The sequence below is a fragment of the Cupressus sempervirens genome, chromosome 11 (genome assembly GCF_028749045.1).
Source record: "Cupressus sempervirens isolate cs-2001-9-10 chromosome 11, ASM2874904v1, whole genome shotgun sequence".
Classification (NCBI taxonomy): domain Eukaryota; kingdom Viridiplantae; phylum Streptophyta; class Pinopsida; order Cupressales; family Cupressaceae; genus Cupressus; species Cupressus sempervirens.
This window is the reverse complement of record NC_143128.1, coordinates 555613197-555685285: the sequence shown is the minus strand read 5'-3', so window position 1 is coordinate 555685285 and position 72089 is coordinate 555613197.

Genomic DNA, 72089 nt, shown 5'->3' with positions numbered 1-72089 from the left:
AGATTATTTGTTGACTTGCATATTCAATAGAAGAAGGATGATATCTATATTACTCAATCAAAGTACATTAAGGATATAGTGAAATTTTTTGGACTTGAGCTTTCCAAAGATGATGATTCAAAAGAAGTATATCAAACTACATACAAATCAATGATTGGAAACTTCAATATGTAGTGCACACAAGACCTAATATAGCATTAGTAGTTGGAATGGTGACAAGATTCTCCACTAATCCAAAAGGAAATTATATGATGGAAATAAAAAATAATCATGAGGCATTTGAAGGGTACTAAAGATTATGGTTTGTGGTATAAGAAAGGAGGGAACTTTGAATTTAAAGCATTCACTGATGTTGATTGGGAAGGAAGAATTGATGATAGAAAGAAAATTAGTGGTGGAGCATTCTTTCTTGGAAAGAGACTAGTATCTTGGACAAACAAGAAGCAAAACTATATCTCTCAGTGTCTCAGTCTATAGCAGAAGTATAATATGTTGTTGCAATAGTTAATTGTTCAAATATTGTTTGGTCCAAACAACTATTGATAGGTATGAAAGAAGAGATCAAGGATCCAGTTGTTGTTTTATGTGATAAGACTAGTGCAATTAAAATTTCCAAGACTCCTTTGATGCATACCAAAACCAAGAACATTGCAATAAAGTATCATTTCTTGAGGGAATTGGTGTAAGAGAATGAAGTAATATTGGAATATGTGAATAAAAAAGAACAAATTGTGGACATATTCACCAAGCCATTACCTAAGTATGTATTTTTTTAACTAAGAGGTAAGCTAGGGGTCATTACCCTATCTAAAGCTCACTAACAAATGTTTAGTGATGCATTGACTAAGCATATGAAGATCAGACAAGTTGACATAGTATTGTAAAGGGTAGATTGCATATGAATTAGTGCATCAAGTACATGAGAAGGTCATCGAAAACTATCTTTGGCATGAGATGTCAAAGAGGGAGAATTTTTTGTCAATATCAAGAAATTTTGTGATTGTTTATGTTTTTGGCATAAATTGTAAAAAAGGGAGATTTTTCTATAAAGTTAGATGAAAAGTAAAGAAGGAGACTTTGCTGACAAAGGGAGAAACTATAATTAGATTAATCTAAGAATCATTCCAGAGGGAGAGATTGATCTCAGAGGGAGTTCACACTAAGAGAGGGAGTTCTCATGGATGAGAATTAGAATGAAAATAAGGAATTATCCTTACTTTTATTTTTCTCTAAAATTTTATTGTATTATGACATGTTGTGTTGCGATTAGTGCCAAAGAGGGAGATTGTTGAAAACTATTTTTCAATTGTACATTGTCATTGATGTTATACAAAATGTGAAATCTTTACTAGTTAGTGTCTATTGAGCTCAATTGGGTGATGAAGATAGTTTCAAGTATCTTCCTAGCATTTTAGAGATAATTAAGTTTAGAAAGACAATCTCTACCGAGTTCACTCAAGCACCAAATGAAGTTCACAAGAAGTCAGTGTCTATCAAGTTCACTTGGGCACCAAAGAGAAGTTAGCATAGAACTAGTGTTAATTGAGATCACTTAGTTACCAAAGGGAGTTTAGTTTAGGGTGCAATATTAATCGAGCTCACTCAGTTACCAAAGGAAGTCTTAAAAAAGTCTTTTCTAAGTTAGTGTTGATTGAGTTGGGGCAGCTAACAAAGGATTTTCTTTAGTTAGCATATTTAGTTTGTTGAAATTATTTGTAAACTCTAGTTCCAAGATGACTTGACAAGATAAATAATATAAGGTCAAGTTGTGGGATTGAATATAAGAAGCATGGGATTGAAAAGATAAACCAAGTGAAATGGAAGGATAACAGAGTATCCTAAGCTAATCAAGCTAAAAAGTTTTATCTGATCAAGGAGGATCAAGTATTCAAGCCAAAATAGAGATCTAAAATTAGTTTATAGTTGCATTAGTAATCAGGTTGTATCATTGTTACTCTCTAATAATTGTAGCAGCTTATCAAATCTTTTAACAAAGTTAGCTTAATAGCTATTTGCCAAATCCTCTAACAAGGTAGCATTTCTAAATTGAAGTGTCTAAATACCTCTAACAAAGCCACTCCTAATAGGGTGATTTAAATCCTTTAATAGGGTCACACCTAATAGTGTGTTTTTTAACCTTTAATAGGGTTGGCTACTAGTATGGATCACTTCAGAAGAGTGAAAAATGATAACTAGTTACAATTGGCGATTTTCCCAAATTAGGTTTCCATGTTAAATCCTAGAGTCATATGTTTTCATGCTATTTTATTTATTTTTTTGAAACTAAGTTAATTATGGTTAATAGCACTAAACATCTTAAGAAGCAAATATTTTAGTTCTTGCTGAGTCACAGTAATTCTTAGTGTTAACTGAGTGATTTCAGTGCAACCTGAGTTACAATAGTATTTCACTTTCATCAGAGTTTTGATTTTAATTTGTATTGACATCTAAGGGATCTAGGATTTATTTTTGTGGTAATTGATTCACCCCTACCTTCTCATTTACTCTTATATTTTCAACAATCTTGTTCTTTCATTTGATCCCAGGGTGTTGTGGAGTCACCTCAAAATCAAACATGGTATCAAAGTTCTCATGGTGTAAAGACTGATGAGATCCATTTATGACCCATTTAATACCATATTTTAATCTACCTTAAGCACTTTCCTACTTACTTCTCTATTCCATCTCTATCCTATTTCATTCCATTTTACCATTATAACATTGCATATAGTTTAATATAAATAAGTAGTATTTAATATTGTTTTGGGATATAAATATGGAAAATTCATTGTTGATAATGTTTTACTAATCTTTAATATTGTGGCATGTTTATTTGTAGCATAGATCTTCCTGTAGCTATTTCACCAATACAAAGTTCCATCCCCTTTGAAATATATTGCCTATTATTTCTTATTAGCATAAAGGTATATTTGCTATAGATATCATCCACCCTACATGAACACATGGAGAGGATATTGAGACTAAAGTGAAGGGATTATGGACCATTCTATTATTCAAATAGATGGTTGTACATGCAAATGATGAATGCAGTTGAGATAGCATATATTACGGCTGAAATTTATTCCCAAAAATTATGTGGCTACTAAAAAACATGTGCAACAAATAACTACATTATTATTGCCACTAAGGAGATGAAATACTATTGTTAAGAGGGATTTCCAAGCCTCATGTGGAAAGCCCAATAATTAGACTTTCCCAAACTATTTCAAAACCATATTGGATATTGGAGGAACGCTAAAAATGAGTTTTCTATTCTTGGCATCAAATCAATTTCTATTGTATTGTTAACATTGCCTATTATTTGAGTGGTGCAGTTTATTAAAATGATTGTATAAAAGGTCATAGTTGTAGTAATGTAATATATAAGGTTGGAATACACAAATTTCTATGAAAGGAACTACTGTATGTAGGTCTAAACAACATCATTACATTGAAATAAATAAAGATATCAGTTTGTGCATATTTGCAATAGTGTAGACACATGATTTTCTCTTTCCATTCTACAAGAAATGACTAAGGACCCACTCCACAGTGAAACACAATGATGTATTTCATTAGTGTGTATTTTTAGATCTTTACTTCTTAATTAGTCTATCTGGTGTATTCAACATTCATGTTTTTGACTGATTTCTAGATTAGTTAATTTAGATTTTCAAATAAGTTTATTTAGAGTTGGTATTTATATTTGTATAAATATTAATGTTATTCTTATTTATTTTATTATTATTATTATGGATTAATGTTTATCTCTATTTTTGATGTTTCTGTTGCTAGGAAGTGATAGTTCCTTTGCTAGGGTTTATTTAGTTTTTCATAGATTCAATCTATATGTTCTAGATACATTCATAATCACTCAGGTTATAACTATCATCCCTTGATGGCATATTACTCAGACACCTTTCACAAGCTTACGCTCTCAGATTGACACGTACAGACTAGCCGAACTTCATCATAAAATTGTTAATTGTTTTGTTATTATTTGCCCTAGTGTTGGCCTATCAAATACCTTTTCCCAAGAAGTGCAATCTTGTCTTGACTCATTATTGGTTCAGCATTTGGCAATTTGGAGGAGATTTTAGGATTCATATTTAGTGACCTTCTATTGTAGGTGAAAATTGGTGTTTCTTGGTGCAATTCAAAGGTTGGCATCATATAGAAGAGGTCCAAAAACCCCAAAATAAAATTTTGTTTCATCAAAATCAAACATCTAAGGCCATATCTAGAGCCCTTTGATATTTGGAGGTTTGGTGATGATGATTTAGAAAAAATAATCCTAGAGGCGATTTTCAAACAATAATATCTCCCTCATTTGGACTCCTTTTTTTGAGAATTTTTTTGTTTGTTTTGGGGTAGAATTTCACAATATACATAGTGGTGCAAGTAATTTTAGAACTCTTTTTCTAATTTTTTAAAAATTCAAAAACCTAGTTTTTGCATCTGTCAAGGCTTTGTTTGAGTACATCCAATAACATTTTTAGGTGCAATTTTTTTAAAGTGCATGATTTTTCCTCTACTTTCCATGTCCATAATTAGTTTTTTGGTGATTTGGAGTGGACATATCACTTTCAGAAACATGTCTTTTTTGGCTATATATGCACTTGGTGAATACTTGGATTTTGATTTTCTTAATTGAATTAGTTTTTTCAAGGAGTTATTAGTTGATTTTAGTCATTCTTTGAGTTCATTATGGATTTTTCAAAAGTTTCATTACTCACTCCCTATAACTATCATGAATGAAAACAAGAAGTTTCTAATCATTTGATGAGAATTTGATTTCTTAGAATGATTCTTGGATAGGATCTACAACCAACTCAAGGTGTTGTAGAAAGGAGGAAATGGTTTGATTGAAGGGATAAAGAACTTGGCTCTCTTAGTCAACCATCTCTCATGATTTTCTATATCATATTGCATCATGCACACATCATCATGCTAACTGGACAATATTGGAAGGAATCTTTGGTAGCCTTGATAGAATGAGAAAATTCAAATTAGAGAACGAGATTATAGGTCTAAGTCCATGTGATTTTAACAATATTCAAGAATTTATCTCTAAGTTCAATTCTATTAGATTGGAGCTATCTAATTGTGGCATTATTAAAGGTGATGAGCAATTGATATTAATTATTCTTTCAAAGCTAGGTCCCAAATATTCAATTTTTGTTTCTACATTCTATGGTACTATGGATGCTCTTGGTAGTGTATATAAAATGCCTTATCTTGATGAATTTGTAGCTTATCTCACAGGGGAACAAGAAAAGTTATCATACATGGGTCAATTGAATCCTTCAAAGCATCAATCATTGGTTACAAATTACTCCACTCCAAAATCTTCCAATGACAAGAAGCAACATAGGGATCCTAAGAAACATAACAAAGGTAATGATTCTAATTCACAACATAATAATGAATCCAAGTCCTCTTCAAGAGAGGAATCATCTAGAAGAAAGAGAGATAAATGTTCTTATTGTAAAAATCTAGGACATGATGAGAATCAATGTTTCCATAAGAAGATTAATGAGCTCACTCACATTCTTCAAAAGAACAATACAAGTTGCCATCATCAATGTCTACTCCTTATACACATCAAGAAACTTCAACATCTGTATTCATCTAAAGGTAAAGGACAAGAACTCATTGCATCCATAGATCCTAAGTAAGGTAAATGACTTCTTGATTCAAGAATATCACATCATATAGCATCATTTTATGGATATGTTTTCTTATATTGAGCCTTGTATTTATCCATCTATATTGATGGGTAACAATACATACATGAAGGTTTGTAGAAAGGGTTCCACTCCTATGGTAAAGGGTAGATTTAATGATGGTCTTTGTTGTTGGTCTCAAATTAGTTTTGACAATTGAGTGTCAACACACTTAACCAATTTACATATAGAAGCCAAGTACACTATATATGCCAAGATACAATTTCAATAGGTGTCGAGCAATCTTTAGGTGCTGAGTGAAGATCAAGTGCTGAGTGATATATAGGTTTTGAGTCCAAATTGATGTCGAGCAAGTCAAAGTGCTTCATGTGCCGAGCAAGATAGAATGTAATAGGTGTTGAGCACTAGTAATCTAGTATGTGCCGAGTAACACAAAATTAGCATATGAGTTTGTGCTTTCACAAACTCACATGTAAACCATTTTTTGAGCTGACCTAGAAGGATCTTGAAGGATAATAATGATAAGAATGAATCTTCTATATTTCCTATGCAATCAACATGTAGCCACTAAAAAAAATGGAGAAGGCATGCAACCAATAAGAAAAATCCAAGGAATGATCGGGAATTAAAGATTCAATATGGATCATAGATCCATACCTAACCCTAAGTCTATGAAGCCTTTGTAAGAAGGCTTAGACCCCATGATTTTAAATTGCTGAATAAAAGTTAAGGAATTTGCTAAGCAGATAGCAAAATTGCAGAATAGGGCAACCAGTAGGGGGCATCAAAGACTTAGTGAATTGAGCGAATGAGTAGATCAAGTGCTTGAAATTAGCAATTGAAGATTGTAAGCAATTAGGTCAAAATATTTCTAATATTTTCTAGGAATTGTATTAGATAGTGGAAAATCCTATGTTGATAGGTTAGCTTAACAACTATTTTGTAGATCCTTTGAAGAGGTGACTAAATCCTTTAACATGGTGACACTTCATGTAAAGTGTTTTAAATCCTTTAACTAGGTCACGGTTGACAGAGTGTAAAGCCTTTAATAGGGCAGGTCTTTAATAGGGAAAACCATCAGAAGTGGTCAAACAATTATTGGTACAGTGATTTTGTGGGTATCATCCCCACCTCAGTTTTACCTTCTTATTCCTGGAGGGTTTCTGGGTTACCAAATTCTGGTGTCATGTGTTTACTTGCATTTTTTTATTTTATGGTTATTTGATATGTTTATATGCATGCAGTTAATTTTCAACTAAGTGTTTTAAAGGATAAAAGTGTGGTACTTTTGATTCACTCCCCCTCTCAGAAGTACTCTTCCCATTTGATTATTCCAACATTTGTGTACCATCCTTGGCTACTAATCTCTTTTCTATTTGCCAAGTTACTCATGGGCACATGGTAAAATTATCGAGTTCACTCCTAATTATGTCTATATTAGGGACATGGAGACTAGAGATGTCATAGCTATGAGAGTTGTTGATCATACATCACACTTGTATTCTTTTGCATATTTTATTGATAATTATGATGATATTCATGATGTTCCCAACCCTTTATCAAATTTGAATTGTTCATGTGAGGAGAATATTGGACACTTGAATCATTTTCTTCTTGAGACAAGTTCAAAACTTCCTACCCCTCCACCTCATACTTCTTCCAACATGAGTTCTACTATTCAACATGATGATCTGTGTGCTTCATATCTTGTAGTGTGGGATGAATTCTTAGATGCTATTTCAGATTAGTCTCATAATATAGATTTTGTTAATACATTTGAGGGGGTTTACCTTGGATATATTTCTTCACCTTGTTTGGAGATTGGATTTCCCAACTCTTCATTTTCTCATGGTTTTCAAAATGTCATAGGTTAGTTGGATTGTGTGATGGAATCTTTGAGCTTGGAGACACCTATTTAGTCTTTAGATATGCATAAATGGAGACCTTCATCATTCTTCCTTTTGCACATAAAATGGTTTCTTCATCATTTGATGTATTTATCTCTTCCTAAGGGGAGAGATGTTTCTTATAGGCATTCAATTATCTTTTGTTTGCAAGTACTCTTCATCTACATTGGAGCTTCTTCATTATGGGAGGGATATCATTTCTCCTTATCTTCTTCCTATTGGGGGATGATTCTTTGTATATAGATGATGGATGCAGTTCTTAGGGGGTCTTGAGCACATCATCCATCCATGCATCTTATTCTCATCTCTCTTTTTGGAGGAGGGATTTTCCCATGAGGTTTTCTCTCTTTCTCTACTTTATGAGAGATTGAATTTCATGTATTTCTTTGCATATTGTACATGGGCACCTAAAATGGCCTAGTAATCAAGACCCATCTTGCATTGTGATTTTTAGTGCATTCCCCTAAGTTACACTTAAGAGGGGGGAGGGGGGAGGGGGGTGTTGGTGTACTTAAATATTCACTAATTACACTTACTTAAGCTTACTTTGTCTAATGAATTGCATAGTGATTTGACATTGAGAGACCTAGGATTTTTCACCTCAATTAAGTACATGGTGTAGGAGAATTCCACTCTAGGTGGTCATAGTTGTTATCTTGGTCCACCTTTAGTGCACTTACCACATTATCATCCTCATCATCACAAAAAATTTATTTTATAATGGAGGATGATCCACCTTTGGTGGACATGTGATTCCACCTTGTGTAGGTGATATCTTATCTTCTCCTTATCTTTGTTCCTTATCACCTTTCCTATATAAGGAGGCCTAATATGTACATTTTAAAATAAATTTATTGGATATCAAGGAAGTCAATTATAAATAATATAATTCTTTTGTCTTTGTTAAATTATCTTTCCAATATCTTGTGGAAGTTATCTCAATATTTCATTTGATCCCGGGGTGTTGTAGAGTCACCTAAAACTCTAACAACCCCAAATTTGTTGATTTAGGCCTAATAGGGTTGGTTGCTTCCATTTCCATTGCAAATACATGATAATGGATTCATCCTTGGAATATAATGGATTTATTATCTCTTATCTCCTCTATGGACTTCAAAAAAGTAAAAAAAATTGGATCCCACTCTTGGTTTATGCTTCTGCCACAACCTTTTCTACTAGTTTTCACCCAAGCACATTGAGATGTTGGGCTTAGGGCATCAAACTAAAAAAATAGAAAAACAAAAATTTTGGTTCATAGATTTGGGAAATTTTTTTACATTGTATCTACCTTATTTCCATGAGATTCATGAAATTCCAACTATGGAAAGTCAAGTAAATGCCATTTTTCTAAGAGAACCTATAACAATGAGGGTTTAGAGACAATTTACACAAAAAGCAGTGGATCTCCTTTATTATGTAACTTCAAACCTTAAAACCAAAACCAAATAAAAAATTCTTAATTCCCCTACCTATCCATGGTCATTTATTTTCAAAATCAACATGTACAAGTCCGTACACATCTCTGAAACAAGAAAATTACACCATTTATTTTGAGTTATTTATTGCCAATTCGTCAAAATCTTTAAAAATGAAATCACTCTCATCATCATTTATGAACTTGTGACTATTTCAACCTCTCTTAAAGTTTAAAACTTTCATTTTAATGCCAAATGTCCATTGGGTGGTTTTTTGCATATTAGTTAAAAAGTTGTCAATGTTGCAAAATGCAACATTGACAATATTTTAGCAATCATTGCAACTTTATTAAATTTTTCCTTTTCCATTGTTCCAAGGACCTTTTAAGAGATCCAACATGTGTAAATCATCTGAGATACCTAAAAACCATGAAACATAAAAAATTCATCCTTTGAGAAAGTTTGACCATAGGCTTACAATTGCACCTACTAATCAAATGACCTTACAATTGGGTGTCAAACATTGATCAACGAGATCCTTATTAACATATTCATGTTTCACTCTTATCCTTTGTCTTATATAAGAGGTTCTCCTACACCATACTCTTATAGTCATTTGATCTCAAGCCCTCTTGAGATTCATTCTTCCAAACTACTTCCATGCTTCTTGATGTCAACTTCACCCATCCAAACAAATTCTTCTTCAGGGTAGCCCTCCCATGTGACAAGATACTTGTTATAGATAGTATTACATGCCTTCTTGATAAATTTAGTGTCTAGATTTTGTCCAGGCTACCTATCTTCATGGTATGGAATCTCTATTACAACTTCTTCTAGGCTCTCCACTTGCATATTAGAACTTGCATTCACCCTTCCTTTATAGGATGCTAGATAAGAAATGTTAAAAATAGAGAATATTCCAAGTTAGGAAGGAACCTAAACCTCATATAATTCAATCCATGTTTTAGTAGTATTCTGCAAGGACCTAATTTCTTCATCATTAATTTTTTATGTTTTCCTTTGGGTAGTCTTTCCTTCTTGAGGTAAGCCCAAACAAAGTCCCCAACCTACAATTGCAAGTCTCTCCTTTGTAATGTTTTTTTTCACTTGTTCATAGATTTATTTTGTATTATCTTCTAGTTTCTCTTCATGTGCACTGATCGGTTCATTTTGAGGAAGATCCCTCAATTCCAACAATCCTCTAGGGTTTTGGCCATACACAATCTGAAAGGGGATCTTACCTATACTTCTATTCACTAAGTCATTAAAAGAAAACTCTACCTAGGGTAAGATGGAGTCCCACCTTTGAATATTTTACTTTGTTAAAACTCTTAATAAATTCTATAATGACCTATTCACCACCTCAATTTTCCCATATGTTTGAGGATGGTAGGAAGAACTACAACTTAAATTTGTGCCCAATATCTTATATAAGGTCCTCCAAAAGTGACCAATGAACTATTGGAAATTATAATTCGAACAATAGTTATATTTTCATTGGTTTCAAACCTTACTAGTGAGACACCTTCCAATTCTATAGAGTGCCATATCAGTTGATTGATGAAGAGGATTTGAAAAGAGAGATAACTAGATGAACTAGTGAAGTTATTGAGTAAAGAGGAGCAAGTATGTTGGAATTACAATGGGAACTTAATCAGTTAGTCTTTGAGAAGATAATATGTTGCTTAATAATTATATGAAGTAAATAATGAAATTAAGTTAATGAATAGAAGACAAGACAAGAAGTTGAGCAAAACACTAAGTTTGACTGAGTGGCAATTTCACTGGGTCAATTAAGCAAAATATTGAGCAACCTAAGAGATAGTAGAGAAAGTAGTATTAGTTGAGTGTTAGTTATGGTCAAGCATAGTGAAGCTTGATTGAGCCAATGAAATCCATGAGAGATAAAACAATAGAGATTGAGATACCCAATGATGACCAAGAAGAAGAACATAGTGGTGATCGAGTGTCATCATTTTAATAGTTTGTAAAGAGTCAAAATTTGAGGTTGTCATAGTTGATTTTTTGGATTGGTAAAAGCCCATGAATGATATGGATTCATGAGATGGCATATTTAATATATGAATTGAGTTTATTAAGTGATCAAAGGAAATTTATTAAGGATACGGTTCTATAAATTTCAAGAAAAGAGAAGAAGCACAAAACAATGGACAAATTCAATGAATCTGATCAAACCCTAAGATCAAGAGTGATGTTTAAGTAGAAAAATATAAAATCTACATATTTAAGGAGGAAAAATATATTTTTAACAAGGTTGGTTCATTATTGATTGGATACTTGTGGAGAAATTGTAAAGAAAAAAGTAATAGAGGAAAAGTGTGAAGACTGGTGAAGTGTGATTTCTTAAAGGGTTGCCAAGAAGATCAGAGATGGAGAGTATAAAAAATTTCACTCAATGAACTAGAATTGAGGAAAATGGAGATCTATATTTTCAAAATGAGTTGTATCTTAATAGATATAACCTAGTTGTTACTTTCTAACCATTGCGAAAGTAAAATCCTTTAATAAAAGTGAACCTAATAGTCATTTGTAAATCCTTTAATCAAGGTGACATTCTAATGGATTGATAAACATTCCTCTAACCAGGCCACTCCTAATAGGGTGATTAAATCCTTTAAGAGGGTCACACCCAATAGTGTATTTTTTAACCTTCAACAGGGTTGGCTTTTAATCGAGCTCACTTCAAATGAGTGAAAAGTTGTAGCATGTTACTTGATGTTTTTTCCCAAATTGGGTTTCCGCATTAAATCCTAGTGTCATATATGTGTAAATATTATTTTTTGATGCATGTTATTTATTGTTATTTATTTATGTTAGTCAACATTTACTGAACAAAGAGCTAGTGATGAATGAATAAGTTAAGTTGTCAATTAGTTGCTATATTGGTCGAGTGATTTTATTAGTTTGATTAAGTTGTTTAAGGTTGTTAAAATTTGAATTGGTACATCTAAAGCTGAGGATAATAAATTCACCCAAACCCACCCCCCCCCCCCCCCCCCCCGCCCCCCCCACCCACCCCCACTCCATGTTATTTTGAATATTCTAGAATGAACTTGGTACCTCTGTCTGATATGATGGATAGGGATAATCCACAGATTCTTACAATTTCCTTACAAAAAAGATTGGCAATAGAAGTTGCATTATTTGTATTTTTACATGGTAGGAAATGTTCCATCTTGCTAAATCTATCTACTTGACACTATGCAAAACTAGATGTACCCCCAATGGAGGTGATATAGTCCCCAATTAATATCCACATAGTAGAAACACAATAACAACACAAGATTTGATACCATACTCAACTCTTCATTTATAAATCAACCAATTACATACAATGTCTTTGGTTATAAGGCCTTCTTGATTACAACCAATTATTAAGCAAGTAATATTTCTACAAGACCTCACAAGATCTAACCCAACCCTAGCTAGCCTAGAGTAACAACACAATAATCTAGTAGAAAACCAAAGAAATATCTAAAAAAAAAATTCACTAGATACCAAGAAACCTCCTTGTTTCTCAAGCCCACACTCATCTACTTCAAATTTGCAACTCCATATTCCCTCTTGAATTTCTTCTACTCCCATCTACCTCTTACAACACTACCAAAAGCCTTGCTTTATACTTGTATGACCATAAGCTGTCCTATTACAAATAGAACCATCTAGAGCCTAAAAACACATAACATGACTTAGTCATCTTACAATAATCATGAAATGCACATAGGAAAAAGAATCGAGACCCAAAATAGGTCCTCACACATCCCATGATCAAGCACAACACATATTAAATGCACCAATTTGGATGATCCAATATCTTAAGAACATCATTCGGTGAGCTAGACCACCAAGCATAAAAAAGAACCACCAAGAAAGCTAAGCATCACTAAGTATACCAAAAAAGAACATTCACTAAGCTCCTACAAGTATCACCTAGCACAATTTTCAATGTGAAGATCATCAATCAAGCACCACAAGCTTTAACAAGCCCTTTCATTCATTGAGTCACTTCACTGAGTGCCTTGGATGAAAGTACACTCCAAAACCACTATAATAGTAACTAAACATTTCCATCTTTTAATGGATTCCACCCACTCAAAGGTCAAAATAACTCCAACATGCAAGATTTCCAAATACCCCAAAATGCTCTGCATTAGACACCCTAGATGTGAAAATATATTCTTACTAGCTAGAAGAGCATCTTTTTGGATTCAAGATATAGACCCCAACTTGCTTCTTCACATATGTTTCCTCCAAGTCTTCAATTTGTACACTCTTTCCTTTGTCCTACTTATAAAAATCTTTTTTATCAACACACAACTGATGACTCTTCTTCTTCACATCCTTCCTTAGTGTGCCATAGGTATTTTTTCCATCGTTGATCTCTAGCCCTTTTAGAATCCTTCAACTCAACTCGTCTACCAAAACTTAGGTTCCTCCTACTATTCTCTACATCCTAAAAAAGAATAAATGAAAACTTCCTACCACCCTTCTCAATAGTAAATACATTCTTGACACAATCATGCATGACCCATATTGCGAAGGTCTACCAATTAATATGTGAAAGCTACTCATGTCCACAATATGACACATCACCTAATCAACATACTATCAAATTTGAAAATAAACAAGACACTTCTCCCTCACTTCTAAATCATGCTCATCTTCTAACCAACCAATCCTATAAGGAAAATGATGTCTCACTCTCTTCAAACCAAATTTTTGAACCATCTCCTCAAAAACTAGGTTATCAATACTACCACCATCCACAATCACATTCCATCATTTAGCTCCACACATACAATGAGTCTTGAAAAAATTCCTCCTTTGATAAGGTTCCAACACCTTCTTACCAAGAAACACCATAAAACTAGCAAGTTACCCTCTTCTTGCTCCCATTCACTAAGTGGTCAATCTCATTAATCACAACAATCCTATGACCACCGATCTTCAGGGAACATTTAAAAGATCAAATTCCTTCTCCACAAAAACAAAAAGTACCCTTAAATGTATCTCTACATATTTTTCTCTGCTATTCAATAAGTTTTGGTTCATCTTTAGTAGTCTATTTATCCTTCACCAAGCTATCATGCTTCTCTTTCCCTCGAGAACTACCTTGATGTCTTCTCTTAAAGCTATCTTCTACCTTCAAAGAATACTGATAAGCATTATCAACTGAATCAATCTTCATCATACCAATCTCATCCTAAGTATTTAATCTCAAACCATTAACATACTTATCCACCTTTTCCTTAGAAATTTTTGTATTCCCAGACTAAATCATGAACTTAAAACTTCTCATTATAATCCTTCACAGACATATCATTATGTTTTAGATTATGCAATCACTTAAATAACACAAGTTCATAATCATCAAGAATGAACCTATCCTTCAATATAGTTGTTAGTAAACAATTTTTCCCAAGATTTTGACAATTTTAAAAGGGAAGATACTTGTAGACTAAGAAATTGAATTCCTAATTACAAATAAGGAATTCTCTGCTTGAGATTTTCTTTGTGTTATACAAGGTTCAGCTAACCTTTTATGAAAAGATAATCATTAAGTCCTCTATTAAGGGAAAATCCTCCCAATAAGTATTTTACTAAAAATACTAAAAAGCTTTAAGTCATCTCATGAAAACAAGATAAATGTGAATATTAAAAAACCATTTGATTTTAACAATCAGTATCATCCACATGATTGAATGTTAAAATAAAGGATAAATATTGAAATAATATAGACTCCACCTCCCACAACCTTCAAGATTTAAAATAAATAATTCCATAATACACAACAAATGTAACTTCACTTCCACATATAACATACACCCTCAAGAATAAAAATTATCATAAAGCAGATAATAGTATCTACTTCGAAAAGCTTCAACACATAAAACTATAGACTTTTACTTCAACTTATTGCTAATTTAGGAAATATTCTATTCAAAATTCTAAGTGAAAAACTTTAAAATAGAAGTATTTTTGTTTCAGTCCATGGAGAGATTTACCCTATTAGATATTATCTATTACATATTTATATTTCATAGGGCTCGATAACTATCCAAGATTACCCTGCCAGGAGTAAATCGTCTCTTAGTTAACACAACTGTGTTAACTGAAATGCATGAAAAGAAGTAAACAGGAGGAAACAAAATGTAGCTACCCAATAAAAATGTGTCATGTCAGGAAGAACTATCTGTGCTAGTCATGATTCTTGTGGCCTTCCATGTTTTGTAAGTAGTGGTAAAGCAGAGATAACTAACTGATGAGGTATGTCGATGTAGGTAATTCTCTTCTTCTAGATTTATTTTCCCTCTTCAGTTATGATACCTTTTCTTCATGCATTTCCAAATGTTTTAGGTTTATTATCAACATAGTCTCAGTATGAGCAACATTTGAAAAATCCTATCTACATGGTGTTTTCTTCTCTTGAATCTCTTGAAACTTCTTCTAGACTTCATTTATTATTTCTTCCACTTGGGCTACAAAGTCATTTTCCTTACTCACATAATGTTTATTGAACCACTTTAGATCACCTTGGCTTATTTCATCTATAGGCTTGAGACAATCCAAGACTTCTTTAATCTCAGTTACTGCTTGGATCGATGCCTCATTCTACCATTCAATACAATATTTAATCACATATAAAGTCTTATCATCTAGGATAGCCATAGGGCATTCAACTTGGAACCTTTGCAATCCAAATCCTTGAATTTCCTCTATCTAGAGCACCACTTTTACCCAATTGTTTCTTTCTTTCTCAAAGCCTTCATTATTGGACTCCACCTTTTTAATAATGGTAGTAGTTTCCTTTAAAGCTTTGTCTAAAAGATTTATCTACTTCACAATTTCACTCAGGACATACTGTAACCGTTCTTTGGATGTCCTTGCAATAGCTTTACATTGATGCAAATTATCAAGAAACTGCCAATTAGATGAAGAGGATACATCCACAATTGTAGACATTTCATCTAAAGGCTTAGGTTCTAGGTGTAGGATAGCATTAATGTATTAAATCATGCTCCTCATTTTCTCTTTCATATCTTGTTTATCCTAAGCATCTTTCTAGACTCTATCAGCAATCTTTTTGTTTGAAGCTTCAAAAATATTCATATCCACTATATGACTCCCCTTCCCAAGATCAATCCTTGATACTTGATAATCTTGAGAAGTGAGATCCTCATGTAAGTTTCCTTCTGGTGGCTTGGAAATCTTAGCTAACCAATGCCCTAAACTTTTATCAAACTTTATCCTATATTTAGTTCTAGCCTTTTTGGTTTTCAAAGACTTTCCTAGACACTTGCTAGCTAGGTCATCAATAGGCATTGACAGGAGCACCATGATTCTTTTCTTCTCGATGAAAGTCTCCAGCCACTTGGGCATGGTAAGGTCTTTGATAGTCATGGGAGAAAGCTTAGTTAAGGTGAGGGTACCTGATTGAGTACCAACACTTTCAGGTAACTTTTGAGGATCTATTATATTATTGGCCATGGGAGAACTAGGAGATTTCTTTGGATTTGACTTTGTTTCAGTAGTATCTAGATTAACCATCACTGTGTCCTTTCCTTTGCTTGGCATTTCTTTCTTAGTACTCGAGTGGGTTACCCTTCTAACCTTCAACACCTCCTTATGAACTTGAAGTTGAAGTGGCTACAGAGTTACTTTAGCTTCAATTTTAGGGGAACCTGTAATAGGATCATTAATACTAGGGTTAGTGATGGCCTTTGGCTTTGAGTATTCCTTTTTGTGTTTGGCTCTTAAGTATTTCTCTGGGGTAGTAGAGTAGCTGATTTAACATTCCTAGACTTAACCATTTTTAGTGTTTCTCAACATTTTTGAGGTACACAAAAGTAGATCATCTTCTTCCCTTCTAATCCAATCAATTTCAAAGATGAGTATGCATTCAATCTGATTAACATAAAATGTGTTAATCACTTCTTCAACTTCATATTCTGTTATCGCATGGGTGCTAAGGTGAACTTTAAACATATTAATCTAGCTAACCATTAACCTAGACCAAAAAAAAATTCTAATTTCAAATTTGTTAGGATAATTAGCCCAATAATCTTCCAAATGTGGAACATGGACTAGTGAAGCTACATGCTTGAAATTATCTCTAGCAAGACTCATATAATCAAAATATTCTCTAGGATAGTAGGGTTTGAGGCATAAGCATGACAATGCAATTTTTGTTAACATAGCTTGCTTGAGTTTGAGAATTTGCAATGCCCAATTTCTATGGGAAATATGAAATAAGATGACTTTTTGGTGCTTTTAGGAGACTCTATCACAAAAACAAACTACCAACATATCTTAGATAAGACAATGTTGTCTAAACAATAGCATGGTAACTTGAGAGGCTCACCAGGAAAACCTCCAACTTTGAGATACATAAATTTAGGAAACTAGATATAGAAATAACCATAGATCTTGATGGCTTACATTGTCTATTCTGATAACCTATGATTTTCATATCCTTGGAGCTCAAATACTAACCTTCTAAGGAATGCATCATTAACCCTCCTAAATTCTTTACAAAATTCAATTTCTTGGAAATCTTTGTAGTATTGATAGATAGTCATTTCATTAGTCAAGGAATGTGTGGAAGTCCCTCCTATTCCTTAGATGTTGCTAAAATGTAGATTAAGAAGGAAGACAAAAAGAATGAGCTAAAACTACTCACAGGGATCAGGCCCTTATGTAAATTTTTAGCGATTAAATTTGCCCAATCAATGAATTTTTCACCTTCGACAATATTTTGAATAAAGAGGTACATCCAACTCTCCTAGTGGAAGGCATGGTCATTACCCTTGACTTTGTTTAAGAGTAACACAATGTCTGCAATTTCTCAAATGAAATGCTCAATAGTCAAGGGTTTGGGCAATCTAGAGCCCCCTTCAACCAGTTTTAAGAGCCAAGTTTGAGCTACAATAGAATCATAGTCTTTCTTTCTATCACCATATAGACATTTTACTTCCTAAAATGTCCAAGGATCATAAGGCTATTTGTGAGGAATTCTTAGAGCTAAACTAACACTAGCCCTATTTATCTTGACCAACACCTCTCCAGAAACCTTCTTTATGCACTTGGTGCTAGGGTCATAATGATTTGCACATTTAACAACTAATTTTTGACACCCTATGGATGATGGGAAGGTGGCGGCTTTAAGTAACCCACTAGTAGCCAGTTTCTAGTATATGGGTCCAAACTGAACATTTTTTACCTGCTTGACTATATCAGTTGGGTTTTTATTTACCAAGAAAGTATCACAAATTTTTAGGGGGAACTCAAGAGGCATGGCTTTTCTAGCTTAGGCATCTTAGGATAGAAAAGCATCATGGTTTAATTTGAAACAGGAAGATTTAAAAGATAAATTGAAGCAATTTAAATAAAAACTAGGCACAGTAAAAATAATAGAATAGAGGATAATGCACTTACAATTCTTGATAGAGCTTAACCTTCCACCTCTTTTGCTTACTAGTCGATGCCAAGAGATCAAAATGATTAAATGAGCAATTATACTAGCTAGACGGATAATTTTAGGAAATTATTTCTTGAAAATCTTGAGATAGATATAAGCGGGTGAAGGTATTTATAGAAAGCATGTCATCTATACGTGACAAGACTTGCAAGGTTATTTATAATTAATGCCCATCAAATCTGCGCGTAGATCTACATCTCATGATATAACAAAATCCCAATGCCACCTTTTCCCATAAAGCCAACCATACTTCAACATGATTTTTCATAGCTACCATATTTATTGCCTTTCACGTCTTCAAGATTGCCACTGGTGAGACCCATTTCTTGCCTTACAAATTGAGTTCATGATTTATAGTACATTACTTGTAGGAAAACAAGCAAATGATTGAAAATCATGAAGTCGAGGTTGAAGTTGAAGTTTTGCATCAAATCCTTCTTCAACTTCAACTTTGAGGATATGGACTAAGGCTAATAGATAAAGGTTTTGCCAAGGTGACAAAATGTGGGTGGAGCTAAACTTGAACTTGAAGTAGGTTAATACTTCAAATTACAAAAAAGACTCTTGGCCAACAATATTGCACAGTGCAAAAAAGTGAGGGGTAACAATAGTCACCATCAATCTCCAATGAGTGATCTTCATTTCACCTTCCTCTTCTCTATCTCTTTGTAGCTCTTTTCACCATAAAGAAATATGTCCTTTAAACTCACTTTGTACCAACCTCACTCTAAGTAGATCTCCAATAGCCTTTAACTCAAAGTAGTCTCCCAATTTACCAATCCAATAAATTAGGACTTTAGGATTCAAAGTTCTTGATAAATTAGAAACATCCATTTTATGCTTCAGTTTTAACTGAGCTCTAGATCTATCCAACTGGCTAGTAATGTCTTCCACAAATATTTCCAAATGATTGATTCTATACTCACCACTAGATCCAAAAAAATAAAAGTCTTCAACAACTTCCTCATAGCCATATTCACTACCCACATTACTTGGTACATCGGTAATAGTTCTCATGATCTCAACGACCATATCTTTTTTCATCAACTCCATCTTAGATTTGAAATCTATGCTAATCTTTTCTCAAATCTTAGTCTCCACAACATCACAAAGACCTACAATTAGCAAAGGTCAAATCTTCTTGAAGGCATCTTCCAAGATCTTCATAAATCCTCTATAACAAATCCTAGTTGATTACTTTATGACAAAACCAAATTTCTTGCAAATCATATCACAATATACCACCTCACATGAATAACCAAGAAAAAACCACTCCCACACAAACAACCAGGAATGAGTCACAAGTCTAGGAAAATATATCTGTACTATAAATCGTACGAACTCTGCAATCACACCTCCAATAATAACCCAGTAGATCAACCTTTTCTTTGGTACCACCTAACATTGTGCAAGACCATATGTACCCCCAATGGAGGTTACCTAGTCCCTAGATAATATCCACATAGTGGAAACACAACAATAATACAAGATCTAATACTAAATTCAACTCTTTATTCATAAATCAACTAATTACATGTAATGTTTTGGGATGTAAGGCCTTAACAATTATGGTCAATTAAAAAGATAGTAATAGTTCTATAATACTTCATAAGATCCAACCCAAACCCAGCTAGCCTAGATCGATAACAACAAAACAATTTGGTAGAAAACCCAAGCAAGATGTAAACTTGTTCTTGCAAGCTACCAAACAACCTCCTTGTGTCCCAAGCCTACACTTGGCTACTAGCTCTACTCTCAAATTTGTAACTCCAAATTCCCTCATGTTTCTCTGCTACCCCATCTACCTCTGACAACTTTACCCAAACCCTCCTTTTATACTTGTATGACCACAAGTCTATATGTTACAAATATAATCATCTAGAACCAAAATAAACATAATATACCTTAGTTGAATAAAAACAATCATTATATGCACATAGGAAACAAAAAAATACCCCAAATAGGTCCTCACATTTCCTATGATTATCCATGTCACAATCGCACATAACACATATTAAATGCACCAATTCAACTGATCTAATCTCTCATGAACATCATTCAATGAGACAAACCATTGAGTGTCAATGAGAACCACCAAGAAATCCAAGCATCAACAAGTATACCAAGCAAGAACATTCATAGAGTTCCTAGAAGTATCACCAAGCACTTGTTATAACAAGAAGATTATCAACCAAGAACCATAAGCTTTACTGAGCCCCTTCAGTCAATGAGAATCTTGGGAGAAACTACAACCTAGAACCACCACATTATTAATTGAGCATCAACATCTTTCAATCAAGTCTACCCACTCCAAGGTCAAAAGAACTCCAACATGAAGGATTTCCAACTACCCCAAGTTTCTCTTGCATCATTACCACTACAATAATGCTATCAAATCCTTATTGAGTCCTAGTTAAACCCATGACAAAATACATACTACAATCTCCCATGGCCTAGTGGGGATGGGTAGGGGTTGATATAACCCAACATTTGTTGAAGTTCCTTTGGCTTTCTAATAGATGGTATAGGTCTCCACAAGCCTTCTAACATCTCCTTGTATTTTGGGGCCAAAATAGTACATTCTAAACTATTCTATGGTTTTACCCAATCCAAAATGTCCTCCCATATTGCCACAATGAATTTTTCTGATAATATACTCTATCATTGAGAACCGAGGAATACATAATTGATGTCCTTTGAAAAAAAATCCATCATTTATCAAATAATTAAAAAACTATACATGATATGCCTCTAAAAATTTAGAACAACCTTTTATATATCGTGAAAATATTCACCCTCCTTATAGATACCTTTCAAGGAATCAATACTAACACTCTGTAGTCTAAGCTTTTGCATAGTCAAGGTTCTTCTTCTTAGGGAATCATTAAATTTATTGGTGACTCATTTCTTATGTTTTATGGTGAATGTGTGGGCCTCAATAGACTCTTCTCATGTCACATGCATGTGGCTCAATTTTTCCTAACTATTCAAAAAACTTAAAGCTTGATTGTCAGTGAAAACAAGAAATTCTTTGGGTAGGAGGTAGTGCCTCCACTTTTTCAATTCTTGTACTAAGTAATGTATCGCTATGTCATAAGAGGAATATATCTTCTTGGAATTCTTCAATTTTTCACTAAAAAATACAATAGGTCTTCCCACTTGTCTCAAAAATGCTCTTATGGCTATATTTGATGCATCACATTCAATAGTGATAACCTTTTAGAAATAAGGAAAGAATAATATGGGTTGTTTTGATACCTTTTTTTTCATTGTTTGAAAATCTTCTTCAACCTCCTCTTTCCATGCAAATTTTGACTTCTATCCACTCTTGATGGTCTCCAAAATTGGGATACAAATATGACTGAATCCTTTGATGAACTTCTTATAAAAGGAAGCAAGTTCATGATAACTCGTTACTTCTACCATATTCCTTGGGAAAAGCCAATTAAATATCAATTACATCTCACCTATATCAATTCATAGGTTTCCTTTTGAAATTATAAAACCCAAGTACACCAACTCTTTTTGCAAAAAGACACACTTCTTGTTGAGCAGACATTTTGCATGATGACAACGACATATATCCTTATGAATTTCTCACTTGAAAAGTTGATCAAGTTAACAACCTCCAAGGTTCTAGATGATTATTTTTCAACCTACTAACTATCTCAATTAAAGATAAATGTTATTTTTCATGAGAAGGCCTTTGATGGTATAAATAAATTGTACAAAACTTGAAAAAAATGTGACCACAAACCAATATATTTTTCTATATTTTCAACGTTTATGATGAGTGCAAATTTCTAACAATGTAACTATAAGAATTCCTATTCTAACCATGTGTTAAAATAAAATTACTAAGATAGGGTAACAAGAAATCAAAGAAATTTTTTGAAATTGAAGTTCCTAATGGAAATAAGTCATAATAAAAATGGTCTATGAATTAAATCTTCCAAAGGATCAAGAAGGAAACTAATGAAATTAGGAGAAATTCATCCTTAACTCCATCGATGCAATCATCAAAAGATCTACTAAAAAACTATATGATGCTTCATGATTCATCAAATTTTGCAACCATAGAAAGTGTGCGCACACAAGATAATATGCTATGCAAAAATTGTAGAATGATCCTCTTTCCAATTTGTCACAAAAAAGGAATTCACTAATAAATACAAAAATGTTAGAACTAATTGATCATATGAAAATTAAAACATAATAAGACTATTGAATCCATCACTGTTCATGAACATGAAATTCATAAAGGAAACACACATTGTAGCAAGAAACACTACACACAGAATGAGAGAACCAATAACATAGCTTTATTGCATTAAAATATTATCCTTGAATACATATTACATGTTGAAAACATATTGTTTTGAAGTGTAGAACTTGTAATAGAACAATCATTATTTTTTCAATGATGTTAAACTTGCTACCTATTGGTGAGAAAAATTGTTTTTTGGTCCAAATTCTATAATGTGGTTGATTGATGAAGAGGATATAACAAGAGAACCTAGAGAAAGTTTGAGTTATTTGGTTTATAAAAAGAGCACTAAGACCAAGTAAGATATTGATACTATAGTGTAATGTTTATCTTCTTAAAGTATGAAATGAAAGATTATTCAAGCAAAGAATTGAAGAAGAACAAGTAAGTGATGTGTCTACCAAGACTTGTCGAGCAGTCAGTACAAGACAAGTAGAAAACATTGCAAGCTGAACAGAAAATAGTAGAAGCCGAGTGAAAATCAATAGTTGTCGAGCAAAGAAGACAAATAGTGGAAGTCAAGTGAATGTTAGTATATCCTAAGTAAATTTTAGTTAATGTTGAGCGTCAGTAAACTTTAGTATTTTCTGAGTAAACTTTAGTTTTTGTGGACTAAACTAGTGTTGGCCAAGTGACAAAACATTATAGGTGTCAAGTGATAGTAAAAAGTGTTAAATTAAACATTTGATGAATTTGAGCTAACTAATTTGATTTCTTCAATTATGTGAAGCATGTGGAAGATAACTATGATGAGTTGGTGCCATAGAATTCAAGGTAAACCATTTTGAGGTGAATTCAAGGAAGATTGTAGAGGAAGTTTCTAGAGGAATTCAAATGGAAATGTGGGTAGATTCATTGAATCCTAACTAAGCCTAAAATGGACCTTGGCTAATTGTTTCACCCCCCCTCCCCCTCCCCCCCAACCCCAATTGAAGAAGGAAAACTTTCCTACATGGAAAATTTTGATGAAGCTACATCTAGGAGGTCTTGGAGACTGTGCACAATCTACCATCACTCCTGAGCATGTTGATCCTACTAGATCCCTAACTGTTAATGAACTAAAAAAGAAGAAAGAACACAATTAGGTTATGTTAGAGCTTGCTTCTACCCTAAGTTACTCAGATTTTGATGATGTCAAAGGATGTGATATTGTAAAGAAGATGTGGGATTCTATTGAGATGATCTATGGAGAAGATAAGAATGTTTTGAGAGCCAAAGGTGAAAGTCTAAGGGGAAAATTAGATGAGAATACAAGAATGTGAGAACATTGTCCAATATTGCACAAGAATTAAAGATGTTGTGAATTCTATTAGAGGAGCTAATGCTATTATTAAAGATGAGAATGTAATTATAAAAGTACTAAGAACACTATTGTCTATCTATGCTATTAGATTATTTTCCATACAAGAACTAAGGTGTGTTCTTGGTAGTGATTTGACCCTTTAAGGACTAATGGGTGGACCCACTTCCTTTGAACTCTCTAATTTTAATAATTTCAAAACTAAAAATGTTGAATCTACTTTCACAGATAAACTGTCATTAAAGGAACTTAAAGAGAAAAAGGAAATGGTCAAACATATTTCTAGTGATAGAGATATAGATGAGGAGAATGTAGAAGATCTTGAAGCATTGTTGACAAGTAGATTTCATAGAGGAAAACAAAAATATAAAGGTAAGATACCTATCATGTGTTTTAATTGTAATGAGGTTGGTCATATTGCTACTAGATGTCCAAAGAAGAAGAACAATAGAAGTGGAGACAAATTTAGAACTAAAAGAGATGAGAACAAAAAATATTATAAAGATAAAGGAAAGAAGTCTTGCTACATTGCTGAAGAGGAAACTAAAGATGATTTTGATGACCATGATGATGAATTTTTGTATGTTTCAATGAAGGATGATTCTAATGAGGATGAGGTCACTGTACTAGTGTCTTATGTGAACAAGAGTGACAAATGGATCATTGACAATGGATGTTCACATCACATGGCTAGAGATAAAAGTAAGTTTGTTACTCTTGATTATTACAATGGCAATAGTGTAAGATTTGGTAAGGATGCACCCTGTCTGATCAAAGGTAAAGGATCAATCAAACTGACAAAAAAGAACTCATGTGAAAATGCTTATTATGTAGAAGGACTTAACTATAATTTATTAAGTGTGTCATAACTAATTAGTTTAGGTTGCAAATTTGAATTTGAGAACAAGGGAGAAAAGATCTATGGTACTAATGGGAAACTGATTGGAAATGGAGATCAAGCAGGAGGTAATCTATTTTATCTTGACATAAATGATGCTACTTGTCTTGTTGTAGAATTTGATGATGTGTGGCTATGGAACAAGAGGTTATGTCATGTTAACTTTGATAACTTAGTCAGTATCATTAACATGAAAAGAGTAAGAGGTTTTCCTAAACTGAAGAAACTTGACAATGTGATTTGGAAACACTATTACTTAGGTTTTCCTAAACTAAAGAAACCTCACAATATGATTTGGAAACAATGTAATTTTAAAAGTAAGACTCACTCCTCTATATAAATTTTGGAATTAGTTCATACTAATTTGTGTGGACCAATTGATGTGCAAAGCTACAAAGGTGAAAAGTACATTATCCTATTTGTTGATGATTATTCTAGGATGATGACAATTATGTTTCTAAAACAAAAATCCGATGCTTTCCAAATGTTTAACTAGTACTTGGCAAGAGTTGAAAAGGAGACAGGCAAAAGCTTTAAATGTCTAAAATCTGACAAAGGTGGAGAATTTACATCAAATGAGTTTGAGATATTTTGTAATGATAGAGGAATCAAGAGACAAACTTCTACACCTAGGACCCCTCCACAAAATGGACAATTGTGGTTAAGCAGAAAAGGATCAAAATTATCTATTTATAGAGATAATAGGCTAGAAGAAAAGATTGTCATGTGCAAGAATCTAAGGAAGACAAGAAGTCTAAGTTATTGCTTCATCTAATGGCTAAATAGAAGAGATTATTGTTGGCATGTTGAGCAAGAAACCTTAAGAGGTTGAATGCTTGAAGGGTGAACAAGCTATCAGAGCTGAAGAGTATGAATGCCAAGTAGAATGGAGGACTAAATAACAGATATGTAATCTACAAATGAGTTGTAAGTTTTTATCAGATCAAGTCCTACTATTGCTTTCTAACAACTATACTAGTGTGGATAAAATCCCTTGGATTAAGATTGACCTAATAATCATTTGTAAATCCTTTAACTAGGTGACATTCTAATGGAATGTTTGAAATTCCTCTAAAAATGCTCATTCCTAATAATGTGATTGAACTCCTTTAACCAAGTCACATTTAATAGTGTGTATTATAACCTTTAATAAGGTTAGCATTTTGACAAGCTGTCACTTTAGAAGAGTGAGAATTGGTAGCATGTTATTGGTGGATTTTCCCAAATTGGCTTTCCAAATTAAAACCTTGTGTCAATCTATGTGAATGTGCTTATGGTATTCCATGTTTACATTTTTGAAAAATTATTTTGACCTAGAATAGTGACCTACTAAGTTAAGGTATTGTATGATCTAATAGATGCATGCATGTTATGATTTTATAGATATGGATACGATTAGCACTATAAAAAAATTATATTTATATCTGGACCTTGGATAACTGATTCACTCCCACCCCTCCTCTCAATTATTCTAAAGAATTCCAATATTACATTCATGTATTTATAAGAAACTCCTTCCTTTATGCAATTTTTAGACCTAGGAATTTTTCCTTCAAAAAAGAATGCTAAAAATACTAATTTTATGAAAATTATGTATGAACTCCTAACTAGGTGCTAAGTAGGCCTACATTCATTATTTTATTTATGACATGGTGCATGATCCTTTACAATGACTTTAAATTGATATAAAAGGAGATAAGAAGAAAGAAGACTCTAGATGGAACTTGAGCTTCTAAAAAACATGAACGTGGCCTACTCCATGTGTTTCTACTAGTTAAACTATCATCAACAATGCAAAAACATGATTTCAGTGCATGAAAATGCCTCAAAACTGGAACTAGGAATTATCTGTCAACTTAACAAAAAGTGTTTAGAAATCATTACATCTACACACCTGTGTACCTTTGGAGTCAAAATTTATTCATCCACCAAAACTTCAAAATTTCAACCTACACACCTACATGCCTTTAATGATCTTAGGATCAAAAGTGGTAGGATGTTTCTAAGTCCAAAATTCTTAATTCCTAGCATTTGGCTCTCATTGAGTTTAAACCAAAATGATGTCTCAATGGGTAGTCTTGAATTTTTTAATGGAAAAAGTGATCTCTTTGGGATTTGATAAATCCAAGGCTTGATATTTGACCCTCACTTCCCTATGAAAATTATGAATCTCCTATTGCACTTCTACAAAATCATCCAATTTGGAATCTAGCCTCTTTAGTGTCTCCTTGACCTTTAATAATCATTGAACATCATCCTTGGAGGGCACTACTTCAACAGATGCTTAAAAAAATTTATAACTATTTCCATCCAACATAAGTGTGTTCTCAATTCATCATTAAAAAATACTAAATTTTTGCATTGTAATATTTATCCTCTTCCAAGAATTGGGCATGAGTCCTACATTGCATCTCATGGATATCTTCATATTGTTGGGAGTATAAGAGGAGCAACTAAGAGGAGAGGGATGAATTAGTTACCACAAAAACTAATCCCAGATCCCTTAGATGACAAAATTAACTTTGATTAAACTATATTCTATTGTTACTCGATAAACACATAGGTACTTAGTTAACACTAGAAAATACTGCAACTTGATAAGCACTGAGAATCAATTTTAACTTGGAAATAATTGAATGAACTTATCTTAATTTGATTAACCTTAAATTTAACTTAGTTGCATACACATAAAATAAATAGCATGAGTACAAGTGAAACCAAGATTTAACGTGGAAACCTAATTGGGGAAAAACCACCAATTGCAACTAGTTACTAATTTTCACTCTTCTAAAGTGAGCCCTATTAGGATCCAACCCTATTAAAGTTTACAAAACAAACAATTAGGTGTGACCCTATTAGAAGATTTGATCACCCTATTAGGAGTGGCCTTCTTAGAGGTCCTTAGACACTTCAATCTAGAAATTCCACCTTATTAGAGTATTTACAAACAGTTGTTAAGCCAACTCTATTAAGAGAATTAGATCATTGCTACAATGGTTAGAGAATAATAATGAAATGACTTGATTTATAATGCAATTGAATTACTAATTATAGATCTCAATTCTGGCTTGTATACTTGATCCTTTCTGATTGAATGAATCTTTGCAACTCAACAAGGATATTATGTCTATCCTCTAATTCATTTCCTCTAAGAATCTTCAAATCTTCTATTATTTTCCACACATTCAATTCTCAATTTGACCTTATATTTATATCTTACATGTTGGCAAGCTAGCTTGAATACAACTTAGAATACTTAATATTCATCTCCTAAATTAGCTAGAACCAACAAATAATTTAATTCAACTGAATATGCCAAAACAAGAAAATCCTTTGTTAGTCGACCCTGCTCGGTAGACACTAACTCAGAAATGATTTTCCTATGTTAACCAAGTGAGCTTGGTTAACACTACATATCCATAAAGTTCCTTTGGTAATCGAGTGAGATCAATTAACACTTGTTCCATCCAACATTTTCTTCATTAACTAAATGATCTTGATTAACACTCAACTTCTGCAACTTTCCTTTAACACTCAAGTGAGCTTAGTATGCACTAACTAGCAATGATATGACATTTTGTGTAACATCAAAGACAATACACAATTAACCAATTATTTTCAAAAATCTCCCTCTTTGGCATTGATGGCAACACAAAAAGTCATAATACAATGAAATTTTAGAGCAAGAATAAAGTAAGAAACATATCCTTAGTTTGATTCTAATTCTCATTCATGAGAATTCTCTCTATTAGTGTGAACTCCCTATGCGTTCAGTTTCTCCCTCTTTTAGCAAAAGTCTATCTTCAACATCTTCTTTTGATATAAAAATTTCCTTCTTTGATATCAGACTAAGTTCACCCTCTTTGACATCTCTACAAATAATTCTTCCTTTATAAAATTTATGTGAAATGTAGACTCTCCCTCTTTACAATTTTTTTTTTTTATATGATAGAAAACTCTCACTCTTTGACATCTCATTCCAAAGACAATATTTAGAGAATATTAGTGTACCTAATTTACTATTTCATATTCAATGTTCCCTTGTCAATACTGAATCAACTAACTATTCTTCAACATGCTCTAGTTGATGCATCACTAAATTGCATTTAGTGAGCTTCAAATAGGGGAATGACCCTTAACTTACCTCTTAGATAAAAAAATGTATCCTTAGGTAATGGTTTAGTGAATATGTATGCAATTTGTTCTTTAGTATTCACATATTCTAATCTTACCTATTTATCTTCTACCAATTCCCTCAAAATATGATATTTTTTAGAAATATGTTTGGTTTTGGTATGCATCACAGGATTCTTTGATATATTAATTACACTAGTGTTATCACAGAAGATAACCACTAGATCCTTGATCTCTACCTTCATACCCTCCAACAGTTGCTTGAACCAAAACAACATTGGAACAATTAAATGCTGCTACCACATATTTTGCCTCTGTTGTGAACTGAGAAATATAATTCTACTTCTTGCTTGTCCAAGACACTAGTTTTTTAACAAGAAAGGATGCCCCACCACTGGTGCTTTTTAATTCATCAACACTTCCTATGCAATCAACATCTGTGAATGCAAATTGCCTCTTTTTTTGTATGATTATATATAGTCTTTAGTACCCTTTAGATACCTCATGATTCTCTTGATTTCCATCATGCGATTTTCTTTAGGATTCACTGAGAATCTTGCCACCATACCATTTTCTAATACAATATTAGGCCTCATGTGCACTACATATTACAATTTTCCAATCATTGATATGAATGTGGTTTGATCTACCTCTTTGGAATCATCATTTTTGAAAAGCTTATGTCCAACAGACATAGGTTTTCCAACTAGTCTTGAATCTTCCATTCCAAACTTCTTTAGTATCTTCTTGATATATTTGTAATGAGTAATATAGATACCATATTTCTTCTATTGGATCTGTAATTCAACAAAGAATTTTATCTCTCCAAACATGGACATCTCAAATTCTTTACTCATCTGTTTTTTAAAATTCCTTGCATAGTTCATCATTTACTATGAATAAAGTGTCATCCACAAAGATTTTAGCTAACACATTTTTCTTGTCTAGACCTTCTTTGATATGTAGGATAATGTTATCATTTTTTCTTTGAAAACCAATCTTTATCAAGTAGTTATGAAGTTTTCATACCAAGCTCTGAGATCTTTCTTGAGACCATACAATGCTTTGTGTAATTTATAGACCATATCCTTTTTTCTAGGATTCACAAAACCTTTAGGTTGTTCTATGTAGACTTCCTCTTCAAGAATGAAGATTTTACATCTATTTGATAAACTTTAAATCCTTTATGTGCTGCATATGCTAGTAAAGTTGCAACACCTTCTAATCTTGTAAAAGGAGAAAATGTTTCACCATAATCAATACCTTCTTCTTGAGAATAACCTTTACAAACTAGCCTTTCTTTGTTTCTAGAAATGTTTCCATCTTCATTTATCCTATTTCTAAAAACCAACTTTGTGCAAATTACATTTGTATCCTTGGGTTTAGAAACAAAATTCCAAATCTTTTATTCCCCTCTATCTATTCTATTTCTTCATTCATAGCCTCAATCCAAATTTCATTATCCAAATCATCTTTAACATTTCTAGGTTCAAATTTAGCAAGAAAACATGTACCTTTCAATTTTCTTTTTGTCATTGTTCCATTTCATTTGTCTCCAATGATATGATCAGGTGCATGGTGCCTTTTGACCTATCTTGCTAACATAGGTACTTTAGATTTAGAACATTTTCCACTAGCCTCTTCATGATCTTCTATATCAAGCTTGGGTCCAACTATCTATGACTCAAGTCCATTAGACTTAGTTTGCTCTAGCAATAGCTCGGTAGCTTTTAACTATGACTTAGGTCCTTCAAACTGTGACTTAGGTTGCATTGGTTGCAACTCGGTAGCTTTTAGAGATTTTGGGGACTTGAGAGGTGAGGCCTTCTGACCTTATATTCTCAACCTTGGCCTTATATTTATATCTTACACATTGTCAAGTCATCTTGAATACAACTTAGAACACTTAATATTCATCTCCTCAGTCAACTAGAACCAACAAACAAATTAGTTGAACTCAATATGCCAAAACAAGAAAATCCTTTGTTAGTTGACCCTGCTTGGTAGACACTAACTTAGAAATGATTTTCCTATCTTAACCAAGTGAACTCGATTAACACTACATATCCATAGAGTTTCTTTTGTAACCAAATGAGCTTGGTTAACACTCAACTTCTACAAACCTCCTTTGATGCTCGATTGAGCTCAACATACATTGACTAGAAATGATATCAAATTTTGTGTAACATCAAAGACAATAAACAATTAACCAATTGTTTTTAACACACACACACACATACACACACACACACACATATCATGAGCTTGTTCTTAGCTTGCATCTTCTGAGTCCAATCATTAATCTTGTCTATTTCTTCTCATGTATACATGCCTAATGAAATTCTATAATATATCATTCCTTTTATTATCTAAAGAATTTTGAGATCATTAGTCCAAGTGGACACCTTGTCCATTAAACCAAAATCCTGTTTGATCATTGTTGCGAACTTCTCCACATTATTTTATATGCTATATATTTGTTTCTCTTCAAAACTATAATGTCATCTCTAACATGCATCAAAAAATGAATGACTTGATTTCAGTATCAAATCTCATTTCTCAAGGGAAGTTGATAAAGAAATATTAGGTTAGTTAGTATTAATGGAACCCACTACCTCTTTCACAAGATCCCAAAAAATGTCATTCTTCTTCCTCAAAACTTGGATTTATTCTTCACCTTGGTCTATAGTGAAACACATATTGAAGACCCATACTTGTCAAAAATTTTGTTGTATCCTTAATAGCTTTCTCCAAAATGACCTATTGCATTTGGTAGTCTTGAGTGGTGATGGTCTACATAACTACATGAGGAGGAGTAATTTCTATTGGTGCCACTAAACATTGCTTCTTATTCTTTATGATGAAGGCCAAATATTTTGGTTCCTCTTGAATAAGCACTAGTGGCTTCACCACCTCTGTTAAAACTAGCATTCCTTCCTCTAGGGTCTTCACATACCTCATATGTTGGGTCTCTACCTCCTATTTCAGCCAAGATAGAGTAGTGCCAATGATAGACATGTACTAACCTAATAATAAAGTAATTGTTGATGTTGGCTCATTTGCTTTATCTTCCCTCTTTGTGGTCTTTACTACCCTTGATTGTTCCACCATTGGGGTGGTCATTATGGTTCTAGAAGGGGAAGGGAGTGGTTGCACTATAGGTGGAGCTTTCTCTTCTGATGCAATGATATGTCCTTCTTTAGAAACTCCCTCTATATATTGCACCACATATTCCTCCTATTTCGTAGTCTAGCTCAATTCTCTATGATTATAGGAGCCAAAGGCATGGCATCCTACTCTATCAAATACAGTGATGGTGTCTTTGGTTTTCTCAGAGGTCGAGGAGGAATTATAACCATACTATGTAGGAGTGGAGGTAGTGTAGTCCAATCATCATCCAATGGCTCCTATTGTGGTGTATCCATAATTTCTCCCTCCTCCAAATGAGTCCCCATGAGTATAAAGTCAAATTCAACAAGATCAAACTAATCTGACCCCTCCCATAGTCTAGACTTATTCCATCCTTCATGCTCATGATTCATAGATTCTTCAATTTGGATCAACTAATTTTTGGCTAGGGGGTGTATGTATTGAACTTATCCTTGTTTCTTCTTCATCAACCTTGGTTGAATGGGTCCTCTTATCAAAAAAAGATATTCAATTTCATCCTCTTATTTCCCCTCCTCTTCAACCTTAGGGATAGTCTTGGGAATCTAAGGTGAAGGAGTGGTCTTCTTCATCTATCTCCTTCTCTTTACTCGGGTTACTACCACCTCTATTCTACCCCATTTAGGAATTGATGAGGAAGCTTTTGTCTAAATGGGAGGTTATTCAGGTTATGTCTCCTCTACCACTATATTTTTCTTCTTCTTCTTTCCCTTATATTTTTCTTCCCTAAAAAATTATACTACATCTCTTTCATGGTTTTGCATCATGTTATGTCTAACTAGGGAATTCTCCTTGTAAGTGGGGATAGTGACTTTAGTCCCTTTACCCTTATTTGGTCTCATCATTGCCTTTAGAGTTTGAATATTGGGCACAATATCTAAGTGAAAGGGTTTTCATACCCAATCCCTTGTCAAATCAATAACATGTCTAGCCTAATGTTGAATATCATCATTCTCCTCTCCATTCACCTTTGCATTCATGATGGGATGCCCAAAGATCTTGTCTCTATTGTAGATGAGATCTAGGATATTAGAGTTATCCGTATTCCACACCTTGAGAGGTATGCACAAGTTTAAAACATTTTATGTTAGTACTAGACTCATCCTACAATAGTACCTTATCTAGACTTCATAGTTATCTACACATTTCAACTAATGATCTTACATAGTGGCATCTAAAATGAACTCTTTACTTGCAACTTGTTGGATCATCCCAATTTTCTCAAAATATAAGCAGGCCACAAAGTAATCTTCTTAAGAATACTTCTCTCATATCACCTTGTAAGTATAGATATCTTACTTCTACTTCACCTCATAAGGACCAATAGTAATTAGCCATACCCATATCTTCCTGTGCTTCTTTTGATCCCTATCATATGCCAAGGGCAACTACCAAGCAATCTCTAAGAGCTCCACCCTATCTAAAAGATTATAGGGTGTCTTCTTCAAGCAAAAGAGAGTCCTAACTTCTCAAATGTATGTGAATGTGTTATATTGGATGAAATATCTACCCTCTTGAATCACCCTCATTGTTGCCTCTACTAAAATCCTCTTTACATAATACTCTTCTATGAACTAGATTATTGCATAGATGAAGGTGTCATTCATTGCCTTATATTATGGTGGGAGCTTATTTTGTACTGACTATAAGACAAAATTTATGGCTACACATTGGAGTCCTCTATGCTTCCTCTCCTCACTAGATCTAGGTCTGGCTACTAGCAAGTAGACTAGATATAAAGTCATATAAAACTATGGGTCATTTTGAATTGAAGCACATTTATCATCCAATGAGATTTTTATGATGGCACCCCAATCAATCTTTTGGTGCTTTCTTTTTTATTATTTCTATGAAATGTAACATCTGCATCTCCAAATGGCTTGTAGCAAGAATTCCCACCACTCTCCTTAGGAGGACAATACAATAACTAATATCAAAAATCATGTACCCACATGCCAAATCCACTTTTCTTGGCCTCTTGTTTTGCAACATCCTAGTGATCAAGTACTTATACTATATTATGTCCTTGGCCTCTTGTTAGTTTTCTATGTACTAGTAGCCTACACTTGCATAAGTGATCTCTATGTATTCATTGGCTTGAGAGAGGTGGAATACCTTCTCTATATTTTCTAGTTGGATATCCATGACAATTTCCCGTGTCATGCTCTTCACCACCTTGTCATTATGCATGTAGTGTCTCTCTAGGGTTATGATCAGTTTTGATGATTCTACTAATACTAAGTGTGATGTTTCATTCACCAAACCACTTTGAATAAGGGCAGAGACCATATCTTATCTCTCTTGGGCCTTGTTCCAAATTATTAATAACTCATTCCAATATATATGCTTAAGGTATGTATATCTAATTTAAAGTGTGTATCTATGAATCTCAATTTCCTAAGTTCTCCTTGAAACTTGAAGGCTACTAGTTTAGGAGTGATCTTTGTTGAGGTAGAAGATGATAAAGCCACAATGATCTACACAAAAGACTAATACCAGTGCATCCTTGCTTGGAAGACCAAAAATATTCTTTCAAATTAAAAGAAAATTGAAAAAATGATTAAACTAGATAGAAACCCTACAAGGTGTGTACTTGCACACTTGAGCAAGTATTTAGGGCATGCTCTATGCATAAAAATGGAAAAAAGGGGACCTTGGATAGAAAGATATGTGCATGATGCATAGTTGTGCACCTACATAGGTGCATAAGGGGTGTAATTATAGACCATGGATATGTGCAAGATGTGTTTAAAATCATGGACTTTGAGTTTGGGGATGTACGCATATCATGTATCTACACAGGTGTGCAGGGTGCACACATGCACACTAGGTCAATACCTTAGCATTATGCATTGCAGAGGCTTGGAATATGTGAAGGTTATGGACTATGGAGGGTGCAATGGTGTGCAATCTTAGAACTCATAGATAATAATAATTCTAACAATTAGAGATATTTCTATTTATAGGCATGAGGTGTGCATTCTAGAAGGGTTTGCACCTTGTCAAGTTGTGCAAGATTGCAAGCAACATAGGTGCACACCTTGGCACTTACCAAGCAATGGGGAAATGGTGGAGTTGCACTTCATCTTTCTTTCTATTTCTCATGTGAAACTTATTTTCCTAACTCCTAAACCTAATCCATAGTATCCTTTCTCCCTTATGTGCCTCATAGGACACTCAATTCTAAAGAGTGGGCTTCCTAGGCTTAAAAGAAAAAAAGGAGTCCCCATTTTTTACTTCAAGCATGGGGCATGTATTTGGAATCTGCAACACTTCTTTAATTTTATTATCAATTATTCATCTAGTATTCTTTTCAAGACTATATCTATATATCTTAGGTGTTCATCCCTAGTTGTATGAATAATGAGGATATCATCCAAGTAAACAATTAATAATTGGTATGGCTTACGCACTTCATTCATGAATATCATGAATGTTCTTGGAGCATTTACCAAGGCAAAAGGAATGACCCTCCATTCATAAAGGCTTTTTGTTTTAATGCAATCTTCCACTCATCTCCAACCCTTATCCTAATTTGGTGGTATTTATTCTTCAAATCTACCTTGGATTAGTACCTTGCACCTCCTAAATAGTCCATCGGGTCTTCAAAAATAGGTATAAGAAACCTATACCTAATGATGATCTTATTGATTTTTCTTGAGTTCATATGCAACCTCCAATTTCCTTCCTTTTTAGGGGACAATAGAGTAGGCACTGCACATGGACTCAAACTTTTTGTTATTAATCCTTTATCCAAAAGTTCTTGGATTTGTCTAGCTATTTCCTCATTTTGTTGGGCAATTAATTTATAGATAAATTTATTTTGTAGGGTGGCACCACAAATTAGATCAATGTTGTGACCAATTAATCTAACCAGTGGTCAAGAGTTGAAAAATATTTAATCACTATGTTTTTGTACCTATCCAATAGACCCCCGGCCTCTTAAGGACCAACCTCCTTCTATTCTTTTGTGTACTCCTACCTAGGCAAGGTCACAAGAGCATAGTAGGGTGTGTCCTCTTTTAGGACCTCAATAAATTCCTTTCCTCCCATAAATGTGAATGTTGGTTCTTTCTTATCCTCAAGATTATCAAGTAAGGGAAGAAGTGTAATCATTTCCCCTTTGTATTGTCAATCTCAGATTGGTTTTGACAATTGAGTGTCAACAAACTTAAAGAACTTTCTAAGTTGATGTCAAGAATAATATAGATGTCGAGTTACAATATGTGTAGAGCTAGAAATTCGACAGGTTTCGAGTCATTCAGATGCCAAGTAGATAGACAATGTCAAGCAAGTTTTAACTACCAAGTGACTAATAGATGCCAAGCCAGTATATGTGCTAAGTAAACTATAGGTGCCAAGCAAGATATAATTTATATATGTGTTGAGCATTAGTAACCAATAAGTTTCGAGTAACATAGAATTAGCATAAGAGTTTGTGCCCTCACAAAAAAAGATGTAAACAATTTTTGAGCTGACATATCATAAATTTCAAAGGATTAAAGGATAAGATTGAATCTATTTGATTCCCTATGAAATCAAAATGTAACCAATCAAAAAAATGGAAAGATTTGAGTGGAAAAGATGGATGAATCTTAATAGTAGATTGATACCTAACCTTAAGTCATGAAACCTTTTTAAGGAGGTCGAAACCCCATAATTTAGTAATGCATGAGAGATTATGTCAAAAGATAATTGAAAAAAGGAATGTTAGAGTGAAAGGGAGTGAACAATAGAAGGGTGAAGAGTACATTCAAAGTGACTAAGAAAAATAGAGGAATTACCAGATCAGTGAACATAAAAAAAAAGTATCAGCACTTTGTACAGAATCATATCAGATCAAAGAGGATTAGATTAGAATGGACTGAACATCAATATGAAATCAGCAATTGAAGATTGTAAGTTATCAGGTCAACACATTCTACTATACTTTCTAGCCATTGTATTAGGAGAATGAAAATCCTATGAAGATAGATTGGTTTAACAGCCATTTTTTAAATCCTTTAAAAGGGTGACATTCCAAGTGAATATTTTGTAAATCTTTAGATAGGTACACTTTTAAAAAAGTCTTGGATCCTTTAATAGGTACACTTTTAACAATATTGTGTTATCTATTTTCATGCATGCCTTTACTTTCATGTTAATTAGAAATGTTACATGCATGTATTGATTGTAGTTAAAAGTTTTATAGCTTAAAGTTTGGTAAATCTAATTCACCTGCACCCCCCCCCCCCCCCTCTTAGAAGTATTCTTCCTACTTGTAAATTTAAACAATTGGTATCAGAGCTAAGTTCTTACAAGGAGAAGCCTTATAGCTTGAAGAAAAGATCTAGAAATGGAAGTCTACAAGCTTGGGAAGATTATAGAGAATCAGGAGACTGAAATACATCTCATTCTACATTCTCTGGAAGAAGCTAGGGAAGTATTGAGGAAATCCCTAAAGCGAAGAAAAGAAATTGCCATAGCTGAGAATGATACACAGTATAAGGAGATTGAATCCACAAAAGTGTCTACCAATGGAGATTCTAAGGAGTTTGATATAGAAATTTCAAACCTAATGGAGAAGAATAGAGCTCAAGCAAAAGAGATCATAACTCTCAAGATTGAACAAGAATCACAAGCTATGATGCTTTGTGAAGTGACTAAGCAGAAGAATAGAGCCATTGAAGATAAAGCTATGATAGAAGATGACAAGAGAAACCTTGCCAATAGACTAGAGGAAATGTCAAGTGAGCTTGCAAGAGTTTCCAAAATGTAGCTAGACACCCTAAGCCAAATGATGAATGCCCATCATGAACTGAATGTCAAGGACATTGAGATCTCAACACTAAAGATGCAGAATGAACAACTACAAAATGACTTGAGAAGAGAAAAAGAAATTGTGGAAAGCTTCAACAAACCTAATGAAGCCATCAAGTACTTTGAATAGCTACTAAAATCACCAAGATCCAATAATGACACTTTAGGACTAGGATACACTAGCACTAAAGAAGGAGAGTCATCTAAGATTGTGGAAGAAAGAAGTGACAAAGGTAAGAACACAAAACCCACTTGTCATTTTTGTGGTAAAAAAGGACGTACCTTTAAAGTGTCTAGGAGAAAAAATGCCAATCAACATGACAAACCTAAAAACATGGGTCACTATCACAAGTGCAACAAGCAAGGTCATTAGGCACATGAATGTAGGACTAGAACCATTAGGACACCAAGATTTGAAGGTCACTACTATAATTGCAAGAAGTATGGACATAGAGCCTTTGAAAGTATATCCAAACCTATGTGGACACCAAACCAACCTACAAAGAGAAATAGTCATGGACATCACTACAATTGGGACTACAACACCAGGTAGAGTTGTCACTACTGTCAAGAATATGGACACGTTCCTAAGAATTGCATAAGAACACACTTTAGTGGAAACTACAATAGGTGGTTGAGTCAAACCACTTGTTTCAATTGTCTAAAGAAAGGACATGTCAACAAGTATTGCCCAACAAGAATAAAGGCACCCAACTCTACGTACAACAAAGGAAAAGGGAAAGTTGATGTTGGACACATTAGAAGAGAAATGAATAAGATATGGAAGAAAAGAGATGGAAGTGGCACATTTGGAGGGATCACTTCACCTAAAAGGTCAAGTGGTCACACTTCATCCAACTAAGCAAAAGAAGGTACAAGGGACTAGTATACAATACTTTATCATACATTAGTTCGAAGACAAGTCAGTACTGCATAGGATATAAATAGCATGAATAAAGATGCAAAGTTTATCCTCAAAAGCTTTCATATTGCTACCAAAAGTTACCTTCAGTTTCCAAATGAAATCATAGTATATACTGAGTTGTTGGATAGAACTAGTGGAAGCTGAGTGATTAGTTTTTGTCGAGTAAAAGGGAAAATTACACTGATGCCAACTAACATAGAAAAATACATACAACCTGAGTGGACAATTGTATTAGCACTAAGCATTTAATGCTAGGTATTGAAGGGTATTTGTTTGATTTTTTGGCCATTTTTTGTCATTTGAATGTAGAGAAAAGAATGAGTAGAGTATAGAAAATCAATTTCAAGTGAAGGAAAAACATTAAAATGAATTTGAGTTGAGATTCAGAGAAATTTCATCGATCTAAAGGTATTTATTTGACTGCCGAGCTACACAGTGTTTGAATTCATTAAACCTTAGTTTGTGAAAATGGCATCTAGCTCTAGAAACCCCAAGGATAAGGAGCCATTTGAAGTTTAACTGGTTAGTAGGGATGTAAGACAATCAGAATTCAAATCAATTCCTAAGGCAGCCTACAAGAACAATCTAGTCGGTGCCCTATCCATCATTCCCCCTAAAGTAGTCATGGTTCAAGATGTTCAAAAAAACTATAATTTCAAAGTAAGTGGGATAAGAGACATGGAGATTAGGGAAGCATATAGTAAATTATGTGACAACGGAGTGTTGAAGGAAGAATATAGCACAGTTGAGAAAAAAGGGACTTACCCATTCCCTAGACTTCCCTACAATCTTTAAAATGGAATGGATTAGACTTGTTCTAAGTAGAATTTGTGATGACTACTTATGGTTAGAAGGAGGAATTGTAAAGATAACCGAGAGAATCATTCACCAAGTCACAGGGTATCCTACCCTAGATCGACCTAAAACCTTAAGAAGCGAGTCAAAGGAGGTCATTGAAAAGAACATTGGTGCTCAATGGAATAAGAGGAGTATGAAAATTAAAATGATTGAGGACCCTCTCATAGAATTTGTTGTTAGAGTTATCTCTCACATAGTCTATCAATCAAGCAGATTGAACAGTGTACCCTACATTGTAGTTGATATAGGATATAAAATTGTCAAGAAGGATCATACATATGATCTAGTCGTATTACAATTGCAATAGATTATGGAGAATTTGGGAGAAATAAGGAGATCCAAGAGTACTCAATGTAATTTGGTTCAATTTTGATATGCTTATTTTTCTATGTTTAGAATGAATTCCCCTCTTTTGGTAAAGTAAGTTGGAAAACAAACAAGTCAGTAGCTATACAGGTTAATGAGTACATAGAGCAAATGGGGGCAAATTTTGAAACTATAATGACCACTCACTTTGAAGACTTTAAGAAGTCTATGAAATAGAGGCTTAGGATACCTATTTCCTTAGTTGAGCAGCACATCAATGACATCTATTTACTAGTTGACATTGATTATACATATATTCAAGCTGTAGTGCCAAGAGTTAGATGGCTAAGACCACTTGGCTATGAAATAAATATTGATGAAGCTTCAATGGCAATAACAACTTTACTTGCAAAATAAGCAAATAAAATGTAAGGAAACTTGGAAATAAAGAATATAACCATTTCCACATAACCCATAATAGATCTAAAATAAACACAGAATTAAAATCCACATGCAAGAGAATAGACAACATACCCATAAAAATTGTGACACAAGATATACCTTGGGAAACCCTCATTGAGGGAAAAACCCAGCCTCCAAAAGCATCCATCACCATGTATTATTCAGTAAAAATACCATTGCCATACAACCATGGAAGCCTTCATGGCCATAGCCACAACTGAGCAAACTATGTGAACAAGCATGAATCCACACATCCCATGCCATGCTTCCAACCTTCACAAATGCTCCCTTGGCTAACCTGTCAAGCCTTGTCCTGCTTGACTCTTGCCTTTTTCACTCTTACTCTCTATCACACTACAACAACTACCCTTGTGGTTGCTTATATAGTAGCAAGTCCCACAAAACCACTAAGTGGTATTACATAAACCATGTGCTAAAACCATGTGCTACCTAACCCACTGACCCCACATTTAATATTGGGCATTTAATTCTTTTCTCCAATATTAAATAATTACATCAAATATTATCACAATGTTACAATACAACTCATCAAGAATATTCCATGGGAATCTTTACATGTTGCACGTCCATCTAGGTACAACATTACATAATAAAATATAACAATATTATGCAATGTGTGCAACACCCATTATCTCAACAATCTCCCACTTGTTGTATACATTGCATAGGGTCAATCCATAGCCACATAAATGAACAAGGGAACAATCCCTCCCAGCACATCCACCATCATGGATCAAAGTACACCAAGTGCTCCATCCTGGTACCTGCAACAAAATCAAAGTATCCAGCATCTCAAACATGAATGATCACACCTCCTATTAGGCCACTACCACTAGACATACATAGAAGCCATCCAAAGAGAAAGTCACCCAACTTGTCGCATTAGAAGATCATAAAATCCTGTACCAACTAAAATTTCAAGCACAAATAACTTGATCCAAAGGTAATCACATGTATCCATAGTTGTCAAAATATCCATAGCTGAAATAGCACCCACAGCAAGTGTCAAACCCATCCAACTATCCATACCTCAAAGGTATAATAAGTGAATCTCATATCACCGACATATCCAATCTATAACCTACAATCACAAGCCTCAAGAGCAATACCTGCCACATATATACCAAAAAGCTCCCACTGCAAAAGATAATGTCAAATCTATAACCAATCCACTCAAAACATCTCAAAGAAGTGAATCCATGTAGCATCAAGGACATCCACAATACATAAACTGATATCCTGCAAGAACAACTCTCATAACAAGTCTCCAATAGTCTTCCAAATTCTCCACAACCAACAGAGGAAAGAGATAAAGTAATAACCATGTCATCTCTCACATGACATACATGAGCACAAACCAGTGATCACAATCTCTAACCAATCTCAAATCCAATGTAAGAAAAACTGAACATCCAAGAAGATAACCAAGACTGGAGAAAGTATGCAAATTATAACTTGTATCATGCCCTTCTACACACACCTCTAGATGTAAACTGTGCAAGTATGATCTCCTCCATTAAACCCCAACAAGAAGCCTCAACAACACCCAAACCATACCATATAACTAATCATGGATGTATGCCTCTCACAAGAAGATCAAACTCATAAAACCATTCCTAAACCAGGGAATAACCACTCCTAATCCAAGGAAAATGCCCAATATAAAACCATCTCCCAAATTCAACCAACATAACAACATATGCACATGAAGATAACCAATGCTAAACCATCTCTCAAATGAACCCTCTAGAACTAACTCATGTACCATAGCTCAAGATCCATATCCATGAAAGACAAGCATAAATATAATGCAACTGAGAGAAACAATAGGCTATACCTCTCAAGTAGCAAACTGTTGAGTAGACCAAGAGTGGGGAATGAGAATGCTCATCAGGATACCCAAGTCTCCAACCAAGACTCATCTAAGAACAATCTCCTCTCAAGTCCTTATCAAGTGACTGCCCCTTGGACTTCCTGCTGAAACCATTAACCATCCCAACAAATACTTCTCTAATCCAAGAGAAATCAGCATCACCACTATCTCTAAGTATCCATGAGCACCTGTAACCAATCAATCCATGCCAACTCCAAATGCAACATAGAAATATCATGAAGTATCTAGCTTATGATCAGTGTAATCAATACCAAGAAACTAAACTAAGATCAATGTCAAAGTTCCAACCATGGCCTTAGGAACATAAACATGACAACATGATCTTACCATCTCAACTAAAGAGATAACATGTTCCACATGAACATACTATAAAATGTCATAATAAACGCGTATCAAGAGTATACCATGACATAATAATGAAACCATCCTCATACCAAGGATAACATGCCAAATAAAAGCATAAGCCACACCTTTGTCAAGAACCCTGTGAGTCCTCAAGATGCAACCTTCTCCACACACCATGAAGAAAACCATCTCCACATACCAAGAAGAACCATCTCCACACACCATGAAGATAACCAAGAACTCCATGAGTCCTCAAGATCTAACCATCATCATACACCATGAAGATAACAAGTGCACCATGCAAATGTCAAAGATGCTTCTGCAACAACAAGATCTAAGACAAACCTCCAACATCTGCAAACACTCAATAAATATATCAATGCCAACAACTCCCACTCAACTATGGTACCAAGTCACCTATGGCATCATAAAATCCATCTCCTACATGAAGATCCAAACTAAACTAGGAACTAATCCTGCACTGTCACCCCATCACTATCACAAGCTCCCACTAAATCTTGTATCCAAGCTATCCATGACATCATGATGAAAAACCAATCCTCTAACCATGAGAATCAATCAAGGCATCAAACCATCAAAAAACTCAAAGTTCACATCATGAGCTCCTCAAAAGAAACCAAATAACCATGATCCTCAAACAAGAAGATATACCACCATAACTGAATCAGAAATCCAAGCTAATGAACATCAAGGATGTACCTGTATATCCAATCATGTCATGCCAAAATCCATAACATCATGATCACATCCATGAACCGAGCATCTGTCTCTCAAAGTGTCCAACCTATCAGCATAAAATAGTCAACCACAATCTTCCATCATGACTGTACCTGGTAACAACATCTCATCCCTTCTACATGAAGAATAAAATTAGCAAATCATGTGACTCAAGGCATAAACAACCCAAATCTCGGTCACCAATCTGAATATGCATCAATAATGAAAGATCAATGGGCAAAGACAACCCATAACCAAGCCATAAATGCAACCTGTAAGTATAGATCACTTACAAAATTGCACAACTTGTAGACCCAACAAGTCATCATGCATATCCAAATCCAAACATTGATAACCATATCATCATGAGACCAATCTGAAATATGAACTAAGTATACAATGACATCAAATCTTAAATCTCCAATGCCATAAACTCATAATGTTACCATAGTCAAAATATACCTATAAACTATTTAGATAAATATATCAACAAATAAATCATGCCAAACTTGCACCAAATCTGAACCAATGTGTAGAGCTCTCCAAGAGCTTTATGTTGACTACTTGAAGTCCAAAATCCGACTCCGTATGCCCAAGTTATGCCCTAATCTGTGCTCAAAATAAAAAACATCTGATTTTAGGGCTCTTAACACCTAAAAAAATTTCAAAATCACAAAACCAAACCTACACCATGTTTTAGTGCTCTGAATTAGCTTTCCAACGCCTATAAGAACTCTGAAATTTGATATTCTAAGAGAAAGTTATGGCCATTTTACTAAGACAGTCTTTTTACCTTTTTCAGTGTGATTTTTTATTTTTTATTTTTTTCTATGACAAAAATTCCGACAGGATTAAATTTGATGGCCATCACGGGTTAAAACCAAAAAACTCTTTCATTTCCTCTGAACATGGCCAAACTAGGGCATATTATATATCTAAATTTATGGAAACGTCAACTCGGATCTATTGGTGAGGTTTATTTTTACCCAGGAGGTCATTTTCTGCATGCTACCCCTAAAAAACCCTCATTTTAAATGAATCATCTGAAAAATCCTTTTCTCTAACAATTTCACATGCCCAAATTTTTTAACATCCCATCACAACAGCAAATCCAAAACCCTCAAATCTGCAATATATCTTGCCCTTTCTTTTATCCTCTCATGCATTCCCATGGATTCAATCTAGGGTTACAATAATAAAACCATAGCTCTGATACCACTTGTAAGAAAACTTGGCAATAAAGAATATAACCATTTCCACATAACCCATAATAGATCTGAAATAAACACAGAATTAAAATCCACATGCAAGAGAATAGACAACATACCCATAAAAATTGTGACACAAGATATACTTTGGGAAACCCTCATTGAGGAAAAAACCTAGCCTCCAAAAGCATCCATCACCATGTATTATTTAGCAAAAATACCATTTCCATACAACCATGGAAGCCTTCATGGCCATAGCCACAACCGAGAAAACTATGTTAACAAGCATGAATCCACACATCCCATGACATGCTTCCAACCTTCACAAATGCTCCCTTGGCTAACCTATCAAGCCTTGTCCTGCTTGACTCTTGCCTTTTTCACTCTTACTCTCTATCACACTACAACAACTACCCTTGTGGCTGCTTATATAGTAGCATTTCCCACAAAACCACTAAGTGGTATTACATAAACCATGTGCTAAAACCATGTGCTATGTAACCCACTGACCCCACATTTAATATTGTGCATTTAATTTTTTTCCCCAATATTAAATAATTACATCAAATATTATCACAATGTCACAATACAACTCATCAAGAATATTCCATGGAAATCTTTACATGTCGTACGTCCATCTAGGTACTACATGACATAATAAAATAAAATAATAAACTATAACAATATTATGAAATGTCTGCAACACCCATTATCTCAACATAAAAGTGTTGAACCATTTGGCACTTATGATGTTGTCAGATCCAGGGTGGAAATGGAACTAAAAATAGCATCAGTTTTGAGAAAGAAAGATAGACTGGTGAAGAAGCTAAAGGCCAGATTTGGTGAAGCCACAGTAGAAGGTGAAGAGGATGATAAAGAGGAAGATGAGGAAGAAGGAGAGTAGGATCAAGGGCCACTTTCCTTGATATAAGGCATGGAAGAAGATATGGAAGAAGGTGCCAAGGAAGAAGAAGCCAAGGAAGCACCTACTAAACCTTAACCAAAGAAAAGAAAAGCCTCCACCAAACTAATTGCAAAGCCCAAGAAAGTTGTCAAGCCAAGTCATACCAAGCCCACAACAAGAGTAAGCATTAGGGCAAGCACTTAGCAAGTCAAAGAATAGGCCAAGGAGAAGAAGAAGGTAACAGAGCAACAAGGGCTAGCAAAGAAAAAGTTGAGAAGAAAATATGTTGCTCAACCTAACTTTGATGAAGAGAAGACTGAGTTAGAGGACATAAGCCAATTCAAAGTGGTAAGTCATGCATGTAAATCTAATTTAGAAAAGATTTTTGATAATATTAAGGATAATACTAACTTGACTAGCTTGAAAAGTGTTGATTTTGGTAAATTGAGTAGAGAGGAGCAGAAAATGGTGGAAGAGTCTATCTACACCATGATGTCCAAGTTCAAGACAACTCCACTTGAACTTGACAACTCAATACCAAAAGATTTGTATTCAATTATTGAGAATAAATGGCATTACTGCTTGAATGTGGAAAAGGAAATAAGGGAATCTACCTTGGCTAGGGTAATGCCTGAGCTAACAAAAGGTCAGATCACTAAGGCAAGCAAAAAGCATGGGAGTAAATTGTGTCCCAAGTATAGAGCCTTCAATGTTCTTCAAAATAACATTGAATATGTTGTAAATAAATCAACCAAAATATGGAATTTGATATATGGTTTGACCATAGTGAAACAAAGAGAAGAGGATCCCCTTGAAGATAAAGAAAATATAGAAGAAGAAGAGAATGACAGGGAGGAGGAAGCAGAGAAAGAATCAACAAAAAACATAGTGGAGAAGACACAACAAAGGATAGATAATGTGGCAACTACTGAGGAGCAGCAACAAGAACATAGTGTTCAAGACACACAACTGCCACCCTTGAGTTCTCCACATGATACCACCACACCTATAGATACAATAACTGTAAAGGATGTCACTAAAAACTCTGGTCAAAACATCAATCCATTGACTATAGAGTATCTCAAAAGGATTCTTGACCAAACTACATTGCAAGCACAATTGTGTACAAATCCAGTTTTGGTCAGTGTGGAAGAACTGCAAAAGGCTATAGCAGATATAACAAGGGATAAGGTGAATCCACAAGAACCACCTTCTCACATCCCTATAGCTACCAATGGACAACCAATAGTGCAAATAGAAGTAGACATGTCTACTAAGGTTGACTCCACAATTCAAGTCTTGATGATTGAACAAAAGACACAAAGTAAAGAGGAGACATAGCCTACAAGGGAGCAAACAAAATAGATAGATACATCTATATCTATAGCACAAGTACAAGGTGTAGCCCCACAGATCACAATAATTTATAAGGAAAGATCTAAAGAGGATAAGTAAAGTCCAAAGGAGAAGGAGCAAGGGGCAATACAAACATTAGTAAAATTTCCTACAATAGGGACTCTAACAATGCTTTAGAAGCCAAGCACTATTGCCATGCCACTGCAAATATCTAAACCAACCTCAACTTCAACAAGAGTAGCAATGGTACTTTAGTATGGAGACCCTACATTAGATAAGGATATAGTTATCCCCAAGTATGACTATGAAACTATGAACATTGATCAAATCAATGAAGTGCAAGAGGCACTAGAGAGGAAAAAGAAGCAGGAGATACTCAGGAGTGAGTACTATTGAGTTGTTATTATGCACGATGCTAAATGATAGAAATCCTTGTGAATTCCTCTCTTGAAAAGCTGATTTTGTGAATTAACTCCAAGGTTCTAGGTTGTCTTGCGACATACCAAAATCCACTCAGTTGAAGATAAATGTAATTGTTCACAACAAGGCCTTTGCTGGTTTGTTTTGATTTTAGAATGGAGTAAAGAATCTATACATTGCTTGAAAACAACACTAAAAGAACTATATTTTTTTATTTTATGTTTTTCTTATGGATGCAAGTTAACAATGCAACTAGTATGAATTCCTACTCTAACAAAAGGGTTAGCAAAGAAAATAATGAAACTTGAAGGCAAATAACATGAAATTAAAATTCCTAACAGACATAAATTATGAAGAACAACACACTTGCAAGTTAAGCTTTCAAAGAAATCACTAAATAACCAATGAAAGAAGGAGCAACGCTTCCCTAATTCCACTGATGCAATCGTCAGTGAGAAACTTAATGAGCATATGATGTTTCACCCTTCATCAGATCACAAGGCCATGAAAAGTGTGCTCATGCGAGACAAAAAGTTATGTAAGCACAATCCTATGATTTCTTCTCAAACTAGTTACACAACAAAATTCATTGATACCATAATAAACACCAAAACTAATGAAATGCACAATTAGAAACAAAGCAATAAACCTTTGGCTCAATCATAATTTCATGAAAATAAATCCACAAAACAATGAAACATTTAGGCAAGAATTACTACACTCCAAATGTGAGCACTAGAAGCATAATTTTATTACAAAATAGTGGTGGCCCTCATTACATATTACAATGGGATATTTATAATAAATCATCTCCTCAATTTGTGTTGAGAGTGAGAGATATCTTCATGTAATAAAAATGCTTTAAAATTAACAAAATAAACTACTTATATACAAACTACAACCTAATTGGTGCTAAATAAGACTCCATCCATATTTTAATTCATTAATTGGATGCATGAGCCTTTTACATGTCTAAAAATAAAGAAATATGAGAGTGAAAGCTCTAAGTCAAAGTGGAAGTGTCTAGGAGCACCAAAAATGGAAGTTGATCCTTTACAGGGTGTTTGTAGGAGTTAAATTGCAATCAAAATGCATTTCCAATGCATGGGAAGTTCTATTTTTGGAATTGGCAATTGACTGTCAGCAGAACTTTTTTGAAAATGCACACTTGTGGAGTTGTGGACCTGGGCACCTCAAAATGGTCCAAAATCTCAAAATTTTACTGAGTGTCAAAATTGAAATTCTAGCATCTGGGTTTTGTTCTTCTTCATCCCAAAGATATGTTTGGATATTTGCCCATGAATTTCTCTATAATCTCAATAATTTTGGCTGCATCTAGTAAATCCAAAGCCTCATATTTTTCTTTGATCTTTTGTCTATAATTGTCTACCTCAATTTAGGTGTTAGCAAAATCCCCGAGTTTGGTATCCAATTCTAACAATGCTTCTTCAGTTATGAAGGGTTGTTAGATGTCTTCATCATTAGTAGCTTCCACAAAAATCTTCCTAAAATTATCTACCACTATCTCTACAAGTAACAATTTTTCTCACTCCTCATCTTCAAAAATATCCAAGCATGCATCACTATAGTGTTTCTCTACTTCCAAAATTCGCTCTTGGGCTTGGTCCTTGAGCAGATGAATCTCCTCATGTAATGTTTCCATTACTTTATTGTTATCTATTTTTTGTCTATCCAATCATCAATCATATCCAATTCTTCTCCTATATATACAACAATCAAAATCTAATACCTTTGCCCTTTTATGGCTTGCAGAGTTTGCAAATCCTTACTCTAAGCCCTTACTTCATCCATGATATTAAAGTCCTAATTCAAAATCACTACGATTTTATTCATGTTCTCCTATGTAGCATGCAACAACTTCAAATTTCATGTGATAATCAAAATACCTTTTTCCTCAAAACTTTCCCGCCATTGCTAATAGGCTTTCAAAAATGGATCCATATGCATTGCTCCCCCTTCTCTAAGAATAGTGTTCAATGTGTCCTCAGGGTGCTCAAGATCAAGAGGACCAACCACTTCTACCAAATATCCCTTTAGGATCTTGATTTTCCTTCAAAGCATTTGGAGTTTGACCTCATCTTGCCCCATGCTCCTTAATTCCCATGGTCAACATTAATTGGGTTGTATCACATGTAGGTCTCCCAAGCATTGTCGCCTTGAGCTGATAATCCTTGGGACCAAGGCTTTCTACATCTACATCTTTAGGAGGGATAGCCACTTGTGAAAATAATTCCTGGTCTCATGTACTAGTGACAAATGCCAATGGTATTGCCTCATGTGTCGGGGACTCAGGCTTATTCAAAATCTTTGTAATCTCAAAAGTGTCTTCCTCTGAAGCATTAAATTTAGGCCTAGCACTCCTCATTACTTCCTTTTGGAGCCACGTTAGGATGCACTCATCTAAAGACCTTCTTCTTGAAGACAAAGGGGTGTGTTCTACTACCTCCTTCCCCTTATCGCTCCTTGGAGTTGTTTCTTGTTACGAGGGCTCCTCTTCTACAACCTCTATTTCAGTGGTCCCAGTAATTTGTACCTTAGTGTCTTGAGAAGGTGGTTTGAGAATATTCCACCATTTGTTCCTCCCTTAACACTTCATTGGTGGCCCTTTGTTCTAGTTCCTCTTCCTGTGGTAGTTCCTTCTGAATCTATTCCTCTTCTAAACTTGGGTACAGAGGAGTAACTGAACCCTTATCTACTACTGAGACTTGTGGTGGAGATGGAGGAGTAAGATCAGAACCCTATGAATCTGGTGGCATTTGCATCCAGTCTTCTTATTGAGAATCACCTATAGGGGTATCCCTAATCTTATCCCCAACTAATGTTGTACCAATGGAAAATCAAAATCTGACATTTTGAAAACATCATAACCCTCTTCATCTTTCTCATCCACCCACTGTTGTACTTCATCTTTTGAAGAAGAGACTTCCAAGGGTTCTATTGGGGTGGATGGCAATATGCCCATAGTACTTTTCCTCTTTTTTTGGTTCCATGGCTCTAGTCAGCTGGGTTCTTTTCTATAGGGGTAACTGCTCTTCTTCATTTGTCTCCTCTTCTTCCTCCTCTTCCCCTTCTGGAATGGTTTAGGAATGGATAGACAAGGCACCATTCTCATAGTCACCCTTTGCCTTTTCTTCATTTGGATCTTGATCCTCTTAGGTTTTGCAAAGGTAGAAGGGGATGTTGGCTCTTCTTATGAAGGAGGAATGAGAACTTGTTGACTTTCCCCCTCTTTTGATTGGCTGGGCACAAAGGGAGGCAATTGAGGGTCATCCTAGACTTAAGTAGCTCCAATATCCTTAGACCCTTATACACTCTCTTCCTATTGTTGAGGAGGTACTTGCACTTCACCCTACTCTATTTGAATCCTCTGAGGGGAAGTCCTCTTTGTCTTGTTCTTTCACTTCCTCTTTAGAGGATGATAGTATCCAACTGGGCAGTTAAGTTGGTATACTATTTTTGGCTTGATGGGAGACTGGGCCACAAAGGTAGAAATTGTCACTTTCGTCCCTCTACCTCTCTTAGGGTGGGCTTGAGCATGGAAGATAATTGTGTCAAGTATTAGATCAAGTTGAAAAGGCTTCTTGATCCAATCCTTGGTCATTCTGACTATGTGCCTTGCTTAATAATTAATATCATTGCCCTCCTCCCTGTCAACCTCAATGTTCATGATGGGCCCCTCTCCTATTTTATATGAGTTGAACAGGGGGTGCAACAACTCCTATGAATCTTGTTGCCTTATTTCCTCTGGGATGTTGAGCTTGAGAGCCTTTTCCACTAGATACAAAGTCATCCTATAATAGTCGCTTATGCGAACATCATAGTCATTTGTGGCATTCATTCAATGATCTTCTATGGCATCCTCATGATGGAACTCCTTGCCGTCCAAACTCTCCACTCTGCCAATGTTATCAAAATAGAGCCCAGGGGAGTTGTACTCCTCAAGTGGATAATTCTCCCATTCCCACTCAAAAGGTAGAATATCTTGCTTTTGTTTTACTTGATATGGTCCAATGACTAGGGGCCATGCCCAACAGGGTCTCCTTTGTCTCTTCACCCTCTCATATGTAGATTCAATCTACCAAGAAATATCTGATGAGCTTCTTGGGGTTCATAGTGGCACTAGCTACCCACAAATATGTGAATGTCTTGAATTGGATGAAGTAGGTGCTGAGAGATGTTATTTGTGCTTTTGCTTCTTCGGATAACCTTTTTGCATAATCACCCTCAATAAATCAAATGACCACAAAGATGAATGCATCATTAGCAATTTTGTATTCCTTGCTCTATAAAAAGAGCTTCTTCCTCACCAGCTGAGGGTAGATGATGTAGGGCAAGGCATTAGGATTTTGCATACTACCTTTCTTGTACAAATTGAGATAGTTTGTCACCCTTGCTACAAGGAGATACACCATGTAAGAAGTCATATAGAACTTCTTCTTCTCCTTAATTTCTCCTTATTACTGACACAAGTTCTCACTTAGTGTGGTTGCCCAACCAAGTGGCATCCTTGCCATCTTGATTGTCTCAATGAAATTGACCATGAACATACTAAGGTGGCCAACTACTGGTAGACTCATGAATCTACTTGAAAGAATGATGGAATAGCCAATATCTTCCTTCATGTATCCCCTTGTCATGTCCACCTTCCTTGTGATCCTGTGTGAAGGATTCTTCCTAATGAGGTAGGCATATTGAATGATTTCCACTACCTCTTTCTGGTGCTCCCTGTACCATCTGTTTGTTGCTTCATAAGAAAGTCTAATGAATTGGTCTGCCCTTGGGAGATGGAAGACCCTCTCAATTTTGTTGGGTCGTAGGTCCAACAAAACTTCTCCAGTGACACTCTTAACCACTCTCTCCTCAGAAACAAAATGTTGTGCTAGAGCCATGATCAATTCTACTGACTATACTGACATAGGATGTGAAGCTATGCTCACCAACCTGGAATGTATCAATGCAGATATTAGTGTGGATCTCTCAGTGGGTTTATTGCATTTTCTCAGGAAGTCACCCAAGTCTGTATGTCCCAGGTTAGTATCTCTAGTTTTTGCATGATTATGCCATTGAGTCTCTACACGACACAAGAAAAACACTCATTAGGCCAATGATAAAACACAGAAATAAAAAAAACAAATGCCTTAAATTTCACTAACAAAAGAAAAGAAAATAAACATAAACAACAAAATGAAATGCCCAATTTGGGCGCTTTTATTTATTTTTTAAATATATTTTTCACTCTATTTCTATTTATTATTTTCTTTATTTTATTTTTTACTTTTTTTTCAAAATTAAGTTTTAATTTTTTTTTACTTTTTTTTACTTTTAAAATTTTTATAGGGGGGGTGAAGAAATGCATAGGTGCAAGGCAAAAGAGTGCACGTGGGGCACACCAGCGCATAGTGCACAATGTGTACCTATAGCTAGGGTTTACATAATGTGAGAGGGTGGAGGAATAGAGTGCCCACTATAGGCACAGAGCATGCATGGTGGCACGAGATACCACAGGTGCAAAGTGCACCACGCAGTGGGTGCAGGGTAGGCATGCGACACTTTTTTAAAGTGTGCCTAGCTGAGGTGGTGTGAAAGGCACATGATGGCAAGAGCCACGACATGCACAAGTAGAAGTATGAGAGTCGTACAGTGGCAAGAGCTGCAGTGCACACAAGCACAAGTATGAGAGTCGTGCGATTGCAAGAGCTGCAACACACACAAGTGCAAGTGTAAGAGATACATGGCATATGTGAAATGTGTAGTGCAAGGTGCACTCTATGGATGCACAACACCATGCACACATGCAATGAAATGTTAGACACACCTACTATTTTAAAACACACTTGCACAAAACACTTGAACAAGGATAGGGTTTGAATGATGGTGGGGGGCTTTTATAGTTGTGTTCATTGGTATGGAGCACGACATGCACCTAGTGCAAGCTAGAAAGTGTGCTTTAAATTTTTTATGAATCCTAAATACTTAATTTAGGGCCTCAAAAGAAGTAGGGGGTCCCTATTGCTAGTAAGGAATGGGGCATGTGTTGTGGGACCACAACAAGTACAAACAGAGGCAAGCATTGGTTGAAATAAAGGACATCTTTCTAGATTCCTTCATCTTGCAAACACTTGATGAAACTAAGCCCATTATGGAGCAACTATCCAATATAATGGACCAAGTGTAGAATGAAGACCTTGATACAAATGCCAAACTACTAGAATGGCCAGAAAGGAAATTTCAAGCGAACATAAATGAGAAAATCTCTACTGAAATTGCACTTTCACAAGTTGAACTGGCTCAAAAAATTGAAAAAGTAAAGGAAGTACTTGAGAAAATTTTCTCATTGTACACAAAGCTATGTGATTCTTCCATATTCACATAGGAAACTAGCTAGAGGATTATGAGCTTGGAAAGAGACTTGAAGTTATCTGCTATGCAACTACCAAGAGATCCAGCTTAGAGTGAGAAGCATTTTAACATTATGCTTTACACTTAGAAGGAATTAATTGTGTTAACAATAGATGAGGCAAATATAAAGGCCAAATTAATCTAGATACAATCTGCCATAATCCCACATATGGAAATTTTGCAAAAAGAACTAGCCCATGTAGAAAATGTGTTGAAGAAAGATCCTAATCTTACTACATTAGATGGCTTAGTTCACCTTGCAGCAGAGTTAGCCGTTCATATTAAATCATTGGAAGTGGCACTATAGAACTGGGATGCTACTCTAAGGATAGTAATGGTCAATAGTAATGCACTATAAACTAGGTCAAATATTCAAGGAACTAAAAGTTATCTCTATTTTGGTCAATTCTCTAGACTATCTAAGCTCATTCTCAACTACTTCAAGTCTTCCAAGCAATGTTTCCTTTGTGAAATCTTTGGTACAAGATATCAAATACTACATCATTTGAATTGTTGGCTTAAAAGGTGGTGTTAAGCTCTTCACTATCTTCCATATCACCTCATCATCTTCTTTGGTTCGTCCTTGAGATCTAATACCTAAAATAATCTCTAATATTTTGCCTAAAAATGTTCTTACAAATTCATCTTCCATCATTTTAGCATCTTGAAATACACAAATCCAACTTTGTAGCCTGAATTTCTTAGAATGTTCATCACCTTCAAAATTGTTTCCAAAGCTTTCCAAATCAAATGTGAAGTGGCAAGTGATTTTACATGATTGTATTCAATTTTAGGAAGTGTGGTCAATAGTGCTTCTCTAGCTCTCATGTCGCACATAAAAAGATCTCTTTTTGCCTCTATACAAGTTTCCAAATCCTTTTTAGTAATGATTGTCTTTGCTGATTTTGTCAAGATCCAATATCTCAGACCCATACACAACAAATGTGTCTTCATATTTCCCTTCCAATTGTCACAATTTGTTCCATCAAACTTCAAACTATCTTTCCTAAACATGTTCACCATGGATCCCCCAAAGTTATTAAACTGTATCTTCAAGGATCTAATGCTCTAACACCAATTGTTAGAAATAATAGTACACCAAGATAACTGAGAGTGGGGGTGAACTAGTTATCCAATAATTAAAATATTTATCTTCTTTAAAAACAAACTCTTCCATTCAACCAAAGTAATCAGCAACCATACAAAGATGCACATAGACAATTACACCAAATATGTTGACTAGGGAAACCCTTGATCAAAGGGAAAAACCTGGTGGAAATGATGCCCACAAGATGATGTACTAATATAAATATTCCTTGTTAGAGGATGGACCCTATTAGGAGTCTATTACAACATTTATTACATATGAGTCCTTGTTAGGAGACTTTGAATCCCTGTTAGGAGATTCCAACTCTATTAGGAGTTGTGCCAACCCTATTAGGAGTTGTAGTACAATACATGCAAGAAGAGCCCACTGCCCAAACATGCAATTTCAACTACAAGAAGAGCTCACTGCTCAAACAAGTAATTTACTATTATGTTCCTCTTTCCTTTGTTATATCAACCAAACCAATAAGTGTTAGACCTTGTACACTAGGTCATGAACCTCGGATCCAAATATAAACCTTAGATCACTCATCAAAATCTCAACAATGAAATATCCTTCACTTTCACTCAGCTCTGCTCAAATTTGCATTCCACTCTTGTGTTTCTTACAAATACCATCCTCTTCCATCCACATCCATATCATGATAAAGTAAAATGTCCTTCCTTTATACCGAGTCCATAAAACAATTCCCTATGTCGATTGTTAGACCTTCGTAATTAATCATTATAGGACCACATTAAGAACATGTTACACTTAGTGATAGCATTAATCTTATGCCTTATAACTTGACTAACATTTAGTACACAATATTATGATAAGTGAAATTAGCCACCTCATCACCAACATGTCTTCTTCACATCCTAAACCTTAATTCTCAGAATAATAACTCTACTAAGAAATATAACAAGTTTACGAGAACATGCCTTTGTAAACTTTATCTCAAAATAGACATCACCAAAACTTACATAACTTATTGCAAACTTATCATTTCTTCTTCTAACATTAACTACATATACCAGATATGTAGATATATCTCTCATAACCTTGGATAGTTAGAATACTCAACTAACCATTCATACCAACTTGATCTTTCTATTGTTCTTCTGTCAAATACCACAGAAAACTGCTATGTTGACATCAATGAAAAATTCAGTCATCAATGTAACATATCATCATAGTAACATATCTACAATACTCCCCCATAGGAATATCATAAACATTCATACTTTCAACAATCTCTTAATAGTGGATTATGTTGATTCTATTGCTTTCTTGGTTCAATGGAGTGAGCTATGTATTTAGTATTTGATCCTATGTACTAAGTGATTTCAATAGCTAGATACCTATGTATTTTGGTGAGATGGATCATTTACCATATAAATATTCTTTCACTCCTATTTTTGGAGGCCATGAATATACCTTCCATCTTCAATTGGTCAACTCTTCAGACTTAGTCTTCTCCACCTGGTCATGTTCTATACATTGGAGATTATTTACATTAGTAGCTTGATTCAATGGTGTTCTTCATGATCATCTTTTGTTCCTATCATCTGGATTATTCTTTCCATCTCTTTTTGGAGTAGTGTTTTTCCACTGTGGTTTTCTCTATTTATTCTCTTTACAGAGATTTGGTTGTGCTTGGGTACCTCATCGGGCCTTGTTAGGAATATCTTTGTTAGAGGACTTAGAAAACTAATTAAAGTTCCACCTTATTAAAGGATTTGTCTACTACAATTGTTAGGGAACATCAGAGAGAATGATTTTTAGAATAGTATTACATCTACTTGATTGGATCCACTAAATCTCTAAATCTCTTCATAACATACTCAACTCTACCTTAGCTTGATCATAGCTTGCACTCTTCAACCCTACTTGTCTAACCATAATAAGAAAAAATATTCAACTTCAACCAATATATATTGAACTTTTAAGTACATTACCTTAAGCAAGCCTTAAATTTGAAATAGTTATGAATTTCAAATTCCAACTCATATCCAATATACTACAAAATACATTTCAAAATCACATCAACCAATGCAATGATTTATGTAAAAATTTGTGTCAAGAGGTCAAGTAATTTTTTACCAAACACACACTTCCTCTAGAGTGCTCTTCATATGCTATCATCTAATAATGTGATGTGAGATCATCACCTTCAATCATAAAGACATGTTAGTAGATGATGATTGACTCGGTTGAATCCATAACAATATCAACATCGATCATTGATCATTAATTTATTAGTTGTCACTCAGGAGTACAAAATACTTTAATCTATTTAAAAACTATGTCTCTATGCATTGATCACATATCCCTCATGATGGTCACACTAATGAGTTACATTCATAACCATGTATCATGTAAAATATATTTTTAACTTTCTCCTATGGTTTCTCTACTTCTTATATTTGAGAAATCAATCAAATCACCCATCGCTTGTCACTAACTATCCTAGTAGTTACACTGTCAACATTCATCTAATTGAACTTTCTGATAGAATCACTTCAACAATAGTGGTCATATCATAAACCTTCAGAGACATCCTCAATTCTCTCATAAGGATCTCTACCACTAAACCTTGTTGCAACACATTTGTCATCATATTTATGTTTGGCAACATACTAGGAACTCTGGGTCAAGAGTTGATATCAATGGCAACACAATAAATGATCATCATGCAATCAATTTTACATAACAACACTAAACATCACCTTCCATCAATGCTAACAATGAACACTCATCCATTTTGAGAAGCATGTGTCAAAAATGAACTTTAAAGTGAAAAGTGATATTCAAAGATAAAGTAGTATAAATCAATCTTAAATATAAATAATTATAAAATTAAAATATAAATCTCAAAGACTAGAAATCTTGAAGAGGTGAAAGAGTCATGAGTTGAATAAAATGAAAATAAATTTAAATAACCATGTACTCAATGAGAATTTGAATAAAGTATCTTTTACATAAATTCATGGTGTATAAACAAATAGCAATAACATTAAAAATCTAATCCAGAAAAAAAATTTATACAAATGAGATAAATCTAAATTAACTAAAGTTTTAGAAAACAAAATGTACTTACTTAGAAAACTATGATAAATAATAAAATGTGATTCACCAATACTATTTAGAAATATTAGTGAAGATTGCATTTATGACCTCAATTTTTATTTTTATTTTCTATAGGTCCCTTCTATGGCTAGAGATTTTCTCTTATGTGTGTGGATGTAATATATCTCACATTTATGGTCTGGACTTGTTGATTTGATCAATGCAATCTTTTAGAATGCCACTTTCAATTGAACTGAAAGTTCTCAATTAGATCATATGAATATAAATGTGTTTTAGTGTTTGATGGTTCACACGTAGTAGGGATGTGTCAAACACATTTATCAATATCAAATTAATAACTAAAATTATTGTTGGCAATATTCTCATATATGTCATATATGCTTATGCAAAGGAAATTACATAGTAATGCATTCAAGTATTCAATAAAATAATCACAAACATAATAAAGTTAGCCCTACTTTTATTTTGAATTTTAAAAGTTGAGGTGTTACTTTTACAAGCATAATAATATTTGACATCAATTTCTCAAAATGTAAATCTCTACCAAATCAAAAAGAAAAAAATTAAAGATTTAATAAATACAAATACAAAAACAAAAAAGACATAAAGTATGCCCTTAATATCCATTTACTTACAAATAGTTTATTATCATATAAAATTACTCCTAATCCCTAAAAACATAAATATATAATTTCTAACATTCTATAACTATGCTACCAAAATAATATTTTCACATTCCACAACTATACTAATCTAATGCTAGTTTTCTCCAATTTAGTTTTACAAACAAAACTTTCAAAAATTTTACAATAAGTTTATACTTCTTGTATGGGTGTTGTTGGCTCAATAAATGGTCAACTTTTCTTGATAATTTGTAATATGAAGTCACTTTTTCAGTTCTCAAGTGACCATCTTCTATTTACTATAACTTATTTGTATAATAAGCAAATCTTTTTGGAAAATGTCTAAATGATCAAAACGGTCCCATTTGAAATAAGACAATTCCCCTAACTTGTGCTCTCAAGTACTCTCTTAGTGAGGATTGTTGACTAGAAAACTTTTTAAAATGATATGAAAGAGAAAATCCCACTCTACTTACATCATGCATATGATTATGATTGGAAACAAATGCATGAAATATGTTCCTTATGCTAAGATAGACTCATTGAATTGAATGAAATTGACTAGTAATACATATTTAAGGAGCATTATCAGTTCTCCTCTAATTTGGAAAAATAGATTTTAGTCATTTATTTTGCCACTATCTTAAGTTCTATTGTTCATTTATTTTAATTTTTAAAAGTTAAAGTAACAAAATTATTATAAAAGAATTGTATAGATATTTAAAAATAAATAAAAATTAAATTATATATAGAGAATATTTTATGATGATAGATTATTGAGTTTGATTTAAGAATTGATTCAAAAGAATATACATAATCTTATCTCATATATATGTAGAAAATGTATTAGAATTAGTTGATTGAGGAACTTTGACAATGGTTCTTCATATTTTGATTATATGGTTGGAGTATTTTTCATGATCTTAACAATACTAAAAAGATTGAATTATTAATTCACATATGACTATGGATTGATTTCTTAAATAATTTAATCTTTTTTATAATATATAAATTTAGTTCTTAATTGTTCGATCTTTTGATCAATTATAGACATTGATTTTGTTAGGATTAACGAGACAAAAATGACAATTACATTCGAATATATCAAATATCATAAAATTATAATGCACACAAAAGAGAAGACAAGACAAATATTTAACGTGATTCACCCAATCTATGTAATACATCCACCAAACAGTGAGTCTAATATTTTATTGTCTAGTGATTACAACCCAATTACAATCTATAATCTCTTACAACTCAATATAGCTTCAAGAAGCTACAATCTCATCATACACCTAGGCCATTTTATACAAGCTTATGTCACTTACAAAATTAGGGCTAGATAATTTTGACAAGTTAACCTAGAAAAAACCTTGACGAGTCAACCTTGGGATTTGGTTGACAGGTCAACTCAGAAATCGTTGACAAGTAACCCCAAAAAAAAAACAAATCGAAGTGATAACCTAAACCCCAAAGAATTTATGAAAAGTGTACAATGCCTCCCTAATCAAGCACCACATATCAACAAATTTATAACTTCTTCAAATTATTTAAGCATAACCCATTTTTATGATACATGGTTTTGTAAAGAGACTGACCACAACTTTCTTTCAAAATTATCCAAATTTAGCAAAACATTCAAGGTAAGATTATTTTTTGCATTTGTAAGTTAAAATAAAATTTAAAAAATTGTTGTACATAAAACTCTTTAATGTATCTTTTTGTTGTTTTCCTTTTTTTTCAATTATATGAAATATGAAATAGTTTTTGAGTTTAGAAGATCTCTACCTTCAAAATTCATAAGTTTTTTCAATGATTTAAATATTATTTGTGATGTCCTTGTAGAAAAAAGAAATGAAGAATTTTGCAGTAAAACTCTTAGACGTTTCTTTTCAAAAGTTGTTTGAAATAACAAAATTAGGTTTTGCATTTGGATGTTTCTCTGCATTCAAATTTGAAAAAGTATTTAAGATTACTAGAAGTGTTAGAAATTAAAGAAATTAGCATTCTTATTATAGGTAATGATGTGTGTGTCTAATATAGTTTTTTTTTTAATAAAATTTTAATTTTAATTTTTAAAATGTAAATAAAGTATTCTAACTTAATTAGTCAAGATTATCATCATTTTTTATTTTTTATTTTTTCCAAAATATTGATGGATTAAATCTCTTTCCACATCAAAAAGATAACTTTAGAATTTAAATATTAAGTTCTCTATAATATTATAATTAATATTTTTAAAATAGAAAAGGTCAATACCCATATTATCAAATTATTTTTTTAAAAAAAAAGTAAAAGTAAAGGTACTTTTTATTGTTTCTTTATTAATCATATAGTATGTTTTGAACCTAATAAGATTTTTTGAAATTTGTTGTTAGTGGTCATTGTTCCAAAGATAGCATGCCATTTTGTAAGGAGAAAAATACAAAGCTTCCAATTCATCATTGATTTAGTTTGATTTTTTTAAAATCTAATAAATTGTATTTATAATAAAATTTTAGTATAAATATTAAAATTGACTATTATTGAGTTTTTCAAATTAAATTCTAAATTATATATTATTTTTTAATTATTATAAATTGATTAAATAATTAAAATCAATTTTAATTTTAACGTTTATATAAAAGAATAAATATCAATTATCAAAATAAGTTGACTGATATTTTAAGATGGTTTATTATCAATGATTAAAAGTGTATGTATGCATATGTATGTTCATGTATATGTATGCATGTATTTATGTTTGTATGTATACAAGTGAAAGCATGAATCTATGTCACCTATTGGTGTTTTGAAACAACACGATTCTACACTAGTATATTTGAGGTCATTTTTTGACCATTATTGGTCAAAATTTTGACCCAATTTTTGACCAAATCTCGACCAAGTTCGACCGTCAAAATTTTTCTAGTCAAAATTTTGACCAACCTACTGGGGATGGGCTTTCTCCAATATTTAAGATTTTCTTCTAATTGTTTGTAATGAGGAAAAAATTATCTCGTAGTGAAAAAAAGAAAGAAATTATATTAATGTTTCTAATATCTATTGCCATTTTGCCATTTGATGAAATGTGTTTTCTCACATTTACTGATATCTCTTTGTTCTTTGCAGCCTAAGCCTCTTCAGAATATGGGTGGCCATATTTGTCAAATATGTTTAGATGATGTTGGTATAACAGTAGATGGGGAGCTCTTTGTGGCTTGCAATGAGTGTGCATATGTAGTATTTAGGCCATGCTATGAATATGAGCGCAAAGAGGGAAGTAAGTCATGTCCACAATGCAAGACTCAATACAAGCGACACAAAGGTCAATAGATATTTTGGTTTATTATTTTGAAACCTAGAAAAACTATCAATAATGAATATTAGGCCTTTGTCATACATGCATCTTATTTTTATTTTTGAAAATATTTACATCTATTTTTTCTTGGAATTAAATTAGAAACTACAATGGTCTTGTTCTTATATTGGCTATCGAGGTAGTCCCCGAGTGGCTGGTGATGATGAAGAAGAGGGTGAAAATGATTTGGATGATGAGTTCAACCACAATCACTTTAATAGGAATGAGAAACAACATATTGTAGAGGCAATGTTGCACTGGAAAATGGCTTATGGGCATGGAGAAGATGTTGGCCCATCTGACTCTTCAAGTGAGAAGCTTTATTAGTCTCCTTTAATCAGTGGAAAAGAGGTAGGGAGGTTCTATCTTGAACTACCATGGATGAAAATATATTAATACTTTACATTAGTCCATTGCATTGAACTTAATAGGTTAAAATGTTGGGTATTCATTGTGGAGACTTATGATCAGTTCCCAATAGGGAGATTGAAAGTGCAATTTTAAGTTGTGACTATTGGTTTATCATAACTGACTTTTAAATAGAAAGAAGATTTCTACGTAGTGACTCTTAGGTCTTCAATAGGTTATTTCTAGTGTGTTTTCTCATAAGGGTCTTGTATTGGTCTTCAGTTGATGCTCATATGAACAAGATATTCATAATCAATAAGCAGTTCAATATTTGACATTACCTCTCTCTTGCTAGTCATCTCTAAATATATTTAGACTCTAGGCAGGTTTCTGGTGAGTTACCTATAGTTACTCTAGAGCATCATAGGATGACGGCTCCACCCCCTGGTAGTGGCAGTGGAAAACATGTACATCCACTACCTTTTTTTGATCCTTCACAACTGGTACTAAAATAAATTCTTCCTAGATCTTTAAATTCTTTTTAATGATGTTATTTTTCTTTTACATTTTTTTTGGTTACAATTGCTAAAAGTATATTTATAATTGATTTTACCAATCCCAATGAGGGTTGTGGAGCCCACAAAAGACTCCAAATTCTATCAAGTTGGAAGTGTTGCATGGAAAGAGAGAGTAGATAGCTAGAAGGCAAAACAAGATAAAAATGTAATCCAAGTGACCAATGGAACTCAGTATTCATCTGAAGGAAAAGATGGATATGTAGATGATAGTGTCCCTGATGGGGAAGACATGCAAATGTATGATTGTAAAATCATGTTATTTAGAGTTTGGCTAATTTAAGGAGAAGTTCTTTTCATATCAAATGAATGTCAATTATTAGCCACCATTTTCAAATGATGCATGTTGTTATTACTATTTCTGTTATTTAGTTTACTACCTTTTTTTTAACAAACCTTTCATTTTATTTCTACTTTGAATTCACTTCTTTTTTATTGTATATGTACTTTCAGTTTTGATACATAGATAATTTTAAATTGATGGAAGTTGTTTTGCACAATTCTTTGTAGTGAGTTAGACCATATTTGATGAAAGGCATTAGTAGCACTGAGTTTAATTAAAAAATAATTCCAACCCCAAGCTTTCATGATCATAAATACAATGTTTTAGTTCTCAAATCAAATAGATTTTCCCTGTCCTAACCAAGTTTTGGCTAATGAAATGTGATAATGCCTATTTGATTTTAATTGAGAATAAAATTTATAAATTTTTTTCCATAATGCAAAGATTATTGCAAGAAAATGTTAAGGACAAAATGATAGATTCTTATTTGTTGTTTAGAATAGTTGCAACCTTTTTGGCATAGCTAAATGGATCCATCAGGTTTATGGTGGTTTAGATCACAATTCATTACATTCAGTAACATGGAGAATAGGCTTTCAAAGTTCAACCCCAATTTAGATGTTGTATCATTCCTCCTCTATTTAATAAACTTATTTTGACAGTGCTAGTGCTCACAAGCCTAGATGGTAGATAGTTAGTGATTGAAGGTATTGTCCAAACCTCTTGAGAAAATTTTGATAATTCTATACAAAGATTATGTTGGATAAATAATCACATTGAGGCTTTTAGATCTATATTGAAGACTTGAATGTTCACAAAGCCTTGGCATTGCTTATTTGAAAGTAATTTTTGCCTCTTCCCAACTAGCACTGAGCAATCACTTGTGTTTAGTCATTGGAAACTTTGGGATATATTAAAAGGCATTTCATGATGTATGAATTTTTTCATGAAGATTGAGTTTGAACTTCTGTAATATTATTAGAACCATTTTTGGATGCATTAATTTTGTTATGAATACTGAATTTGGTCTTACAATATCTACAACATCCTACACCAAGTGTAGCATCTACATTGCCTTCAGACCTATTCCTTGATATAATTTTCCATCTAAGCTACTTTAGCCATCCTTTTTACAACAACAAAACTCTCTATGTAGCGAATGGGAGTATTCAATAAAATTCTTCAAGTTGATGTAGATATGATGTATCACTCAAAGTGCGCATAAAAGGTGATAAGCTTCCAGAATTTCATGTGTCTCTAGACACCAAGAAAGTGTCTGGAAGCTTCCCTCCTAACAACCAAAAGATGCAAGATGGTGTATCTGTAATAGTTGAGAAAATAATAGCACATCTCTCTTTCTCTGTATAGAATAGTGACCAATCACTTATTTTTATTAGTCTTTTGTTCTGTACTTGGTTATGCAATGCATGCTTATCTTAGTGTACACTGTAAACTAAGAAACTCATGGTATGCTATTCTTTTGTAATGTTGAAATGTTCTCAAAACAAAATTTTGACCTTTTCCATAGCTAACCATGTATATTCTTGTTTTATGATAGAATTGTTCTTGATACTACAACAATGGAAAATACCATGAGAGACATCATAATTGGGTTAAAATTCAAAAGATGGTAAGCAGATTCTGCACTTAACAAATGAATCAGTAAACTGAAATGTTAGTGAAAAATCAAGTCTTATGAGTATGTTACCTTGCAAAATAAATTTGCTAACTACGAAAGGCAACAAATAAGATGGAATCAAATTATATGACTTTCTTTCTGAATATTCTAAATACTATGGATTTTATCATTATGTCTTACAAAAGTGATTGCTAATGGTCTTACTTCTCCAAGCCCATGCAAATTATAGGTCCATCAATAAGATCTTTGTTAAGTATCGGTTTTTATTTTGTGTTAGTTTTTGAATCTCTCACTTGATGCTCTCTCCAATGGGTGTAAAAGCTATTAGTCTTGAACTTGGGCACTCAAACATCCCACATTTACTAAAGTAAACTACAATAGATGGGTGCCTTTATTTAGTGATGGTTTTTCCTAATTTGGGAATTTATATTTAACATTAGCTTTCCTAAATTTAGGCAGTGTCTGCTCTAGTCTTTAACATTTATGAAATTGTTTTATTTCTATTTTTATTTTGTTTTTAAATTGTGGGTTTAGGACCCATTTTTTCTAGTCTAGTTTTTAAGAGATGGAAAGCATGACAAGGCTCTAATTTTAATTAGCACTTTAGCTCTATTTTTCTGCATCCAAAGACATCAGATTTATGTAATGACCATTAGCAATCACTTTTGTAAGATGTAATGATAAAATCCATAATATTTAGAATATTTAGAAAGAAAGTCATATAATTTTTTTCCATCTTATTTGTTGGCTTTTGTACTCAGAAAATTTATATTGCAAGGTAACGTACTCAGAAGACTTGAGTTTTCACTAACATTTCAGTTTACTGATTCATTTGTTAAGTGCGGAATCTACTTACCATCTTTTGAATTTTAACCCAATTATGATGTCTCTCATGGTGTTTGGTAATATATACCCATCCTCATTGATCACAAAAACAAATATCAAAAAGCTTGCACAAAAATGATAGGACAAATGTTTTCATAAAATCCTCAACTGGCTCTAGTACATTAGGCCCAATTTTTGACCAAAGGCCTATTTGGGTTGTTAAATTCATTTTTTTTTCAAAATGGGCCCGATATCATCAAAATTTAAACCATGGTTAAATTGATAGTAAAATATTTGACCTTTCGAACATATGATGTGATATTAAAAAAGGACAAGGTAGTGTTCATTTTGTTTTCGTGCGGGAGACTGCAGTAGGCAAAAGTTTAATGCTTGTGTCTTTCAAGCATGCCTTTTCCGTGAGCTCTCTAAATTATTTTTTCAATGGGATACTCATCAATTGCATTGCTACTCATGATTTCGCTAGTTAGTTTTTCCTAGTTGTACCCTCCCAGGAGAAGGTTATGCCCCTTCATTTGAGACCGCTAGGCAACAAATGATGATTATGGGTAATATTGCCAAGGCTAACTACTAGAGCCTCATTTGCAAGTGATTTCCCCAAGTTCTTTGCAGTGTTTGATTTACTGAAGAAGCCAAACACATCAACATAGACCGTAAGAGTTATTATAGCATGGCATGAGGCTATTTGGTTGATTCACTATAAGTGTAGGTTATCTTTCACTTCATAAAGTGGCGTCTAACCATTAGGGGGTGCCCACAAGTGTTCACAATGTGGATTGGAGAATGATCATGGTCTATAGGGTTATGATTTTTTAAAGCTTGCCACCCTATTTTTTTGCCACCTACAGCAGGGTATTATGTCTGTGATTTAATTTTTAGTCACTTGGTTTGGCATCCAATGCTATTCAAAGAACATCTGAGGGTCTGAGCTATTAGAGGAGTTTCTCATTGTTGGGAGGAGCAAATCAACCTTATCACTTCATCTAGAAGGCCTATTCATGGTGACAAAAAAAAAGTTAGGAATATGCTAATGGTTGTCCACACTAATAAATTGTTGTAAAAGGTTTGTAACTAGTTTGTAGTGGATCCATTTCCAAGTTATTCAAATTTATTTTAGTGGGTCATTTAGTTGCAGCCTCATACTATTTCTTTTAGATGTATTTTGCTTCAAATTTTTTGATAGTAGAGATTGATATAAATGCAATAATCATGGGAAATTCCTAACAACATAGTTTCACTCATTGCAAACCTAAGCTTGTAATAGCAAACTCACATATTCACAAGCTCATTGCTTGAGTTCTTGTTGTGGTCTCATTGGGATAAATTTCAAAAAGGAATATGTGAGGAAGTGTTCTTACAGTTGATATAATACATAACCATTTATGAGTTTAATGTTGAGGAATAGTGGAAAACCTTCTTTCAAGCAATAAAAATATGAATAAAAAGTGTCCCAATGATTTTAAAACACGTGAACATTTTAACAAACTATTACCAATAGTCTAACCATAGTTTTTACAACCATAATTTCCTTATATTTGTTAAACAGCTAAAATAGACATATCTGCAAACACTTGATATATAGGTAGTGATGTAGTATGGCAATACCCAGAATGAATGCGATGCCACATGACAAGGAGATAATGAATCAATCTATCCTTTAAACCATTTTCAATACTCACTGTTCGGCTAGATCACTGGGTCACTTCCACATTCATGTGCAGGTGCCTTTGAAACTGCAAATGCAATCATAGGGAGCAAGAATCAACGTTAACCATTTTAAACTTGTAAAAAACCCTCTTTGCTAGGTCATGAGTAAAAAAAAAAGCTTCCCAACCTCATAAATGACTGCATTGTGTCAAAAAAATTCCTTTCACGACTCCTTAACCATTCATAATATGAAAAAAAATATACAACATGATTGAAATAAGGAAGGCAGTAGGTCTTACAATTTCCTATATCATGGTTGCAACCTGTTTTCCACCTCCACTATGCTTCTTACAAAATGATTATGATATAAAAAAGTAAGATATTACTTATTTTTCTTCTCTTTGAAGTCTCTGAAACCTCTTAGTTTCACACTTCGCCCAACTAAACAAATAAATATATTTAATTTCAAACTCAAACCAATAGCAGCCACTAATATAGCAAATCTGAAACCTCTATTGACAGATTCCCAAATCTACTTTGCCCTCTAGTGAACTTTGAGCAAATCCACTTGGACTAGCTAGGAAAATACCCTTACCCTAAAACTAGTATTCCCTTGGGGTTTTCATCCTGGTGTTTCTCCTTTCAACAAAATGCCCAATCTTTAGTTTCACAATAAAAAATAAATTGTCAAAAATATTAAACTTTCCTTTACAAATCTGTTTTATCCTCACCTTTCGAAAGTTCAAGAAATTTTTTCCTCCATAAATTATTTTCATTTTGTTCCAACTCAATAATTTTAACATAAAATATTTAGCTTTACAAAAATGATTACTTAATTCCTTTTCATAAGCCCAATTAGCCAAGAGAATCAATAATAGTCTACAGGTCTTCATCTCACACTAACACTTGAGAGAGGACATGAGAAGATAGCTGCTCTAGACAAGCTCCAAAAAGCATTTGATTAAGAGGATTTGAGCTCAACTGGGTGATCTACATCAACCCATCAATAAAAGACCAGCAAGCTTTTATGGGCTCAAAGCAGGCCTCCATTTCAACAGCCTTGAGCAAGGTTGCCATTCTTTTGAGCATAATTCTACATCATATGCTAGAAACATTACAAAATTTGTGGGCCTAGTTTCAAATCTTACAAAATTGATATATCAAGTTGACCCATGAAGATAAAGCTTCAATGAAGGATCTCCTAGAAAGCGTTGAAAGGGTATTCCACAACTTTCAAGCAAATTTAATTTGCATGCAAACCAATTTGGATTCTTTCATCACAACATTTCTAGATTTTTGAGTTTGGTGTAGAGATCAAGCTCATTCAAACCCACCAAAGTATTGGAAATTGTGATTCTATGATCTACCTCTATCATAGAGGAAGCTCAAGATCTTCTTTGTTTGGCATGAATTTATATTTGTGCATAGATCTGCTAATGGAAGTGGGGACACTGTCTTTTATATGTTTAGAACTCTATCTTAGAAGCTCCAAAATTATATGTGCTTTGTTCAATCCTCTGATAAATTAGAGATATAAATGCTTCTTTTTCTTATTTGAGTTTTTAAAAAGACTGATTTAGGTGGATGCATCATTTTTTTGTCTAGAAGCCTCCATGTGCAGATGTTATATTTATGTCTCAAAAAAAATATGCTTAAGATATTTCCCAAGGAATTTGTATAAAAGATAGCAACCTTGTTGAGGTTGGACTTGGGATGTCCACTTCAAATGAGTCTACTTTAAAGAAACCCACTCTATAGACAGCCAATCAGTTGATTGATTTATTTTGCTACCACACTGACCAAATATAAGTTATTACATATGTAATGAGTTTGATGTTTTGGTTATAGTCAAAAAACTAAGAAAACATATTGGAGTGCTACTAAAGGGATTCCAAGGTACCTTAAAAAACATAGATTATGGTCTTTATAGACTAGATAGGTTGGATATGCTGATTCAATTTAGGTAGGTTCTGTTGATGATCATAAGTCTACTTCTAGTTATACTTTTAGCCATTATTCTACAATAATTTCTTTGAAATATAAGAAATAGTCTACCACATCCCTTTCTGCTACAGAGGCTACATAGAAAATTGCCACTTTCACCACTTGCCAAGTAGGTTGGTTGAAAAGAATCAAACAAGGTATGCAACAAATATAGCATGGTCCCAACATATTGCATTTTCATAATCAGAGTTCTATTCAAATGAGTACGAATTTGATGTTCCACAACAGTACTAAGCATGTTAAAATCTAGAACCACTACATTGGAGAGTTGGTTCAACAAGGTTTCGTTGAACTTGTAATATTGTCCTACTGAGGTAAGCACGCCAATATATTTATAAAATTCCTTGCTAGTAATCAATTTTAGACACTAAACTTTTCTCAGTGTCTTCTAAATGTTCATTATGTAGAATCGCTAACATATCAATGAACACTCTTCTTTTTGAGGCCATTTCCCAATGTTCATTTGGAGGAGAATATAAGGAAAATGAACATTTTTAATTTTTGTTTAGCTATGGTTATCAAAATCTGTCTTTGGTTGCTTCTTATAAAAGTAAGCTTCATTCATCAATTGAATTAATGCAGACTTGGAGAGCCCTCCATAATATTTATATTGCATAGTTGTTGTTGGATGATTTGCAAATCATCATAATTGTCTATTGCTCTATGTTGGCATACCCGTGGGGCAATATATCTCAGATAAGCAGTATTTAAGATAAATAAATTTCAAAACTTTCAAAATGAAAGTGCAAATAGCATTTTTAGGATAAGTTTGTATTACTATCATCAGTCTTATGATTATCTCTTTTACAACTAGTGGTGGATAAGTTCATATTACTATTGTCAGTCTTATGATTATCCTACATAGGCTGGTCAATCACTTTGAAAACAAGCTGAGATATCTCTTAGGAGTCTTATATATCTTTTTTGTTGGGCACTCTCTACCAAATATTAGCCAATGTATGGGAGGAGGGTGATGAAGTTGTCCTTTACACTTTTTGATTGGTTGACTTGGACCTGGAACTAGTTGGTGTAGCCATCAAAGAAAAAATAAAAAATTTCCAGAATGAATTGTATGTGAACCATTCAACTTATCTAGTTCTTTTGTGCTTCAGTTACTAACCCATGCATAAATAAAAGATGAGTCATCAGGTATTATCTATTTTACTTTGGTGATATGATATGATATGTTATATTATTGCTTCTACCTCAAAGTATTCGTAGCTTCCCATATGGCTAGGTGAAGAAGAAACAATAAGAAAATTGATAAATCATCAAAAGTTTTCTATTGAGAAACCAAAATATATCGATCCACATGTAAAGGAAAATGCACTGTTGCAAGCTCACTTTTCAAGGCATGTCATAGCTGGCAACCTAGCACTAGATTAGAGAGCTTCTTCTACTAACCAGCTTCTTCAAGCTATGGTGGATGTTATTTCTAGTAATGGTTTTTTCAAGCCAGCTCTTGCAGCAATGGAATTGAGCCAAATGGTTACACAAGGTCTTTGGGACTATGATTCTGTCTTGTTATAGCTTCCACATTTCACCAAGGAACTTGCTAAGAAGTGCCATGAAAATCTAGGGAAAAGCATTGAAACTATTTTTCATTTAGTTGAGATGGAGGATGATGAAAGGCATGAATTGTTATAGATGATAGATTCACAGCTCTTAGACATTGCTCATTTTTGTAATCACTTCCCAAACACTGATCTGGCATATGACATAGTTGAGAGTGATGATGTGAGGGTTGAAGAGAATGTAACAGTGCAAGTCACTGTAGAAAGAGATCTTGAAGTTAGACAGGATCTGGGTCCAGTCGATGCACCAAGGTATCGCAAAGCAAAGGAAGAAGGATGGTGGCTAGTAATCGGGGATTTAAAAAGCAATCAACTGCTGACCATTAAGAGGGTATCTCTCTAGAGGAAGACTAAAGGCTTGAGTTTAATGCACCTTCAGAGCTTGGAGAGAAGACATATACACTGTATTTCATGTGTGATTCATACCTTAGGTGTGATCAAGAGTACACTTTCACAGTCAATGTGAATGAAGCAGAAGATGAAAAAAATGCAAAGGAATGAATGTTACTTATCGAGTACCACAGCTGTACAAATTTTGCATAAAGTTGATATGGTCGATGGAGAAAGATTGTGTGGTAAAAATATGCAACTCAAATACACAGGCTCACAAAATAAGCTTCATCTAGTAACTTGAATGATTTTACCATGGGTTTTAGTGATACATGATTTCAATTAAAAATTCATTAATAAAAAGCTCTTGCCATTGGTTTCACCAATCTATGATTTCAATACAATAAATCATTACTAATGCTAATATTAAGATGAATTGCGGCATGCTTGCATTTAATGCAATCCTTTAATTGGGAATCAAGACTTTAGCAAACTAGCTAAGTGTACTTGTGGTTATTGTGTTGAGCTTGTAATAACTTAAATAGTTAATATTGTTTTCATAGCGTAGAAGTATTTGGAATCCCCTCTCAATGACCAAATTTTTCTTTTTTTCCTCTTTGTGAAAATACTTGAACCTAGAAAGGACCTTGTCCAAATTTTCTAAGTCCCTTATAAAAGGATAGACATTGAAAATTGAAAGAAAACCTTTAAATTCTATTGGAAAATTCTCCTCATAATCATCATATGGGACAGATGGAATGAAAGAAAC